This window comes from Rutilus rutilus (assembly GCF_951802725.1).
Source record: "Rutilus rutilus genome assembly, chromosome: 15".
Lineage (NCBI taxonomy): Eukaryota > Metazoa > Chordata > Actinopteri > Cypriniformes > Leuciscidae > Rutilus > Rutilus rutilus.
In genome coordinates this window covers 25,253,671-25,325,759 of record NC_140220.1, presented here as the reverse complement: position 1 = coordinate 25,325,759, position 72,089 = coordinate 25,253,671, and the positions used below count along the sequence as shown (strand labels likewise).

General features: G+C 39.5%; 1 protein-coding gene across 1 annotated transcript; it reads right to left on the bottom strand.

Moving 5' to 3' along the window:
• Positions 1 to 21,540: 21,540 nt before the first annotated feature.
• On the bottom strand, positions 21,541 to 65,348 carry cdh2 (cadherin 2, type 1, N-cadherin (neuronal)). The gene is given in 19 exon segments (XM_084432515.1): positions 21,541 to 21,754; positions 21,756 to 21,797; positions 21,799 to 21,915; positions 21,917 to 21,931; positions 24,009 to 24,176; positions 25,652 to 25,791; positions 26,952 to 27,185; positions 27,288 to 27,521; positions 29,556 to 29,698; positions 30,331 to 30,584; positions 31,149 to 31,334; positions 31,425 to 31,562; positions 32,867 to 33,039; positions 33,127 to 33,271; positions 35,135 to 35,290; positions 35,400 to 35,540; positions 37,531 to 37,739; positions 61,960 to 62,068; positions 65,123 to 65,348. Coding segments are annotated over 19 exon segments (2,685 nt in total). The 5' UTR covers positions 65,171 to 65,348; the 3' UTR covers positions 21,541 to 21,721.
• Between the last annotated feature and the right edge of the window lie 6,741 nt (positions 65,349 to 72,089).

Genomic DNA, 72,089 nt, shown 5'->3' with positions numbered 1-72,089 from the left:
AGTATATGCTACTTTGCTATTCTGAATTAATTTTTTATTAACAGGAGTGTTTGTTGTCTGTAAGTGGGTGCTTTGAAAGGTCAAGTGCTTTGGATGCATGCATCATGACAATTTATTTGCAATATAATTATAGTATTATGAATATAATTACGTGAAGGAATTAAGATTTTTTAGAGGAACCACTGAGTCGAAAAACACTCTGTTTTTTTTTTTACCACGGCTGTGTAAGAATAGCTCTGACATTAACCCTACGTTTGTGAAATGCATATTTACCTGACCTCCTCAGGGAAACCTAGTCTCATCCAAATATGGCTTAGGTGTGACAAACACTTCCACACCATTGTTGTGTGCTTTAAGCACTTTAGATGCACAAACTCACCCACATGCTCACATGAGAGCACATATTGACATCCACTTAGTCTCTCCAATAACTCATCAGGATATCAAGCAAATGAGTGAAACTTTTCTCCCCACTGTGTGATTTTGTGTGTGCGCTGCGTCAGATGGTAGCAGAACGTACGTGATTCCTGGACTGGATCCAGATGGCTGCTGGGTCAGGGAGGATACTCTCCAGATGGTCAGGTAAGACAACACACACACAAGTTGCAAACTGCAAAAATACGAGGAACAAAACAAGTAGGCCTAAAAGTGGCTAATTTTCAGGAATTAGGACATTTTAGAAGTATCAAACATCAGGCAATTAGACAGAAGCGAGTTTTTGAGTAGCATATTGTGACGTTAATGCACAGACGCACCATTAAACCTATCATCCGTGTCTAGCCCCCGGCTCCTGTTGTGCTCTTCAGACATACTGTCTCCCAGCAGGAGATCCTCTGCAGCATTCTCCCCACAGCCAGATCTCCCATAATCACACTCCGAGCTCTAACCCCTCAACACTCCAGCAAATGGTGTTTCAAATTACCACAAAACAATACATCAGCTTATGTAATGATTTAGCTTAGAGTCAAAACGGCAACTCAAACCTATAGTGACTACACTGTTTACAGACCGGAGTGGGTATTCTAGCTTTCTTTCAAAACAGCTTTACAAGGAACAGCCTTCTAAGACAGCATCTTAAAGGGGCCATCGGATGCAAAATTCACTTTTATATGGTGTTTGCATATAAATGTGTCTTTGCAGTGTGTGGACACAACCACCATACAATGAAAAAAAGCCTAAACACTCTCAAAAATCAAGCCGTTTGGATTTTCTAAGCAATATTATGTCATTTTGCTCATGCTCCGCCCACGACCACTGATGCACTGTCCCGTATTAGCATATTTCCGCCCTCAGCCATTTGTATACTGTCAGCCAAGGCAGGTTGACAAGCCAGCACTTTACGTGTCGACACCCCCCATGGAAGAGAGGGGCAGGGTGAGCAGTTGCTCATTATCATTTAAAGAGACATGTACCGAAATGGGTCGCTGTGAACAGAGCTGTTTTTGAGGAGGTAAAAAGGGTGTTGTTTTACAGAACCATTATTTGTGGTGGGTTAAATTAAATGCAATATGCGTTGACGTCACAATTGTGTTGCATTGTGGTATATGGTGCTGCCTGAAGTGTACATATGAAGTAGACTGTAGGGTCTGTCCATGTAAACTTCCCTCGTCCACTGCACGAAGTGGAACGCACTTCAATATGGCCCCAGAGCTGAAGTGCTTAAGGAAGTTCGCAAGTGTGTGTCCAAAAGTGGACTGGAACGCAGCCTATAAGGATCCTTCGCAGCCTTACCTACCCCAGAATTCATTGCGCACTGTAGACGAAATTGCCAGATTACACTTTTAAATGTAAGTACTGGGTTTCAATTTAATCTAATAATCTAATGTATCTAATGATTCAAATGAAAATGAAAAATAATAATAAATGAAAGCTTTAGTGTAAGTTCTGCCAGGAAGACTCAATCGTTACGTCACTTATTACCTTCACATCTAACCAATCATGTGCTAATACTTGCAGTATAAAAAATGCTGACGCAAACATTTACCTCCATCCTCCATCCAATGGTTCCTTCCTCTCCATCCTCCCCACCACCACCACCAGGATGGTCCCTTCCCATGCCTCCCAGGGGGTTAGCTGCGCCCCTGACTTCGTCTTCAGGCAGGAAATGCAGATTCCGCTACCCTCGGATTGCACGCTACGGACAGGACCTACGCCAAAGAACTTTATAAATATTTGCTTGCTGGGCTGTTAATAAATATATGCTTTTGTTACATCATTTTATCTCCCGAGTCTTTCTGGTAGAAATACAATAAAGGTTCAAATGTTGACTTATATGTTACAAGTATGTGATTTTACATAAGCTAGTTTATACACAAGACTAGACAATAAACTTGGCAACACTGACGCTAGGCTGCATTAGAAGGATCCTTCGACTTGGGACAGCCTTCGTCGGGCCGCTGTGACGCAATCGGCCTTCAAATGATGCAGCCCCTGAATTGGCACACAGCTACTAATTAACACAAGGACCCACAGTTAACGATCTGTCCCTCACAAACTGCAGGACTCAGTATTGAGAATCGAACCCATAACCTTCGGGTTACAAGTCTGACTCCCTAACCATTAGGCCATGACTAATGGAAGAGGAAGTGTCATACAGCCAGTCTTTGTTCCTTCACAAGCTGCTTGTGCTCTTTGTGCAACTAAATCTGCCATAAAACAGTAGAGCGTTGGTGCTTGCAACACCAAGGTCATGGGTTCGATTCCCAGGGAAAACAAGAACTGATATACCTTGAAATACAATGTAAGTTGCTTTGGATAAAAGCGTCTGCCAAATCCATAAATGTAGTTCTACCAGAAAGACTCGGGAGATAAAATGATATAACAAGAGTAAATTTATTAATAGCTCAGCAAGCATAGTCTTTGGCGTAGGCCCCGTCCTTAGCAAGCAATGCGAGGGTAACGGAATCTGCAAATCCCGCCTGAAGATGAAGGCAGGGGCGCAGCCGACCCCCTGGAGGTAAAGGAAGGGACCATCCTGGTGGTGGTGGGGAGGATGGAGGGAAAGGACCATCTTGGAGGTGGTTGGGGAGGATGGAGGTAATTGGCGCCATCAGTATCTGCGAACTCAGACGGATGTAAGTACCATTCTTTTATACTGAGAGTGTTAACACATGATTGGTTAGAAGTGAGTTAATTCATGACGCGCTGATTGAGTCTTCCTGGCAGAACTTAACGCTAAGCTTACATGAGTTTCACTATTTTATCTTTTCATTATCTTGAGATAATCATTGAGCTGTCAGCCGCATCATCGCAGAAATAGAAACCATTTCAAAAATAGAATCACCCAATCACTTGCAGTGTATCGCAGACGCGGCTAGTTAGGACAAAGGATGTAAATATGAACGTGAAAATACCCAAGGCCGCGTAAAGAACATAGACAAACCATATATTGTCACAATCTTGTTTTGACTGGATTCATACTATATCTGTCAATGCGGTTCTGACCATTTTCTGTCATGCAGTACTAATAAAAACATGCAATATTTCCCTGCCAATTTGCATATAAGCCCCCCAATTGTTTAGAGCCCCACCCAAATGCCCCTAATTTTGTTTTGGTTGGTGATGTATGAACTTGTGTGAGAGCGGGGACTGTTGGTGCAGCAGTGGAAGGCAAGAGAGTGATGCTAAAGCTAGTGGTGCAGAGAAGTGAAGGTATGCTCCATAATGCATGGTCCACCAACCACCCTCTGGGATTTGCTGCAAGATGGAGTCCAACTTCATTGTCTTCTAACTCAAATCCCAGTTTTCCAAAGCCCACAATCAAGAGGAGAGAAAAACCCCCAGGGGCAACGAGAGAACAGAGATGGATAGTGTGAATGAAATAGAAAAGAGAAGGGAGCGGGAGACAGACAATGAAACATGGAGAAAGCAAATTCTATTAGCCTACGTTAATTAAAAGAGTTATTAGATAGTTGCACTGGTCTGTATTGAAGTATTAAATATTCAATGTCCTGCCGTGTATCTGGCTTGCTTCATTCTTTGGTCCTTTCTGTTTTCATTGTCTGTGACAAGCTGCAGGGTGTGACTGAATGTGTCCATGTCTAGAGAGTGTTTCAGACCTGAAACTGTTTTGCTGTAGCAAGAGGCTTTTATGGAAGACAGAGTGGAATGAAAGTAAGAAATACACTGTGTATAAACCCGCACATAGGCACACAAATCCAGACAAACAGAAAACTGTAACAGTGATTGTAATGTAATGTGGGAACATTACGAACCTCCTCCCCCGTACCTCAGTGGAATAAAGCTATGGATAACATGACTAGAGGCTATACTCTAATAGAGAAAGAGAGAGAGACATTACAGCCAGGCTTTACTGGGCGGCATTGTACCTTGGAATGGGGGATGAAGAAAAAGGAAAATGGTGCTGCATGAGATTTTCATAAAGCCATGCATTTTCATTAACTGTTCAAAGAGGCATTTAGCAGTTGAAAAAGGCCATTTAGGTTCTACTTTAGGATCTGACTCAACGTGAACTGCAGTAAAAAAAAAAATATGCAATGAGAAAAAATGTAGTGTATGTTGGATGATGTACAATGATGGTGGATGTTACTTTGGGATGATAGGAATGAAAGGATTTTTTATTTATTACTATATTCCTTGAAGTTCACTTTGTTGGAAAAAAATCCCAAAATATTAATTTAATAAAACATGACCATATTCCACTTTGTCTTTGATCCTCTGGCTGAAATGTTCCTTTTTGGGCTACTTGCCTTTTAAAGATGTAATCACAATGTAACAGAAGTAGCAACATATCTTTTCTTCCTTATTGTGACATCCGAGTGTCATTCAATAAATGAATTATTGAAAAAAAAAGAAAAAAAAAAGAGAAAAGGACTTGGTTATATCCATTGGTTGTTAGAGGTAGATCTGAATGCAAGTTTAAAGGAGAAGTTCACTTTAAAATGAAAATTAGCCTGTGATTTACTCCCCCTCAAGCCATCCTAGGTGTATATGACTTTCTTCTTTCAGACAAATACAATCAGAGTTTGTAACGCAGTATGCTGTTGTGGGAAGAAGGAGGCGGGAACCGGCAAACATTTAAAGATTGTAATAACGTAAAATAACCAAACAACAAAACGAAAGTACAGACGGCAGTCGTCCGTGAGGGACACACATAATAAAACAAAACATCAAATAAAACAGTCCAGGCCTGGTCCTCTCTCGATCTTCACTGTCGTTGCTCCTCCTTTTATGCTTCCGCTCCTCCGTGAGAGATATGGGGCCGTTGCGTCGTGCAAGTGTCGCTCATCACGGTCCTCTGCCTCGTCCTGCTCACCACAGAGTTATATTAATAAACACCCTGATGCTTCCGAGCTTTATAATGGTAGTGGATTGCCACCATCAGATTGAAGCTCAAAAAAGTACATCCATCCATCATCAGGGTTTCCCCAGGTTTGATCACCCCAAATTTAAGACTTTTTTAAGACCTTTTTAAGACCACTTTAATGAAAATTAAGACCTACATCGCACCCATTATGCAGTCGTAAAACACCAGATCAAATCCCAATTATGACTATTACTAACAAATGTTTTAATTAAAAATACATTTATTATAAAAAAACTCATTCAATAATACACTGCAAAGTGATGTTTTTGGTAAATATCAAACATTCATAACAATACACAGATAAACTAACTTTTCAAATCATCTTAGTAAAGTTTCTCAGCATTCAAATTGCTTCAACCACTGCTTCAGAGGGGTAGACAGATAGGTAAGAAAGATATAGATAGTAGGGGTGTAACGGTTCACAAAATTCACGGTTCGGTTCAATACGATACACTTGTGTCACGGTTTTCGATACAGCAAAAAGAAAGAAATGCCAGATAATTTTTATTTTTTTATCTTTATTAAAACTAACATAATAAAGTATGATTTTTTTTTTTACTTTGACCAATGATGGAGCTATAATAGACACAACAGCTCCTTGGAAAAAATGCAATGTAACCTAATATTAGTTATAAACAATTTACAAAGGTCTATTTTTAGTTCAGATTAACATTTGAGGGCAGCAATTGTATTCATAATGTCAAAATAAAACTGACGTAATGTTACTTGAAAGCATTATAGCCTACTATTCCTGTCAAACTCCCATGGTTGCAGACAGTTAGTGTTACTACAGTAAATCCATGGTGAATGTTGCTGATCTGTGGACACTGGATAGTTCATTCATGGCACAATGTTTCTTCCTGGCTTCCACGCGCTGTTTGATCCGTTAATAACAGAGAAATGTGAGTGTTTCTCACTAGATCTCGCAGCGATGTTATTACTTTTCAAGTTAATTTTTTATATAGCGCTTTCACTTTTGTGGCGAATTCAAATGCTTTCTTTACTGGATCTCTTAGCGCCGTGTAGTAACAGTGTCGCATGATCACGATCGGCTCGCGCTGGTCCAAACTGATGAACGGTCCTTCAACCACACAATAACGAGCAGTTTCGTTCCGCTTGCATTACGTTGGGCAATGTTGTGGTCGCGCCGGCGTCTCTTACATTATGAGCGTGCCTACATTTGAAATAACGAAATTTTGAATCTTCTCACAGAATAGAACTGTGTTATGCATATATAAAACAAATATTCTGTATCAGTTTATGCATTTATTTGACAAGCAGTCATGCAGCACGATACTCTTTCATACTCAATCATTGCAACAATTATGTATGTCAGCAGGACAGAGATATTCAAATGATGTCATGATTTGGGCATTTTTGCAGTGTAAACAACAAAAGTTTTGAGTTCTAAAACGTATAGTATGTTTTTTTGTTTTTTTTAACAACTACTGCTTTTTCAAATACCTTTTTAAGACCAAGTAAAGAAAACTGAAGGGAACACAATATGACAATATGTTCTCTACACGTAAATGTCTAAGGAAAAACACTATGAGACAACACTTCAGAGCTTGCTTCCAACAGATATACAATACTTTTTTAATGTATTTTACAGAAAAAAAACTTTGCACAACTCTGCTCCCAGCCACTAGAATATGGAAATAACTTTTACTGTACCTTCTGATCGAACTGCAAAAAAAAAAAATATATGTAAAATATAAAATATATATATATATATATATATATATATATATATATATATATATATATGTTCAGTATTTTTGCCTTGTTTTTCAGAGAGTACAATTAAAAAAAAAGAAGAAGAAGAAGAAAAAAAAGATTCTTAAATCAAGATACATTTACTTGAGAAGCAAAATTATATCAGATAAGAAATATCGTTTTCTGTGAAATTGATCAAGAGGAGTGAGTTTATGGGCTCAGAAAAATGTACTTACTTCAAAGGGAAGTTTTCCTAACTCATTGACAGATATTTGTTCTTGTTTTGAGTATAAACTCACTTAATTTTGTTCAATATTTCAAGACTTAATTGTACATTTGCATCAAGTAAATGTATCCTGATTTAAAGATGCAAGAAAACAGGACACAAATACTGAGGAAGAATACAAAAAAAAGTTTTTTGCAATGTATGCAACATTTAATGTCAAGATTTCGTGATTTTTAAGGCCTTAATTTGTCTAAGGATGAATTAAAACTTTTTAAGGCCCCCTGAAACCCTGATACATGTCTTTACTGTCACTTTTGGTCAGTTTAATATGTCCAAAACTTTTGAAAGGCAGCGTCCATGTTAAAATATCATAGAATATTTGATTTTTCAGTTCATAACTTGATTAAAGATTACAAACAATTTTGACATGCACTGATAAATCATCCACAATAAAACTAGGAACGTGCATTAAGAAAGCAAATAGTGTTGGCCTACTGCTTTTAAGATTATACTCTGTTGTAATACAATGAGGGACAACACACAAGAGAGGAAGAAAACAACAAAGGAACAGAGAGAAAGACGTGTCATGGGTAATGAAAAGAGACCATCTCTAAGCTAAAGAGGAGAAACGAGAGGAAAAGGCACCAGCGCACATTCAGCGTCTCTGGCTGAATTATTCAAACACAAACAAAGAAGCATTTTGAAATATGTAGAACCACAAACATGCTCTTCAAAACACGGTCTTCACCTCGGCTAGAATAATAGCATCTGGGAATCTTTCTTGTCCGAAAGCAAAATCTTGCTTTAGAGGCGTTAAGCGGTATTCATGCTTTTGTACCACGGTATAAAAGTCCATTATTCTCCAGGAGTATTCACAGACACAAGGCCTTTATTTCCGCCTGTTAGTTTGATGTAGGTCTGCTTTCTCTCCTTTCGCTTGCCTTAGGTCTGCTTAATGTAATGCTCCCATTGCTGGATTATATCATTATGAGCAGTAAGCCACATTTCCCGACCCAGTAGTTTGCTGTAACATGCACACCCCATTAAATTATTCAGCTGTTCATACACACATTTATGCACGATGTCGATGTGGTTAGCCAGAGTAAAATTTTACTGCTCAGAAGTTGCTTTTTATTAGCTCAGTAGACTTAATGCAGTATTTTGGTTTCTCAATTTCTCCAAACATTCCTTATGAGGATTAAAAATAGACACAAGCTAGTATAGCCAGATAAAAAGTCTTCCAAAATTTTTGACGAAAAATTCATACTGAAATTTTTGATCGCCGATTTCGGTATTTCTGCAAATCTGAGCATAGTTTAAGGTCTTGTTGAGATCACGTCTGAGATTGTGGGGTGTTTTCTTGGGAGACAAATCTGAGAAGCAGCAGACTGGCCATTAAAAAGTCTCCATTTGTTCTCTATTTAACGAACATCTATTCTTCTCTTTTGTGAAGTATATCCGAGTAAAACGGCTTCTCGAGCAAGAAAGAAATGTAGGGTGGGACTTGATTTTGTCCATTGGGAATTGATTGGATTGTGGTTTGCTATTGCTGTGTCATGTGAATGACAGGTTGACCCGACCTCGCACCAGTAAACACGTCATCAGAGAAGAGATGTCAGCGAGTGGGAGGGGAAGCAATTTTGTTTAAAGATTACGAGTGAACGTGAATTTAAAAAAACAATAATGATGTTCACAAATAAATAATTTATAATAAATACCTCAATATTCCATTAAAAAAACATGACATTTTGATTTCATGGTCACTTTTTGTTGTCATTTTCCTTCCAATATCCACAAGCGCATATGCGGTTTAAGATATTCTGTTGAAAGATTTCAAGATTTCAAAAAGCATCTAAACCACCTGAAACCAGCCAGTATGAAATATCATCAGAGGACATTTGTCTAAAGCAGCTTCTTTTTGTGACACAGCATGGCAAAGTGCTCTGATTTACTTGGCATTTCAGCACACTGCATCCAAAACAGGACTGAATGCATTATGTGAATGACTCTCTCTTCCCCAGAGCTGTGGACAAACCCTGTCAGTACAATGATATAGCTGGCCCGATCTCCCATGTCTACTGACATCAACACAGACAAGGAGAGAGAAGCTCTTGTTGACTCTTCAGGCCATTTCTGTGGACATTAACAAGCCAAAGTAACGTCCTGCTTCATTCCCTTTGTCATGTGATCTGGGATGTCCTATAGCATGTGGAGGTAACACAACATGTATGCAGACATCCACAAATGTAATCAGATTTAAATGTAGGAGATTGAGGGTACATTATGACTCTACTACACATCAATCCTGGACTGAATGCTTCATGTAGCTACAGTACAGTACATGGGGGTGTCAGATCCCACTCAATTCAACTAATAATGACATTTCTGTCATTTATTAACCTGAGAGTCATGCCGTTTCAAACTCATATGGCTTTCTTTCTTCCATGTAAGAACACAAATGAAGAATTTTTGAAGAATGCACTGAATATAAAATAAAAGTTGTTCAAAGTAAAAAAAAAAAAAAAAAACATTATTGGAGTACATTTTACACAAAAAAAATGTCAGTCTTTCTACATATTTCATGTTTAATTCAATGTGTTACTTGCCGTTCCTTTGTAATTATTTAGTACAGTGGTTCTCAACTCCAGTCCTCGTGACCCACTGCTCTGCACATTTTGTATGTCTCTCTTATCTGACACACTCAGTTCAGTTCATGGAGTCTCTCCTAATGAGCTGATGATCTGATTCAGGTGTGATAAATAAGGGAGACATACAAAATGTGCAGAGCAGTGGGTCACGAGGACTGGAGTTGAGAACCACTGATTTAGTGTAATGTGTGTAATGAAAGTGAACAGACTGGGGCTGTCAAACAACAAAAATAACAAACAAGCGCCATAAAAGTATCATTAAAGCAGTTCATTAAAGCAAGTTCTTTTCGCTAACGGGCCTGTGGAAGGGCCCTTCGTGAAGGGATTCAGTTGTTCACTTTCGTTTGGAACGCTCCTACAAATGGCATCCCCTTCTCGAAGTGCCTATCAAGGATGCTGTTTGAAATTCACCTTATGTCTTCTGAAGCTATATAACAGATTTGTTTGGAACAAACTAAAATTACAGTGATTTTTCAACCCGACCTCATGAGAAAACATAACTATCTTTAGAGGTGGCGATTTCGTATTATTTTTTACGATGTGATTTGTGGAGAAACAATTTTTAAGGGAAAAGTATGACGGTCCAACTCTAAACATAACCATCAGTGGGGGATAAGCAGATCACATGAAACCGTATAAATTAGTTTGTACAAATGCATACAAATTAGCCACCAGTTTGTCAAAACATAATTACAAAATTCCATGAGGGTGTGTTGGATTTGCCACCGAAAATCTTCCCCCCTGGCTCTCAAATCACAGAGCATGCTTACCGATCGATTGCCCGTCAACCAGGGAACGAAAAGCAGCAATAGCGGCCACATACACCTCCAGCGTGGATGGCAAACTCCCGCTATCCATTCTGTGCTGAAGAAAGTGCAGAACATCCGACACGGAACAGCTACCCGGGTCAATACCGATGTCTTGCCACCATTTTGTGAAAACTCCCCATTTCAGAGCGTAGAGATGCCTGGTAGAAGACGCGCGCGCCTCTGCGAGTGTGCTCAGCACTCGTGAATGCAGAGTGTCCCGCTCATTTAAGGTCCCCGCAGCGGCCACACATGAAGGTTCCACAGCTCGGGGCTGGGGTGCCATATAATGCCGTTCACTTGAGACAGCAGGTCCTTCCTGAGGAAGATTTTCCATGGGGGAGCCACCAATAACTCTCTCAGGTCCGCGAACCAGGGCTGATTCGGCCAGTTCGGGGCCACCAGGATCACTGACGCTTTCCCCTCCCTGATCTTGCATAACACCATGCAGAATCTTTACCGGAGGGAACGCGTAAAGCCTGGTTTCCGGCCAGGGCATCCCCCGTCAGCGGGGAGTGAGATAGCGAGAAGAACATCTGACAGTGCGTGTTCTTGCTTGTGTCAAACAGATCGACTTCCGCCCTCCCGAACCGATCCCAAATCATTTGAACAGATCCAGGGTTAAGTCTCCACTCTCCTTGAGGAATCCCGTTCCTCGAAAGCATGTCCGCTCCACGGTTCAGGAGACCGGGGATGTGCACCGCTCTTATGGAGAGAAAGTCCATAAGCGTGCATAAGCCTGTTTGAACAGAGCTCTGGAGCGTATGCCGCCCTGGCGCTTTATGTACGATACCACAGACGTGTTGTCGGTTCTAATTAGTACATGTTGCTGCTCCAATTTTGACCGAAAAGCTTCCAGGGCTAAGGACACCGCCTTTAACTCCAAACGGTTTATGTGCCAGTTTCTCTGTGACTCCGACCACAGGCCTGAGGCAGGCATGCCCAAGCACACTGCTCCCCAGCCTGAGGTTGACGCGTCCATCGAGACCACGGTGCGTTGTGTCACGATACCCAAAGGAACTCCTGGGCTGAACATATCCGGGTTGCTCCACGGTCTCAGAGTGCAGACGCAACTGTGAGTGACCGTAATGCACTTCTGGCCCGAAGACCACGCCCTCGGCGAAACTCGAGCTTTCAGCCAAAACTGCAGCGGCCGCATATGCAGCAGGCCCAGATGGCACACTGAAGAAGCCGCCGCCATCAGTCCCAGAAGCCTCTGAAATTCCCTCAGTGACACAGACCTGCCCGGTCTGAAACGGCGCAGAGTCTATGATATTGTCTCTATGCGCTCTTGAGAGAGGTGGGCTCGCATTGCCAGCGAGTCCAAACATATTCCCAGATATGTTACAGTCCGACTCGGTATAAGCACGCTTTTCTGCATATTCACACGCAGTCCCAGCGTATCCAGATGGCAAAGCAGCGTTTCCACATGACTGATTAGTCATCTCTTGAGTGGGCTAAAATCAGCCAGTCGTCCAGATAATTCAGGATGCGCATTCCGCTCGATCTGAGGGGAGAAAGCGCTGCGTCCACACTTTGAAAAGGTGCGAGGGGCTAGGGCCAGCCCGAACGGGAGCACTGAATACTGATAAGCCATGCCTTCGAAAGCAAACATCAGGAAGCACCTGTGGCGCATCGCTATTTGAATATGAAAGTACGCGTCCTTTAAATCCACTGAAGCGAACCAATCCCCGGGACGAACTTGTGCCAGGATCTGTTTCAGTGTTGTCATTCTGAACGCGCGCTTGTGAAGCGCTCGGTTGATGGGTCTCAGGTCCAGTATCGGACGGAGTCCCCCATCCTTCTTTGGCACCACAAAGTAACGGCTGTAGAATCCGCTCTCCTGCTCGCTCGGAGGGACACGCTCTATCGCTCCTTTCTCGATCAATCTGAGAACTTCCTGTCTCAGAATGGGAGCGTTTTGGGGTAAAGTTAGTGACTGCTAAAGCGGGGTGGCCTGCGTCTGAACTGGAGAGAATATCCGTGCTGAATTATACCTAGTATCCACGGTGAAACCCTCGGAATAGCCTTCCACGCATCCAGAAAGTGACACAGCGGACGCGTTAACTGTACGGCCGCCGTAGTTACTGTTGCCGTGTTTTGACTGGAGCCCCGCCCCCGCAAAGCTCGAAGCACTGGCGGGAGGGTGGCTTGTGGAGGGCTTTGTGTGGTGTTGGCACTCTCGCGCCCACGAGAGGCCATTATAGTTATGGGCTGTGGCTCTGCGCTGCTCTGAGGCAGGGCGAGTGACACAGTGTAGGGACAAGAGAAAGAAAAAGCAAATGTGAAAAAGCTTCTCCCTCAGCTCCATAGGCCTTATCTGCCTGGTAGGCCGTGAACCTGCACGGCTTGGATGGCAAGCTCGCGTCCGCGAAGCTGACGGCGTCGAAATCCTTGTCTTCGGGCGGGGGAGGGCCCACCAGCGGCTCGCTGGCGGCAGTGGGCCTAATCCCCGCTGTTGCCTGAGCCATTTCCCTTCAGGCTCTGAGGGCGCGCACTGACAGCTCGGCACAGTGGGCGCACGTGAACTCGTCCGTCAGTGCCGCCTCGGCGTGGGCGAGGCCCAGGCAGGCAACACAAAACTGGTGAGGGTTGGACGGGTCGATGGGGCCCGCACAAATCTGGCATGTAGCAGCCATCGGATGCCGAGAAGAAAAAGGTAATTAGTCTTCAAAGTGCACCTTTCACAATGACTTGATAGCACGATGATTTAAGCGTGAAGTAAGAGATTCTGACGTATTTGCCGCGCCCATGCATTTTATACTGCCCGCGAACCTGTCAGTATTTGCATGCTTCACGTCAATTGGCCAGCTGTCCCCAGCTGGCGTTAGGCTATAAGATTTAAGCAAAAGTGGAGAAGGGAGGTGTTCCCATATACGTCATGCTGACGTAATGTTGAAGTTACCGCCTCGAAAGGGAACTTATTTATTCAGCTTTCAGGTGATGTATAAATCTTAATTTAAAAAAATTGACCCATGTGACTGGTTTTGTGGTCCAGGGTCACAAATGTTTTGGTTTGGATTAAGGCATAAAGGAAAATCTGAGTGATACACACCAAACTTGTACATGTGGGGGAGTGAGTTTGACCCTGACAGCAATGGCAAAGCAGGAATGTAAAAGGCAGAGTTAAGACCTCAGGAAAGAGAGAGAGAGAGAGAGAGAGATGGGGGATGAGAGTTGTTCTCCCTGTATCAGTTGATCAATGTCATCTCCATCCTCCAGCCAGCACAAAGTCCTATTTTTAGAGCCTCAAACTCAAACTCCCCTTCACAGTCTTTCTCTTACATACACATGCAGTCCTCCCTTTCTCTTTACTGGTACTTTTCTACAAATATGCAGTTCATAAATCTACATAGGCTACCCCTTGCAGAATCCCCCTGTAAGATGTTTAACCTATTTGATTAAAAATAGAAAAGGACATAAAACTGTGTTCCCTGCAACGCTTTTCAGCACCACGGCAAAATAAAACATATCCTATTTACCTGAGTAACTTGTGAATTCGTATTTGCAGTCTGTAGCGTTGTGTTGAGTTTTCCTTGCCTGCTGCACGTGTAAACCTAAAACGCCAATTCATGAATAAATGACTCTTATGAGTCGCTTAGTAGTGATTCAAAAACATACATCTTGACGCATATGGGTAGCAACATTCAATTTGAAATGTAAAATGCAAAATGACAATGCAATATGTAAAATGGCAATGCATTTCTGTATTTAAATTTACATTTTCCATTACATTTGTGCAACGTTTGGAGCAAAATGAAAAAGATGATTGAATAGACATAGAATAGATTGAAAGACACTGAATAGGCCTACATATTTTAATGCTTTATAAGTTGCAAAATGAAAATGAAAATGTATTACAGGAATGATTAGATATGTTTAACATGTTCAAGCAAAAACTGTACCAAAATGTATTAAAATGATATTTTTCTTAATTGCATTTACACTCACAGTTAAGACACTTGCGACTGCATTTTCATTAAATGTCCTGTAATGAATGTAGCAAAATTCAATGTGCAAATTGAAAATGCATTCCGTCCCCGCCCCCTCCCACCCTGTCAATCACTGTGAAGTTGGCCCCGCCCCCACCACCCTGTCAATCACTGCGTGAAGGCGGGGCTCGGCAGCAGGTAAACATAGGCTATGTTACGTATTTTGAGGTGTTGGGTGGGAAACATGGCGGCGGCAGAGCTGAAATGAGCGTTAAATTCAGCGGCAGATGAAGTGGAGCGTGAACAGACAAATTATAGTGTTTCTGAAGATTATTACCCGTCTGCAGGTGATAGAACCAGTTCGATGTTGGAACACCCATGCGTCGACACCCATTTGGTGTCAACTTTAAAGGGATAGTTCACCCAAAAATGAAAATGCTGTCCTCATTTACTCACCCTCATGTTGTTCCAAACCTGTATGACTTTCTTTCTTCTGCTGAACACAAAAGAAAATATTTTGAAGAAAGTCTGTAACCAAACGACTGATGGACCCCATTGACTTCCATAGTAGGAAAAAAAAAATACTATGGAAGTCAATGGGGACCAGCAACTGTTTAATTACCAACCTTCTTTAAAATATCTTCTTTTGTGTTCAGCAGAAGAAAGGAAATCATACAGGTTTGGAACAACATGAGGGTGAGTAAATAATGACAGCATTTTCATTTTTGGGTGAACTATCCCTTTAAACTGAGCTGCTGTTGTCTGATGCTGGACTGTGTTAATGATGGTTTCGTTTTGTATAAAATATTATTATTGTCTGATACACATCTTTATTCGTATTGCTATTAACTATAATTACCCAATAATGTTGGAGATCATACAGTTTTTCCTTACAAATGCATAAGTCTATTACTCTTAGATTACAGAATATGAAGGGTCAAAATCAAAGCTACCGAAAAATGTGACCGCTCTTTATTTCTTCATAACTGACTGTAATGTTCAATAAAGTGATTCATGTGATGTATGACCATCTCCCATTTCTATTTTATTAAGCATATTGATCAGATATTGATAAATCTTTAGGTACAGTAAGGTTACAGAATATGAAGGATCAAATTCATACCGAAAATGTGACCGCGCTTTATTTCACCATAACAGAATGTAGCCTAATGTTCAATAAAGTTACTCATTTGATGTGTAACCATCTACCCTTTCTATTTTATAAAGCATATTGATCAGATATTAATTAATAGGGTCACGGAATCTGACGGGTCAAATTCATAGAAGACTATAGCCTTTTTTTGGGTGAATGTGGAGCAGGTTGGGCGGGGGCTGGTGACATCATCATCTATATAATTGTCTAATTTTTTTTTTTAAACACAGCACAAACAAATTTTTTACCGGCACAAACGAAGCACAAACAAGCAAGACTATTTTGCGTGAATTTGGAGCATGTGGGGGAGTGACCTCTGAATGACCAATATATATTATTTTAATATCTAAGAAACCGAAGCAGCACAAAATAAACGTTTACCGGCACAAACGATTGAGCCTATTTTAGGTGAATTTGGAGCAGGTCGGGGGCTGGTGACGTCATCGTCTATAATTCGGTCTAATATTTTAAAGTTACAATATGTCATTTTTTTTCGCCGCTAGGGGTCGCTAACCTCTTACAATAACAAAGACTTAGGTTGATGACGCATAAGCGGAATTATGGAACTTCTCGTCATGCCGAAGGAGCTAATAATGTTTATAGATGAGTGAATACATTGATGTTTTCAACATGACTGTGGTATGAAGCAGGTCGCGATTGCTAATGAAAGACAGATATCAGCGCCACACGCGAATCCCGTGGATATAAAGGAATAAGGACATTTCATTCTACCGAACTAACGTTACCCGCAAGTGCTGAATAATACTCACACAGGTCAGTTTATTTGACGAATTAAACTTGTGAGGTAACGCAGCGCTGTTTCACTTGGTCTACACTATCACACTAAACTGCATTTGAGTGTGTTGAAAGTTCTAATGTTATTCTATGTGTTAGTTTGTCTGTATGAGACGTAAACTAGATCAACATTAGAATAACATACTGATCATATTCTAACATTTCATCATGTTGAGCTATATAACATTGATTAGTTGAACATTTGCTCACCTGTCTAATAAAGTGCATGCAAGATGTCTCTGTCAAGTCGAAGTTTGTCACGGAAGTGGAGCTCTCGGCATCTCGAAAACGCCATGCTGATATTGATCCTCGTTTTAGTTCTCCTTTTGTCCCAAAGTCTGCTTGCCATGGTCCATAATGTTTGGACGAAACAACAACAGCATTAGCGTGCCGCCGTTAAGCAGTTGTCCAGGTCTGTCGCCATGGATACTATGTCAGTAAGAGCGGAAACCAGGGATAACGCGGATTTACGTCATTGGCAGGCGACAAGTGAACAGGGACAAGCCATTATTTAAAATTGGAATTTCTCTGAAATTAAAAATCGCTGGGATTTTTTGGGATATTGTAGTATAAGTACACAACTGCAGGAAATATATCACACTGTGCAGGTGATTTTGGAATCGTACATATTGTAGCTTTAAAAACCGAAGCAAAACCAACTAAACTTTTACTGGCACAGACGAAGCACAACTTCGCGCAGTGATTGACAGGGTGGGAAGAGGCGGGGCCAACTTCCAACGTACGCGTACACAGGCGTTCGACACATGCACAGTTTCGAGTTACACAATTACAACCCATGTAAATATCTTTGAATTATTTAATGCTAGAGTTGTACAAATGAGGGTAGCCTACTTTCAAATATCCAGCGGTGCACGTACAGTACAGTCCACGTACTCTTCTGATGATGAAATTCGTGTCACGCGCACTCCCGTAGGCCTACGTGTAAAACTGATTTCAAAAACACGTTTGAATCAGTGTAATAAATCATATACAATAAATCGACTACAGAGGTTACCAGCTGAATCAATATTTGACCTATTTACTCACAAGTTTCGTGGGCAGGAAATTTTATTACTTTTTTGTCTTTATGTTTTTCAATCAGGTAATTTCTGTCAAGTAAAATCATCTAGAACTGTACCTTGTTCCATGAAAGTCATGGAACAAAGTACAGTTCTAGATGAGTTCTAGTCTCTAGAAATCTTAGTCTCTATCTGTGATCTAGTGATTATTTTGTACTGTGGAATATCTGTCAAATAACTTCCTTAGAGCAGTAGCCTACTACAATTAGATTTTTTTTTTAATGATTAGTCTTGGAACAAGATTTGTGTGTCCATACAAACAAAAAAAAGTTGCAGTTTTAAATTTTTAAGTACAATCAACTTTCAATTTCAACTTGAATTAAATTAAACTGACTTTAAAAATGAGCTGAATCTTGTATAGCAAAAATGTTTAAAATTGCTTAACTTATTTTAATGGCTGAAGAAATGTAAAAACATATTTTATCATAACTTATTGATCATATAATTTTTTTGTGTAAAAAGATAAACATGCCCCGACAATAGGTATGTGAACATATGAACAGAAATGTATATCTCATTGTATTTCTTTTATATTAAGTAAATCCCTGCAGCACTCACTGCCCTTCCTTCTCTTACACACACACACACATGCACACACACACACACACACACACACAGAGAGAGAGAGAGAGAGAGAGAGATGTATCCCTTTGGCGTAACAAAGGATCAAGTGTTCCACTGGACTGGCCAGACCATTACTGACAAAACCGAGCACAAAAAAAAAAAAAAAAAAAAACTGAAACAAAGGACAGAGAAAGAGTGTGATGGAACATGAAGTATAAAAGGAAATAGGAAAGAACTCTAAATATAAAATGCAGGAAGGAGTTTTATATGTGTATATATACGTAGAGAGTGTGGAATGAAGGAGATAGCAGCACAGAGAAAAGCTTATTCCCCATCCTTCATGTGACCTTAAGGAACAAGACTTCCACTTTTTAGCTCTCTCATTCTCTCAGTCACACACAATGGGATGTGGGGAGGCCAGGCTTTGATGTTGGCACAATAATCTCAGTCCCCGGAGAATGTTAGATAGAGAAGGAGGAGCAAAGGATAGCCCTGAAGGGAGTATAGAAATACACAAGATTGTGTGCGTGTGTGTGGACTGTAGACTGACTCAAATGATGGAGGCAGGCACACACAGACCCAGATAATGACCCAGCTGCCAGTAAATACTTTTAAGGTCAAGGTATGCAACGGCATTTCCTTTTTCTTTTTAATGGAGCCCATTTAGCATGCATATATACAATTATCTCATTCCAAAACCTAGTGAGCTGCATATGCAGGCAACATTTTAAGGCATTACAGGCACACTGACTAAAAATAAAAAAGGCTGTTTAACAAAAATGTTAAATAAGATATCTAATTTGATCAATGGCAGCAGCAGAAGGTGATCCATAAAGCACTGCTTCAAGCGGTGAAACATGAATCCAAAATGGTGTTTAAGGTGAGATAAATATTATTTATAGATTAAATTCAGTACTGAAAAATATAAAGTGTCATTAAAAATGTCTTATTTTACACGTGAACATGTATATGTTTTTTTTAGGTTTTTTTTGTGCTATGTATTTTATTAGTGTTAATGAAACACCAAAATTAGTTTACATTTAGCCGAAAAATAAATAGATAAAATTTCTGTAATGAAATTTGGGTAAATGGAAAACCTGGTATGATAAAGTAAAGCAGTGGTAGTGAAGTTATTATAACCACAAGCAACATAACTTACCAGTTTTGGAAATGTTGTTTTGAATTTATTGCACCAGTGTGTAAGACTATGTTGTAGTGTGTGTGTGTTTGTGAGGGCTTGTGTGTGATGTCTGAGGGCAAAGTTTTTTTTTTTTTTTTTTTCAGCAAGAGTGAATGGTTTTGACCTGAAAATAGGATGTTTGAGGAATTGGGTGAGATGATATATTTGTGTTTACTGTTTTGAGTATCCGAGGCATAGTTTCAAGAAATGTGTTTAAGCAATCGAGAAAAACTGTAAGAGTATAAAGCTTTTAGCTCAGAAATATACTAACATCAAACACAATCGAAATCAATTCCAAGTCAAGTCTCTCGTGTGGAGTGCTATTAGTGATTTGCTACCCATGTAGATCATTCTAAATCGGTCACTGGTGAGCTCCCATGATGCTTAGGACCCTGCCTTAGAAGACAGCTGCTAATGCATCAATGTAGCAAAGAAAACCAACAAATCAGCATTTCCAAAATTAGACTTTTATTGGTCATTTGGGCTGCAATGGGTCATAATATCAACACGTAATTGCAAACAGAGCCCACAGAAGTCTGGACAGCCATCGTCCATTAAAAAGCTGTTAATCATTGTATGGCTGTGAGCCTCATGAGTGGACTGGCCTCGTACTTCCATCCTGCTCTTTTGATTGGCCCTCTCTGACGGTATCCAGTGATACACACACACACACACACACACACACACACACACACGCACACACACCATTACGGTTCTCTAACAGGCAGAGACAGTTATGATGAGGGCTTAGGTCCACCATTACAGTTTAGTTCAAACGTGAAGATCCCGAAGGATCGTGCATCTAGGAGTATGGCCTCGGAGCCTTGAACGTCAGTCGACCTCTTTGATCCATGAGAGTGGCCCGGGGGAGAAGACAATGGAAATGCAGAACGTAGCAGAGAAGAACAAAAGAAGCGGAAGGTCAACATGGAATCCTTGACGAAGGACGTCAAGCAATGAAATTAGAGAACGGGCAAATGGAAGGTCATTAACTGGGCCAAAAGGGCGAAATGAAAAAGGAATGTTAGGTCATGAAAGGGGAGGGATGAAAACAACGGGTATCTGGACCAAACTTCTGTCTCACTTATTCGATTTAGTCTCATTCAAGGTGGGCATTTCTTTATTTGTGTGTAAATCAATTTCAGAAAGACTGTTTTATACGTAAAAGATAAAAACATGCAAAAATCCTTTTGTCTGTAGTCCAAATTATACATATACAAGTTCTTCACGCCCTGTTCTTCTTCGTAGACTACATCAAAAGAGGAAAAACAAAACAAAAAACTATGTACACGCCATTTAATTTACAGTGGAGTAAAAAATGAAAGAATACCAGGCATGAAAGAATACCAGGATGACTAAGGCAGATGACATTTCAAAAAACAGAATGTTTTCATTTGCAAAATACTAAATCACTTCAAAAAATGCAGAGAGAGAGAGAAAATAAATGAACAAAACGAAGAGTTCTGCTACCTAATAATAATGCTCGTCTCCCATTTTGCAACCGGCTGCATAAGTTAACGTTTTGGTGGAAAAACAGTGAATATATTTAAAAAAAATATAGGAAAACGCAAAAAAAAGAAAAAAGAAAAAAAAGAAAGAAACTGAAATCTATTTTCTAGCATACTGTACAAAGCTGTTCTCTCTGTCTTGCCGCTCTCATTCTTCCAAAGCTTTCGTTTTGATACGTGACGTGAACGAACAGCGTGATGGTGAGAAACGCAAACAGAAGCATCAACGTTATAAACAGGCTCACGACATAAACACTCCAAAACTCTGAGCCACCAAAGCCATTGAACAGAAAAACAACATCATCAGATCAAATGAACAAAGAAAAAGAAAGAAAAATTTAAAAACGAAACAAAAAAAATGTACAAAAAGGCACGTAATATCCAGTGCTTCTGTACTGTGAGATTCAAGTGTAACTTAGCATTCATTTAACGTTCTTTAAGCGTTCCTTCATACGTTTCGTACCGATGATCCTTCAAACTTAGGCGAAAAAAATCCTGGACTGAACCAAACCTAGGCAGATTTCCTTCATTAGACCCCCTTCCGTCAACAACAGAGGGCCTCGGAGAGACCTGGTTTTGTTTCCATGGTGATCTTCCTTCCACTTTCTGTCTCTTCATTCTCTGTCTCTTTAGGGTATATTGGTTTCTTCATTGTTTTGATTCTGCACACTGTCCACGTCCTGCAATTAAAAAAAAAGTGCCACACTGTTTTTTTGATGTTGTTTCTTTTAATTTTCCTCTCCTCGGTTCTTCCTTCTCTTTTTGTGGTCCTGCGGTGATGGCGTAAGCTAGTCGTCGTTGCCTCCGTACATGTCGGCGATGTTTGCGGAAGCGAGGGCCCCAGTCGTTGAGGTAGTCATAGTCCCTGGTCGCCTCCGCTGCTGGAGGAGTGAAGGGAGCTGAGCGATCCGGCCGTGGAGCCGCTGCCCTCGTAGTCGAAGACCAGCAGGGAGTCGTACGGAGGGGCCGTGGGATCGGTGTCGGGCCGCCTTCAGACCCTAGGGAACATGACCACAACGGATGTGCTTTTAAAATAGACACGCTTCAAAGATAGCACATGATCATTGTTTAGTACAAGCGTTTTCTTGTCCAATTACTCATCTGGTACAATCTGCTGTTTAAGTGAAGAGGGGGATGGGATGAGAAATAGAAGGAACAAAAAGAGGAGGAGGGAGTTGGGAGGAGAGGGAAGCGGAGAAGGATTGGGGTCGCCGTGCAAACAGATGCTGGGCTCTGGAACAGGCTAAAGCGTTTATTTATAAGCGGCTGCGTTCTGGAAACGCCACAGCTAAGCGCAGTCTGAGCTCGCACAATTAAACAATGAAACACTGAATACACTGTCAGGGCACTGGATGAGAAACAACTAAAGTGAGAAGAGGAAGGAAGGAAGGAAGGAGGAAGGAGTGACAATAGAATTGAAACCCATTAAGAAGAAACAGTGTGTGTGAGAGCCAAATCACATAAAATGTGCAGGTGAATCCAAAATTTAAATGAACACAAAGACCACTGTGTACTGGCCATTATTTCCTGCAATGAAATAATGTGTCTTGCCTCTCAGGAAACCTGCAGTCTCTCCAACATTTAAAATTATCCTCTGAAGTTTAACCTATGAACTTCTTCATAAAATGAATTGATAAGAATATGGTCATTTTTAAACATTATAAATACTAATATATTAACCTTTTTTATTTTATTTTAATCAGGTCCCGACAGGTCGTAATACACACAATTCTACCGTTATGTTTAGCATTACAGCATAACAACCTGACACAAAAGCACGATGATTTTTTGCACGATGATCAATTGTATTTTAAGCAAATAAATCCAATGATGGTGGAGGGGGTATGGAGTGTGGGAACCCAATGGAAGAAACACAAATCCAATACATGCATGTTTTGTCTGTAATAATAACCAGAGCGCAAACACCATCGTGCCGTGCCTGATGAAGGTCATGAGACCGAAACGTTGCCAATAAAGAATTTTTGATACTTTCTTGCAAGTACGGATAGTGTGCGGGAGTTCTTTGTTTTTTATTGTCTGTAATAATAACAAAATCGATAAAAATATATTAAAAAAACTGTATGATGTACTTCTTCAGCTAAGCAAGCTGATGTGTGGAACGTTGGACATTTCATGCACTTTCCCAGAGAGGAGCTAAACGTGCTAAAGCTAGCATTTGAAACGTAGTAGTGAAAACGAGTAGTAGTAGGTATGTAGTTCAGCATTTTGGACGTAACTTTAGATAGATAATGCAACACAGGCAAACACATTCTATAGACAAGATCACATGTCTACCTAAACAACATTTTGGGGTAGATTCAAATATTTGATTTACATGTGCCCAACCAATTTTGGTAGTGATTCGAACATCCAAATGCATGTTCAATTTGAATGTTTAAAATGCCTCTGGTGCCCAAAAATGCGGTCTAGGTAGGCAGCTCACTTGGTTTTGAAACACCGCCATATTGTACAAATAAAGTTCTATTCTTAGCATAACACTATCCAGACAGAGTGCTAACATAGACTAAACACTGTATAGACTTTCAGCTGACATAATTCTGAATCCTGAAGTCGCTTGTCCAAACAAATCTTTCTGCAGACATAAAATGACTATAAACAAAACTCATAAGTGACAATTTCTTTTCACGTTCGAATGCAAAAAAAAAAAAAAGAGCTAAAAAATCCCAACTGACAGGTTTCTTTAAAATACAGTTTGGTCGAAACGATTGGCAAAAGCTGATGTATAAAAAAAGCTTGTCTGTCTTTTAAGTGAGGCTGCTTACATTTAGCAGTAATGTTTAATTCATTACCTGATTTAAGCAGTTTCTTGCTAATCTCACCCTGCTTTGAGTGCAGTCGCACTGCTTAGAGCGTGTGAGGTCTGCATGTGTGCGTAGGAGGGCGCGCATCCACAGACTGTAGCATGAGTTATTGGATCTCTGAGCCTGGCTAATGATCAACAAAACTAAAAGGACCTAGGTCCAATTAACCAATCAATCACCATTAAGTCTTATCACTGGTGCCATCGAGCCATTTTATATGGCGCGACTTCAGAAGAGCGGACACACAGCGTACCTCGTGGATGAACTCTCCTATGTCTCCGGGATGGGGTGCGGCCGAGCGGATGGGATAGTTCGGATGCTCGGAGTGCATCGGTCGCTCGTCCATCCGGCGGATCCCGACGGGCTTGATCATGTCTGGCTCCAGAGTATCGGGCTGCTGCAGCTGGCTCAGATCATAGTCCTGAAGAAACACAGATAGACAAATCACAAACAGGGTTAGACGTCTGCTTCAAAGCCCTTGGTTTTCTGGAAACATCTGCATGCAAAACAAGGAACGTTTTGACTATATTAATGCAATTTAAATTCGCTTTGTTCCATTTGAAGGACATTCATGTGGGTTTTCTTTTCAGAAGTTAGCTAAATTTGATAAAACCTTCTTATGGGAAAATTTGGAACAGTCCACATTTGGAAAATAAATATATTCTTTATTCATACTGATATTTCATTTCTTTTAGGTTAGCGAGTGGTCATAAATAGCTTTGTATCGATAGCTTAGACTTCTCATCAGCCGCTATAAGTAAATAACTAGAAGAATAACAAAGTGCAGAAAAAAGTACAACTATTTGCGCTACAAACCAGTGTGTTTATGACTAAGATGATACATTAAAATAATGTGACAAAAAAAATACCAGTTTGCAATATCAAGCCACATATCAGACGGTTTTTAAACTGCTGAAATAACTGGAAGCACATTTAAGTTACAAATGGCGATGCCTGCTGTTACGTTAAATATAAGGTGGATAAAAAACAATCGAACTCTATAGTATTTCCTCCTTTACATAGCTAGCCGATAGCCGAAAGTATGTTTCGATTTGCCGCTGCATTTTGAAATCAGCAGGGTCGGTGTAATACAAACTTTTATGGCGCACACACACATGCCTGCAATTGACTGCACTAATTAGTTGGTCCACTATGTGGCAATACTCACAGTTGGCTTGCTGTTTTCAAGAACTACTTGAAGAAGACGATGGAAAATGCCATTAAAAATAACCAAAGAAGAAGGTGGAAACAACAAAAATGGATATGCAAGAGGTTAGAATATACCCACGACAAGTTTGAAAGATGACATGTCTGTAAGTGCTCATGGTCCATGGAGCATTACTTTGAAAAGCTAGAACACTCGGCCATGCGCAAGATGTAGAGGCAGGTGGAAAAAATGCAGTGTACCCCAATTTAATGTTTTAATTAAAATCTAAAAATGCCAAATGGTTTCTGTGGGGGTTTAGGGGGTAGAAAATATCATTAACTCATAAAACCATAAAAAAGTCTTCAAAATGATAAAACTGAAAATGTGTGTGTGTGTGTGTGTGTGTGTGTGAGAGAGAGAGAGAGAGAGCATTGAGACACTTAAACCAAAGTTTGGCTCAAATGCAAATGCAAAAATATGTGCTCACAGCACCAGGCAAAGCAGGAACGGTTTCATCAATTTAAAATGAGTCTCTTGTAATCAGCATTACTTGCAAAATGAGTGCTGAAAATTTGTCATCGTGATTTCAAACCGCACTACGCAGCTCAAATTAAAATCGTGAAGATTTAACGATTACTTAAAATCAAAAATTGTAACATGTTTTGATTAAACAAGCTAGATGGTCTCAAGTTATTCTGAGCTGAAATAACTGTGTATGCCCAGAAGCAATAGCAGTAGAGAGCATGTACCTGGTCTTCCTCTCCGCCGCCCTCCTCATCGTATTTGAGTATGTTGTCTCGCACGTCGTCCTCTGGATCGATCAGCAGCTGCTTGGCCTGTCTCTCTTTATCCCGTCTCTTCATCCACATCACAAACATCAACACCAGCACTGCAGACAGAGACAGAAAGTGAGAGAGAGATCAATATAAAACAAGCAAAATGACGAGATCAGACAGTTATAGGTGCAGTGTGTAATTTTTAGCACCACCAACCAAAATGTACATTTCTCCTAGCTCGACCCCCTCAGTTTCTGTTGCTTCCTCAGACAAGCTTCAGAGATTTCCGTGAGGGAATTTTTCAGTAAAATGAGTGCATAAGATAGCAAAAATTGGATTGATATTATTCAGCTATTCTGTGACACTGCAAATTATTTCATCTGCCGTTTTTATTTCAAGTAAATTAACACAAGTAACACGATTTAAGAGATGGAGAATCAGAATTGTGCAAGAGATAATCATAATCTGTGTTTCCACCCAAGTTCCAAATTTAATTTAACCTGAAAACAGTTTCTACATCCCATGTGTTTGAGAACTAAATTGTCACTTACATAAGAGTTTGAGCAAAATAGAAATGGAAGTTGTGGCCATTGGGAAACTAATGTGGCTCTTTTATTAAATGTAATAAATTACTTTAGAGTGCAGAAACCTTCTGACAAAAATGTCATCGCTAGTGAATGGAGGCAGATGCCTTATTTTCGGGAGGCGACAGCATGTCAGACAGTTTTGGTGGTGACAGTAGCCAATCATTTTGATAACAGGGTTTGGCAGCGTTTCATGAAGACTAGAACCATATTTCTGCAATGAGATTGGTCCAAAGTGAATTATTCATATGACTTTTTTTATGCGCCTCTAGAAATATATTCTATAAATGTTTCCATTGTAGTTTGTGTTTATGTCTTCTTACTGAACAAAGCATTTATCCACCTCAAGTGTGCTTATAAGTTCTTAATGCACATTTTTTGAAACTGCATTCACTTCTTGGTGTTAATCCAGCATTTTAAGAATAAATAAAATATAAAATAAAAATATGTGGAAAGAAACCCAGCTAAAGTCAACCAAAAAGAGAAAAGCATCATTTGATTTCGCTTCAACTGATAACATTGGTGTAAGTGAACAGAACTGTTGCTATCATTTCCACAACAGTCTCGCTATGAAATCTTTTGTGACTATTTCGACCAAAAGCAGATCACATGTGCTCGACAGAAATGTGACCAACTGATAAGAACTCCACTGCCTGGAAGAAACTATCTCTGTCTAGTTTGTGTCTTACCCAGCAGGATGATGATGCAGATTAGAATGGCGATGATGGCTCCGGTGCCCAGCCCGGCTGCCATGATGCGTTCCATGTCCACGCAGTCGCCGTGGTGATCGCACTGGCACACTTTGATGCGCAGGTAGGTAATGTTGGACATGGGCAGGTTACCCGAGTCGGTGATGCTAATGGGCAGCTCGTATATCCCACTTTCCAAGTAACTAATTTTCAGACTTAACTGAGCATAATCGCCTACAAACCAACCACAAGTATGACAAAACACGTGCATCAGATAAAGTCTGGCAAGACAAATAAAAACATAATTGAGAAAAGTGTATTTGATATGTGGCGTACCACTGATTCGAGTCAGTGTCCAGTTCCTGCGGATGTCAGAGGGTCGGTTGGGCAGCTCGAAAGCATAGGGCCCAGCGTTGGGGTTGAGGTCTCCGTCTACAGCTGTGATATTGATGGCGTTGGGCTCAGGACGCTCGCACACTTCTGCTTCTTGAGGGAAGACTCGAGGTGCGTTATCGTTTATGTCCAGCAGGTAGATCTGCAGAGTTCCCGTCCCACTCGCAGAGGGGACTCCTGACAATGGACAGAAGAGAAAAACAAGGGAAAGTCAAAACAAACATTGTCTCATGTAGCCAGACTTTTGACTAAGAATAGTCAACTTTTAAACACTATTTTCAACACGAAATCTAAAAAACTTAACCTACGTGACGAGATGTTTAAAAACAAGATGCAATAAACTTGTGCATCTTGACTCTTAAAAGATGAATCCACACAGCCCTTGCTGTATATTGCACACGTTTTTGTGTGCAATATGCTTCATGACTGTAAAAGCTTTGTGGGCGTGACATCTGAGCCCAAGACTAATAGTTTAAAACTGACAATGCAGATGAACTACAGCAGTTAATGACTTTAAGTTCCACTCATCTGGGTCGGTTGGCATGATAACTCATTTATAAACCATAATGCACAGTCTATAAGATCCAATCAAACCAGAGCCCTTATAACCACCACAGACTGGACCATCACTACTTAGAAAAGAGCTTAGTTTCTGTTTCAACAAGAGTAACGACCTTTCGACTTCACTGATCTTTAAACAAAGAACAAGAGACGGGCAGAGCCGCGCAGGCAGGCTGACGGAGCTGAGGCTTTCTGTTCTACTCCTGCTGGCATTCAAAACACATTTTTAATCTGTTCCAGCCTGAAAACAACTAAATCAAGTACGACTAAGTATCCTTAATTTATTGAATCAGGTGTGCGAATCAGCATTGAACTAGATACGAAAAGGCTTCTTTGTGGCAAAGGGTTTCGATCAGCACTATACTGCTACTTGCACACAAAGATTTAACTGAGTTGAGGCAGGAATTCACTAAGAATGCTAAGTTAGTGTTGTGTATTTGCACCCGCTGTCTTAGCAAATTGTTTTAACAAGTTTACAAATTTAAACTATGCAACTAAAGACAATTAGCAATGCAATTCTTGCTCCACAACAAAACAAAACCATAGTACGATGCATCCTTGGAGAAATGAACTAGCTAGTCACAAGTATTTCCTAACTTTGTCACATGTAAACCATGTTGGTTCAACAATAAATAACTGCCGTAAATAACGCCCCACAGAAGATGGAGTGATAACTTCTGCTATTTAATCGGTTTAGAGATCGAATTAATGTCAGATTATTTGTCTCTGAAGATGACTTTGTTATGTTTGTTCTCTACTCCAACCACACAACTTTGTAATGCAGTTTGTGAATGTTCATTGGAACTATGGTTTCGGGAAACACAGAATCACTGAATTATTTAGGCAATGGTGGAACTTGTGACTGTAGTTGGCACCACAATCTACCTTTAAAATGCCAAAAGTGCACTTTACTGCTCTCCTCCATAAACACTCTCCTCCATAATTTCATCAATTACTGATTGCAAGAAAATGTACACAAACATCCCTTTTAAATAAAAATGTATTTAAATGAAATGCAATTAAATATAATTGCTTGATAACATTACCATGCAAGTAGCATTGATTTTGCGCAAATAGTGCTGATCTAAAACAAGCCTAATTTGCATAGAAGAGTGCGTTTGTGCTAAAAAGAATGAGAATGACTTCATTTACATACAGTGCCTTGCTATTTCAGCGCATTTAAACTGGATAACAGGTGGGGTTTTGCACTGAAATACCGCATACAAAAATGGCACAACTGTTTAGTGAGTGTTTCAGGAGACAAGCTTTCAAATTTACAGCGTGTGTGTGTGTGTGTGTGAGAGAGGGGGTTTGTTTCAGAGCTCTGATGCAGCGAGAATGTTAAACACCACAGCAGAATAGGGCCTAGCAGAATTCAGTAGACTCTTTCACACAGCGGGTAGTGTATGTGCATATGTGTGTGTTAGGAAGAGAGAGAGAGCCTGCTTCAAAGAACAACCCAGAGAAAGTGAGTGCATAGACATTCAGAATGAGTTTGCATATGTCGTTGGTGAGATCATTAACATGGATGTGTGGGCATGTGCATATCTGTTCGGTTGCAATTCCTCCCTAGAGCTAAAATCAATAGAATCGCTCGATCTCAAGTATTTCTGCATATATATATATACATACAAACACAGCTGCTCCTACCGTTGTCAGAGGCCATAAATGTGGCATTGTAGAGATTGTTTTTAACATAGGGAGACTCTCGGTCCAAAACAGCAATTGTGGAAATTCGTCCATTGTTGGGGTCGATCTCCAGCCAGCTGGCAGGGTCAAACAATTTAGAGTACCTTTAAAACACAAACACACCAAACACAGATGGTTAACATTTAGTTTTTCATACAAAAACCACTGAAATGGGGGAAAAAATGACAAAACACAAAGGTTATATGTGGAGTAGCATACTTTTATTCTACTATTTACTATTCTAAATATCCTACTATTTCTGCAGTGTATAGTATGTATTCTACATTTGTCAAAATGAGAAGGATACAACCGAGCATACTGCGCTGGGCAATGTATCCCACAATGCAAAGTGTTTAACTTGACCTTCCATTTCCAGTGTGACCAGTGTTGTTATTGTTAACTTAAACTATTAAAACATTTTTTCAGTAATTGAAACAAAGCTTTAAAAAAAACACATTATTTTTAGATCATCTTCATGACCATCCACTTTACATGACTATGACATATTCTGTTTGCTCCTGCACCTTTAAGACTTCTGTATGTAAATAACCTCTGACATGATTGACTGAGCGACAATTTCTGAGTGAATCATTTTTCCAGCTTAGTTTCCATAAATGTTCTGGCTGGACTAGCAAGAAAGCACTGCTTTTTTCTTCATAGTGTATTAAACTCTCCTATTTCAAAAAAATCCTTTCCAAACATGTGTGTGTAGATGCATGTGTGTGTGTTTTAATACCTAATACTCTGCTGCATATATCTGTCTGGATCATGAGCAGTAAAAGACGTTAGCATCGACCACTGCGGAAGCCCCTCCTCCAGTTTGATCTGTTTGGGGTTTGGGTCAAAGTTTGGGCTTTCGTTCACGTCGATGACGCGTATGGACACGGAGGCTGTGGACTGGCGGGTGCGCTGGATCCCGCTTGCCAGTGGCACCTCATTTTCAGCGACAACAGTCAGCATGAATGATCGATTCATCTCAAAATCAATTGGCTGTACACAAGGACACACACACACACAATCAAGTTAACGGAGCTGTTAGGGAAAATATTCACAATTACACAATGAATGGATTGTGTTGCAATCAAATACACAGAGGAGAAATGCTTGAATAATAATTAATGAATTACTCATTCTCAATTAAGAGACATAAACCATTAACTCAGCTGAACAGCAGGTGGAAGCTGTTTCCATGGAGACCGTCTTTTACTCTGTATTTGAACCCGTGCCTATAAGACTCTAGCGAGATTCTAGCGAATAGCAACACAACCCAATTACAGTGTTTATACAACAGTTAGTTCTGGTCCATGGATCTGATTGGCTGGGCAAACTGCTGAGACTTTTCACTGTTTGTATCACTCCGCTTGTCTGTGTATGCTGCATTGCAGGCCAAAGTATGTGAGCGGTGCCGACTTCAAGTAGAGGGATGTTGTGCGATTTTCTCTCATGAGTGAGCAGAAAGTGTAAAACCAAAAATGGTTCTGAAGCGGAATCGTTCACATCAGTTCCAGACCATCTGTCAGTATGTTTATTCCTCAGTAAGTTTGTGAGTGTTACCTTGACAACGGTGACAAGGCCTTCATTGGTAACGGGGTCAGTGGGGATGGAAAAGCGTCCGGTTGGATCCCCAGATACGATCCGGTACACTGCATTCCATGAAGGAGTCCCCGGTTCATCTTTGTCAGTCACGGTGAGATTCGTCACTATCACATTCACGCGGTTCTCTGGGACCTCACCATGGAACTACAGAGACAGACAGACAGAGATCGATTTTCAGCAAAGATGGCTTTCGCGAGATGCGTGTTCAAGTGTCTGTGTGTGTGTGCCACTCACAGTCTCTCGGGTAAACTCCGGAACGTTGTCATTGACATCCAGCAGGCGTATGACAGCAGTGGCGGTGTTGGACAGACCATATGTGGGGTTTCCCTCCATATCGGTAGCCTGAATGATCAGGGTGTATTGAGGGACCTTCTGCTCGGCACAAAAAAACAAAACAAAAAACAAGAAAAATAGGGTTAAAAACACAAGAAGGATATGGTTTACAACTGGATGTGGAATATGGGAAGCGTTATGTTTGCAGGGCTGCCAACTGACTTGCGCAATTGACACTGTTCTCAGGCTCTCTCTCTCATCAATTTTCTCACACAGCGAAAAATTGTGACGCAAAGAGTACGCTGACAGAAAAGGTTCGTTTTGATTTGAAATTCATTATTACGAAATTCAAACAATAAATATTGTTTATCGCTCAATCAGTGTTTAAACCGCAGAAAGTTGGTCTATAATACAGCTGGAGAACAATATGTCACGTAACGTTACATTTACCTCAGGAAAGCCATTTAATGACCATAGCATGTTAGTTAGTTAGTTAGAAAAATTTACTTTAGAGAGGAGTATTTTGCTAAATATATGCACTATATTACATACGTTGCACTTATTAAACGTTATACGCATTATATTAATTTGAGTGGTTATTTTTAACCTTTAATAATAATACCAGCTGACAGGGCTTGTATGTTTACAGCATTAGTTGAGAGATTTTTTCCTTAAAAACATTTGGCATGTAGCTACTGTACTGATATTTATCCAAATCCAAATCTCAATTGTATCAATTGAAATCGTGAAATTTGTATCAAGGACTTATAAATAGTCATTGTACCATGTAAACATTGTAAAGTTGTCTCTAAACATATTGAAATTATATTTAGTTACCATGTTTTGAAAATAATAATAAAAAAAACCCAGTTAAAAACTTTTTTTTTTACAACACCCCCAATCCCAAAACCATCCCCCTCCACAATCCTCACTCCAAGCTAAACTCAAAAGTTGGCAGCCCTGTGTTTGCATCTTATTATTTAGCCGAATTAGACCAGATAAGCGGCCCATTGTTTCTGGGTTCCAACCCACCAGTTGAAAACAGTGTTGTTACTGTTAACTAAAACTATTAAAAATAGTTTTCAGTAATTGGAATTAAGCTAAAATAAAATTATATAAGCTATATTTGATGAAAAACAAACTTTAAAAATAATGTTGCTTCAACATCCAAATGAAATAAAATAAGTTTAAGTACTAGAATTACTAACTAAAACTGAAATAAAAAATATATTACAGCTAAAAGGAAATAGTTAAAAAAGACAAACACACACAATTACTTAAACTTGAATTAAAATTAAAAGTAAAAAGTAAAAGATAATTTAAGACATTTAGAAATACTACATTAATAATAAAACTGGTTGTAGTATATTTTTGACATCCCACTAGAACAAATTTCCTTGTACCTCACGGTCCAGGCCTGCAGCTACAGTGATGATTTTGCCGGTCTTGTTGTTGATAGTGAACATATTGGAGGAGGGGCTCTCCGGGGTCTGAGAGAGGATCTTGTATCTAAGCATTCCATTGGCTGTATTTGGGTCATCCTTATCCTGGGAGGTCACCGTCATTACAAATGTACCTAGAACCGAGCAATAAATGTCAGTTTAAACTTCATTGGTGAAGGCGTGTCATAAACTGTGTCAAAAGCGTGAATGCGTGTGTGTACCTGGTTTGGCACCCTCATCCACGGTTCCGTTCCAGATCTGGTGTATGAACTCGGGCCGGTTGTCGTTCATATCAATGACATTGATGATGATGTCAATGGGGTTCTCCATCTGGTTCCCATTGATGTCCACGGCATGAGCACGTAGCTGTGAACGCAAACACACATTTAAAGTCACAGTTTACATGAAAACTCTTCATGAAAACAAAATCTGGAATAATAAACACACAAGTCTACATCTGAGCAGCTATGAAAACAACTACTTTCACTATTATTTTCATATGAAATTACACTACAGTTCAAAAAGTTGGGGATTGGTAAGATTTTCTTCTTCTTCTCTATGCTCACCAAGGCTGCATTTATTTGACAAGTAAAAACAGTACTATTGTGAAATATTATTACAATTTAATAGGTGCTGTTTTCTATTTTAATATATTTTAAAATGTCATTCATTCCCGTGATGGCAAAGCTGATTTTTCAGCTTCATTACTTTAGTCTTTAGTGTCACATGATCCTTCAGAAATCTTTCTAATATGATGATATCATTTTTTTGGTAACATTACTGTTAAATTTGATCAATTGAATTACGTACTTGCTGAATAAAATCATTATTTTACAAAAATAAAAATCTTACTAACTAACTAGCTATGCTATGGGATGCAAGAAGTGAATTACTCTCAGAATCACGTTTGCACTCTTACGAGTATTTTTCAGTGTTTTTATGCCATTATGAGCCATTTTAATGCAACATTCAGAAGAAATTTACAGTATTCAGTTCACACATTTTTTGCAGCCAATTGAGCAAAACTGTAACAGCAATGGCAGTACAGACACACTGTCAGTGTGAAAGAGGCTATTAACCGCCACACTCATTTACAGCAGTTATTGGGGTTAAGCAACTGCTGTAGCTGACTTGGTTGCAGTTTGCATGCTAGAGCAGTTTTAAGTCTGCTGTATATATGCATGAGCTATCCGAAGGAAGCCTGATGCTCCACCTTTGGCACCATTAGGAAGCAAATCATTTCATATTCATGTAATCTCTGCATAATTTGAATCTGAATGTGGATTAGGTAGACACTGAGGGAGGTTAACAGCCTCTCGGGTCCAGTAGTGAAGTGAAAGGGTATTGAAACCAGGCAGGAAAAGTTTGAAACTACTTCCAGGGGAGATTGAGGATTGTTCTTACTTAGGAAAAGCCAGATTTAGGGAATGCCCCCCTACGAGCACAATGAATGAATGTGTGTGTGTGACTTAGTGTTAGGATAAGCTCCTCCAGAGTTTAATTTTGCCTGCTCTCCTCTTCATGGTACAGTGGATTAGAGGGAAGTCAAAGGTCACATTCTCAGACTGGCTGCCATGGTAACTATGACACATGTAATTTATTGGGAGTTTTAGAGGGCTTCTCTCTGTCCTGGATGGAATGCACAGATCTAAAGACCAAAGGCCTGATGTTTAAACATTGCGTATGCAAGAAACGGCATTGAAAAGTGCACAGGCTAACCCACAAACACATTTGTTTTTATAAAAAATAAACGTTACATTAAAATTTTTATAATAAATCAACTCTTTTACTGGGCAAAATTCGGCGACTCCTGTGGCCAAATAATGAACTGAACAATTGTGCTTAATTCATATTTAAATGCTCATTATTATGGTTTAGTATTTCTCTGTAATGTAGAACAATGCCATAATATTTATTCTCAACCCTGAATCTGAAACCACATTCCAATGCCACTCCCCAGCCCCAAGTATATTTTTAAGTACTTAAATGAATATCATAAATGTCGGACTAGTCGACTTATGGCTTAAATGAGCGACTACTAGTCAACTAGAAAATTCTTTAGTTGGTGGCAGCCCTACATATTTGTAAAGGAAATCATGTGCAATCATTCACACGGTTTCATAAATCTGAATAATTTTGCGCATCTGTTTTTTAGGATGAAATTTACACAAAAGTTTGACATGACATCTCAGGACATGGAGTTATGAACACACACACACACACACTTACATGGAAGTTGGGGATGTGTTCTCTGTCCAGTGGTTTGGTGACGGACAGGATTCCCGAAATGGCGTCGATGATAAACAGGCCGGTGGGGTTTTGGTCGGCTCCTGGTCCGGTCACGCTATAGCGCAGTGTGTTACTCTTGTCCTTATCTGACTGGATCTGAAACACACACGCAAATTTTGCAGGATAAACATAAAATAACCGTCTATTTTTTCGAATACACTTCACATGATGAACCAGTGTTGTTTTTCGTTGTGTACACACTCACTTTCACAAGCTCTTCAGGGAATTGTTTTCTGGAGTTCTCAAGCACGTTGACAGGAGGAATGACCCAGTCTCTTTTCACGCGATTCACACTGCCATCGCCCTTGACAACCACACTGTGCCGCGGAAACAGTATCACTGGCACCTGGCAAAAAAAATAAAAAAATAAATGGCGAAAAGAAGAACAGTTAGATTCAAAAACACCCACACGGTCAATGTACATTAGGTGATGCGCACACACCCACACACACTGCAGCTCTTGCAACACTTCTGCCCCGGCCCCGAATAATTACAGAATTAATTTTACCCTCTGTAATGGGGTCATAAATATCACTGCTGCTCCATCGTTAACTCCCAGAGCAGTAACACCCACATAGTGAATGTGAAAGTGTGTGTCGAGCTTGCAGTATTGTTCCATTTCCTTTTTCCATGAGCCTTGTTATTCAGAGATGTGCTTGACCAGACATTTGCCCTGCTCTTAGTATTATATAGAACAAAACCCCCTGAGTGTTCACAATACAACGAACGACTGATTTCTTTATGCAAGAACAAAATCTCACAGTGTGTTAGCTTATAAAGCGACTCAATATTCCCTCTCAGTTGATATCAACTAAGCCTCCCTTTCTCTTGACCTATCTTCTCTCTCTTCCTCCTGGTGGTGAAATATTGCTGGTAATGACAGTGACATGGGGGCGGGCGGCAGTTCGGCGTTGAAGGAGGGAGATAGATTCTCTCATTTTTCTCTCTCGCTGCTATGACTCAGGTGATGAGCTAACTCATTACCCTTGTACCTCTTCACAGTCTCACAATCTCTCCAAATGAACAAACCGACAACATAAACATTGACAGAACTGATGGAAAAACATCTTTCACCTCAGTTCATTCTCGTTTACTTTTCATATCTCCTATTTTCCCTCTCATTCCACATTAATCGCCTTTCTATCTCTAGCTGTTATCTCTAGCTGTATAAACTAGGGCTGGGCTTTTGATTATATTTAATGAAAGTAAAAACAAAAATAAATCTACTTTAAAATAAGCAAGGCATGTTTTTCCAGTTTTCTTTAACTAAATCAACACAAGAATGATGGATAAAGTGTTCCCATTCTTTCTGGACAATTCATTTCTATGATTTATCCATGAATTAGCCATACTTGATAGGATTTTTATTGAGTTTGCAGTTTTATATGGAGTTTGCCATATGTAGCTGAAATACTTGACCATATATTGACCTATACATAATTATATTGTCACAGCCTTTTAAGATTTTATTAATTTCCATCTATTGTCATGATTTTTAGAGCGCTGGAAAGCACACTTTAGATTTTTTTGGAATATTAAATTCCCTGATATTTCCATGTTTTTCAGGATCGTTGAATCGTTCATTCAAATGCACCAATAATGAATAAATGAATGCATAAATGAATGCATAGTAATAAACAGCTATATTTATCTACATTACCTATTTAAAAGTTTAGGGTCAGTAATATTTTTTTTTAAAGAAATTAATACTTTTATTCAACAAGGCACAACTGCTTTCAAAATTGATAAGAAATGTTTCTTGAGCATGGCCAAATTAAAAGCTCATTAAAATCACCATATTTCCAATGTTGCTTGGTTTTAACCATTCGACCATCTCTGCCTTTATCCGCTCTCATCCCCTGCTGGCTCCTCTTGTCCTCCTTCCCCTTGGCGGCAGTGTGTGGCCATGTGTGAGTCAGTAATAAAGAGTAAATTCTCCCTGTCTCTGAGCAGAAGGCAGGGCTATGAGACATATGGTTAGTGTTTCCAAGCTGAGGGTCCAGATCCACACTGTCTAATGTATCCTCCAGCCTTAATGTCTCTTTAGCATCGTTAAACATTAATTACAGCCCTACTATCAACGTGTTAGTGCTCTGCTAATTTTCTAATATAGTTTTATTAGTGCTTTGGCTTTGTCATAGAGGCCCTCGGATGAAGAGAGACATTTTTGTGAGCTCACATTCGCACAATGGCATTTTGATGGTGTAATTGCAGCGTGAGGCTAGTTTAGAAACACCATGCGCTGTTAGCGATCTGACACAGTTATAATTACTGTGATTTTTGCAGTCACGCAGTTGCCCCCCTGTGTTAACGTGCGAGTGCGCCTTACTTCCTACCTGCTTGGGCTGGGTGAAGTTGACATGTACCAGCCAATGCTCTTGAGACTTCACGTCCTTGGCCTTAATCTCCAAGCTCCTCCCCTTCCCGTCAGAGAGCTGCAGTGTTCGCGCTGCGAAAACCGTCCCGTCGGCCTCTATCCGGAAATCCGCGGGGTCTCCGCTCTCGAAGCGCAAGCCAGAACCTCTGCCACAGTCCACGAAATCCACTGCAGAAGAGAGAGAGAGAGAGAGAGAGAGAGAATGGACTGAGTGCAAGCCTGTTTTTGTTTTTAAACTGCAAACAGGATTTTTTTTTTTTTTTTGCAAAAAACAAGTACACAGGAAATCACATTCCCGCTCCTCCACAAGGGAATAATGGTTTTACTTGGTTTTAAAAGTGAGGACAAGGAGAGTGAGAGATGGAAAGTGTGCACTGACACAGAGAGAGAGAGAGCGTGAGAGAGCGAGAAAGAAACAGAGAAGAGAGAGAGAGAGAGAGAGATGGTAGGAAAGGAGAGCAGGTACAACTTCTGAAGCACTTCTGCATTATTCATGCTGAGACATCCCCTGCAGGCCCCCAGGTGTGCTGAGGAGTGGAGGAACAGGAGGACGAGGAGACAAAGAGAGAGAGGGATGAGGGGAGGGAAAAAGAGAGAAAACTGAGAAAAAGCCGAGTTGAGAGATATCTGCGGCACAGCACTGGAGGGAATCGCATTAGAAGTACAGACATAAACAAATGAATGTGCTTTATTTATTATGCAGCAATTAGAGAACACAGACAGACAATTACACGCCCAGAACTGAGGGAGACGCAGGGTTGCTCTCCTATCAGGACGCATTTGTTTGCAAGAAGCCTCGTATTGACTGGGCTCATTTGTCTGACATTTTTCATCTTTCAAGCAGAACGCCAGATCTCATTATCCAGCCCAGGTGGACAGCGCATGTGATTTCTCGCAGAACGATAACGTGACACAGTATATAGCTCTATTGGACGCACGATTACTGACAGGGATTCATTTTACTGTTCATTAGTCCTGTGAGGACATGAACAATTCATAAAAACACATGTAAGCACATTAGGGATGGTATGATACTAAAATCTTGGCCACCTCGATGCAAACATGCACAGACAGTTGAATATGCATGCTCAATTTGCATATCATTATATTTGCATATTATCTGCTATTCATTATATCACAGTACATTTTTCACATTTACTTTAAAATTGGAGTTTTCAATTAAATTCTCCAAATATTTCACAGCAAAACATGTTTCCTCAAATAGCAATTAACTTTGCACAAATTAAGTCTGCACCCCTTGAATGTTGTACACAAAACACACATAACTTGACCAATGTAGTCCAATTCTAAAACAAATTACTTTTATGAACCAAATCTTTTTAGTGGATCAAAAACGAACAGTACGACAATTGTAGCCTGATTCCCCGAATGAATGAATCAGATCTTTTTCAACAAGAAAAATTATATAGGCTGAAATATGACAACTTATAAAATATAATTTACATTAGTAGCAGAGATAATTTCTTTCGTATGTCAGCAAAATGGACATCACCATGATCAAAAACGACATACAAATCTGTAACTATACAGTTGCGCCTTAACTTAGCAGTAACACACTGAACCATTATTCTCATGCAGGAAAAGTTCAGCCCATGTCACTTCCCGAACACTTCCTGTCCTTTCTCTACTATCACTGTCAATATAAAAATGGTGCAAAAGCCAATTTTCCATCTCCATGGAAATTTCCATCCTTTCTCTCACGGAGAAACACACACCAGCGAGAACAGGCTACATTTCCTCATCACAGATGAATTTCTCTCTCACAGGTGGCTTTCAACCAATCCGCTCTCAGTGTGTGTGTGTGTGTGTGTTACCTTGTTTTTTTTGCGATTCTTTGCTCTCATGCATACGTGCAAGGAAAAAAGCAGATTTGCCGTATAGCAATTACGCACGTCCGTAGGTAAATTACACCTTTCACTCTTGTTAATCACCATTTATTATGCGAGGACCTCTCAGGGTATTACAGTAGGCTAAAATAATCGCTCACTATTATTAGACATGGCAACCAATGAGACCTTAGTCCTGATTATTAGATAAAGACCTGCTGAAGGGGGCGAGCAATTATTACGTTTATCAGATTATTAATATTGGTAGTCCCGACGTCCTAGCGCATTACTTGCGTAAAGAGCCTCCCATGTTGTTTAATTTTCGTTTTTCAAAATTAAAACACTCGTCTTCATGGCCCCTGGCACGCTGGTAACCATCACGGAGTAATGCGTTTAATGTGACGCGATTGCCCTGGTGGCACAAGATCTGCTGCTCGGCAGGTGCGAGGTAGGTGCTTGTGGTGTGTGTGTGTGTGTCAGTCTAGCTTGACGAAGTGCACCGAGTACGTTTTATTAGATGGCTGCACCAGTTTCGCCTGCAGCTGCATTTCCTTGTGCAGTTTTCATGAGGATGGGGGGAGGGTGTAGCGCTATATGTCTACCGCGCTGTCTCCTTCCATTACCGAATGCTGCTCTTCTAACGGATGAAACAGAGAAACCAGTGTATTTGAGTCTTTCTTCCCGTCTGCAGTCTCTTTACGCATCCCTGCAAACTCGGCTTAATGCAGCGAGTAAAAGCTGCATTACTCATCACGTCTCGCGAGTAAACACGGTTACGGCAAAACAGTGGAAATTGATTTAATTATCAGGGTGATTTAATGTAAGACAGAGGTAAATGACTGAATTATTTTAAGCAAACTCTGAGGTAGCTTGTGTGTATTTTCTCAAAGCCCTCAACAAATGAGTGCATGTATGGGTCTTCAAACCGCAATATGATTAGGATAAATAGAACAGCTTAGATTTTATTCTACAAACATAGTTACATTTTGTTTCATTATATTCTCGACCCAACGATATTAATCAACCTTGTCCATACCGAAGGGTCTGACATTTATGTCTGGTGTTATTTGTACGGTATTGATGATGTAGGATGTATGACATACAATATTAAATCCTTTAGCTACAAAATCAGGGGACAAACCAGTTTTTGATTTATCTGTAATAAACTGATACAATCTAAATAAGAGGCAATTAAAAAACACAATCCATTTTCTGTCACCTTGACCAATGAGATGGAAAATAATTTGTCAAAGTGCTAAATGCAAGCTGGAGATTTAAGAGGCTTGATATGCGCATGCATGCGTGTCTATGAATTTGCATCTATGTGTGTGAGAAGGTGATCAGACACCACAGACGTGTTTGAGAAGCAAGACGAGCGTCGGTTACCCTTCACTATGTCTCTTCAAAATCACCAGAATGATTTCTAAGAGGCAGATTGAAGGGGAACTGAGAATTTAAAGCAATTCTGCCATTATTTACTCACCAATCATGTCGTTTCAAACCTGCATGCTGTTATTTCTTCTGAAGCACAAAAGTAGAAATCTTTGAAGAACTGTGATGCAATTCTTGTCCAACACACTGCACTGTAATCAGAGACTGTCAATCTCCAAAAAGGACACACACACAAAAAAAAAAACAATAAAAAAAATCCCCAAAATCCGCAATATGACTTGTGCTCTATATTCCAGCTCATCTTAAAATCCCCCTGTAGTCAATCATTTTATCCCTTAAAACTAATCTTTGATCACCAAAATGACATATTTAAAAGTTTTTTCCTTGGAATGAGTTTTTCATGCCCTAGAATAGCTTGAATGTAACTCTACACCCTTGCCTCATTTAGTATACGCGGCTCTATTGGCGCTTTTCCACTGCATGGTACGGCACGGTTCGGCTCGGTACGGTTCGACTCGGCACGGAACGGTTCGGCTCGCTTCGCTTTTCCACTGCGTGGTACGACTCGACTCGGTACGGCACGGTTCGGTTCGCTTTAGCTCGGTTGCTTTTCCATTGCAGTTAGTACCGCTTCAAAATGGGTGGGACTGATCGTTATAGTTGCCGCCTCTACTGCCATGACATCATCGTAAACGCGCCACATTTCAAACGCACAACACAGGGGATGGTGCTCTTGATTCTCGGCATGTTGTGGATGTTTTTAAATTAAATTAAACGTTCTTATAATGGTTTACTATATGGAAGGAAAATTCTTAACGTGTAATTAAACGTTGCGTTCATATTCTGGGCTCATCTGATTTTTTGTACATAGCATAGCCTACTTTATGATTTTAGTATCATAATGATTAATAAATGCACGCACAATTATCCGTGAACTTGATTTGAACAAATGCCTTTCAACTTGTGTGTGCAAAATTCAGAATTAAATGAATGTGCAGCAATCTTTACAAATAGAGAGTCTAGGCCTAATGTAGCCTACTGTTTTAAACTACTGCCATTAAAAAAGCGCATTTAATGTTAAGTTATTTTTTTCCATCTGCCTATGTTGATTATGAAAAGTGAACAGCACGAGACGAGTAGAGAGACATGGAGCGAGTCAGACATAATTTTGACCACTTCATTAAGTTTTGTTCACTTTGTTTTCTTTAAAGTGAATTTCGTTTTGTATAAATTGTATCTTAATTTTAATAATTTTTTCATCAAACAATTGCCTGGATTGAATAAGATGCAAAATAGACAATTTAACCATTGAGGCGCCCGAGCGGTCACTTGCATTGTACGTTAACTGGAGCGCATCTCATCCTCAAATACACAAAGCTTGAAATGTCTTTAAACGAAATAATTCAAAACAAAAAGAAATAGGCTACTCTCTTATGTAATCCATTATGTGCATTTCTCTCTATAGGCGCGTTTACTACGAATATGGCGATCGTCAACTTCATCTTTGCCATGCACAGACACTGACAGAAAACACTATTTTATAAATAAAAATCAGTGCACGCGTTTTAATAAAATTAAAACTTTAATTGTGATCATTAAAATAATTGAATATTAAATAATTTGTGGCCAATTTTTGCTCATTTATTAATAGTAGGCTATATATAGGCTATATATAGGCCTAATTTTATTAAATTGAACAAGCGCAAAATTCAGCATTCAATCAAATATTCAAAAAGACTTAATAATAATAATGTTATTTCAACATAATATCTCGTTATTTCGACATAATGTGCGTGCAACAAGCAAGATGTGCGTTTGTAAATCCGGGGACGCGTGCACTGATTTTTATTTATAAAATAGTGTTTTCTGTCAGTGTCTGGCAAAGATGAAGTTGACGATCGCCATATTCGTAGTAAACGCGCCTATAGAGAGAAATAACATTATTATTAAGTCTTTTTGAATATTTGATTGAATGCTGAATTTTGCGCTTGTACAATTTAATAAAATGAAAACTTTAATTGTGATCATTAAAATAATTGAATATTAAATATTTTGTGGCCAATTTTTTCTCATTTATTAATTATATATATATATATACACACACACATATGTGTGTGTGTGTCCTCAGCACATGCGTTAAAAATTATCCGGCGCCGCCCCTGACTGCAAGAAACAGTTTACAAGAAACTTTTTAACTGCAAGACACTACAGCGTTGGCTGTTGTCTACTGGCTATTTAAATCTAGCGGGTTTGTCTCGTGCATGGTCTCGTGTCGCAAATACAATGACACTGGTAGTGACGATTCTGTCTGACCAATCAGTGATCTTCAGTGTTTTCACGTCACATTTTAGTACCGGTACGGTACGCTTGGAACCTCAACAGAGGTGGTACCATTTAAAGCGAGCCGAAGCGAGCCGTACCGTACCGTACCATGCAGTGGAAATGCGCCATAAGCGTGCCGTACCGAACCGAGCCGTACCATACCATGCAGTGGAAAAGCGCCAAAGCGTGCCGTACCGAACCGAGCCGTACCGTACCATGCAGTGGAAAAGCGCCATATGAATATGCAAATTAGTCCCGCCTAGAAATACAATCACACGTTGACTTGATTGGTTACAAGGTATTTTGTGACATCAGAAACACAATCGATTTCAAACCTCGTTTTTGAGATTATCTTCGGTTCACTGCAGTTTTAAAGGGAAAATACTCAGCAATGGTGCTGACTTGTGCATTTGTACCTGGTTTGCCTTAAAGCATATTAAAAACACCACATACACATATAAACAACATTAAAAGCTTGATTTTCACCACAGAGGGACTTTAAGGAATACAACAGCTTTATGTGATGAATAGGCTGAAATTTAAGTCATTATTCAATCATTTCCCTAAAGCTCTCACTAACTTCGTGGACATGGCCAAAACACAACTTTCAGTGAATAACAACTATAATTTGACTTCAGAAAGATTGGAACATTACACATGTCACTTGGACTACTTTTATTACTTATTGTCCTTTCTATTGAGTTTACAGCTGAACTGCTGTAGTATGAGAAGAGTTGCATAACAAGTGTCTATTTTGCACTTGAAATGACACAAGGATGAGTAAATAAAGACATCATTTTCATTTTAAGATGTACTATCTTGTATACTTTTGCAAACGAGGGCCCGGCCACACGTGCACATTCAAGCTGAAGTGCTGATTTGGCGAGCCAGCAGAGGTGTGATGTGCTCTGTAAGCAATCTCTTTCAGCCATTAGCATTTAGCATTCAACACCAACTACACATCTTTACCGCTCAAAATGTCCCCGCTATTCCCTCCCAATGGGACTCTTAGCTCATTTTAATACGAGCCGGCTACAACTGGTGTGAGCTTTTAGTAGAAGCAAGACAAAAATGAGGAAAGTAATGGAAAAATAGTTTTGTTTAGCCCACCACCCCCATGAGAGAGCATAAAATAGCTGTCTTAATGTCGTAGTTTGGGGTTTCATGGTCTCCGAGACATACTGAGCCTTCCTGTGAAAGAATTCAGATGGATGTGGCACTTAGGACCCCACTCCGCACCGAGCTGAGCTGTCTTTTGTACCGCCTGCCTATAATTGCCCTTTTTCCATGACTTTTCTAAGGGTGAGCTTCCTCTAATGGCCACATCGCTCAGCCACATCCCTCGGTGGGCATGGCAACTTAGGTTTAACTCGTACACACTTCCACGGCCAAAAATACACAAAAAGACAGACACATTCACATATACACCTAAACGCAGACTGAGAAAATGCACCAATGGGACCTAAATCAATTTGAAAACCAAAGTGCACATTAAACTGTTAGAGCTTTTCAGCTCATAAAGGGATTCATTATCTCTTTTTGAAACCAGAACAATATGTAGCTCCTATAATGAGCCAATGGCTATTGATTAGTTGCCAAAATGTTATAATGGTGAGTAACAGCTGCTTTTATGTGTTCCTCTGTTAATGTGAATCATCTAAGCCTTTGATCCAAAAGTACAACTAACAACACACCATATCTACTCGCCTCATGCTGTTTCTCCTCAAACAAAGCAAGTAAAACATAGAAAGATAATATGACATTCCCTCTTAAAATATCATCTCGTCTCTTTCCTGATTTGTTCAGATTTAAACTTCAGATCAAAAGAACATGGTGAATCTCACGGCTGATTAAGCTCAATCTCAACCTGTTAAATGACTTGATCACATGCAAATGCATGCGCGCTCGGATAAATACATGTAGAGAGAACAGCGACATTAAACTCATTTTCTGCCTTCTCACACTAATGTGATGTCAGTGTAACAGAAGGCTTTCTGTGAATTTTACTGATGTAAAGTATAGCTATAATTGTGAGAATGAGCTGATTTCGTCTTTTGTAAAAATGTGTTGAAAATTTTAGGCTAAATCAATTTCCAGCAAGAGTGTTTATGAGTTTCATTAAAGTGGTAGGCTATAATAAACCATCTAATTATTTTATTTTATTTTAAGAAAATCTTAACATTTAATGGAGTTACCTAAAACTTATAGCCTACAATACAGCTGCTAGTGTTTTAATCCTAAACACATATTTTAATGACAACATTTTACTAGTATAGTGTTAAATATATAATGTATTTTGTTTAATAGTGGAGCCAGTAAAAATATTCAAGTAAAAATCTAAACTATGAATCCCTACTGTTGGATCTACTGGCGATTGAAATAATAAACCTGGTAATAGAATTGTTTTTTGGGCGTCCTGTGATGCCACACATGGAGGAATTGAATTAAATAAAGAATGATTAACATTTTAAAGCATAAAAACATTTATATATTAAAAAAGTGCAAAATATCATGACGATGCATCATTATTGTTGTGCCCTGGACATGTACCATGTAATTGGCTTGGTATTTTGAAGCACCACAGAATATTTTTGTATGGGTCCGTCATTTGGTTACTCCCTGCTAACAAGTCGGACATCTTCATTTGAATATTTTGGATTTACATGCAAATTTTGAGTTTCTGCAAATGCTTTGCACTAGAAGGTATGTTTATGTTTTGTCCATTACCTGCTGGATGCTAAATGCTAATAAAATATATACCACAATGCAGAGTACAACAATACACCACCACATTTCACATGCAGAGAATTTGTCAGCTTCTAACCATTAATGGCGATACAGCTGACACCTCCAAAACAGACACAAATAAAATGTGCAATACTGAATGCAGAAGGGGGGGGGATAATTTTTTTCTGGCATTCACTGGATAATCTCTGTCACAGACAAACTCAATTATTCATTCTGCATCATAATAGCACTAAGGGCCTTTAGGTTATTTTTTCAATCATATTTTTTTAAAGCGACATGCAGTTTTGCATGTGTGTTTGTGTATGTACGCATGCGTGCAGTGCCATTTTAACCTCTGACCTCGCTAGATTGGTGGTGTCTGCAAGGACTTAGGATTTATGACCGTGCACAGAGCCACACACACATAAACACACACTAAAGCACACACACATGCAGCATATGGCAGGGGCTCCACGCCAGCCCGATCCTGAGCACCTAAAGCGGGCAGCGCATTCCACTGCTGTCTGTCCTGATCACACACACACAAAAAAAACACTTCTAACTGCTGTTTTACAAAACATAAACCAATGTATACGGCCTCTGACTAATTGTCAAGCACGTCTTGAGCCTTTATAAACGCAGTCCAGCAGTTAAACTCAATATTCCTGCTAGAACATTAGACACATTTCAATACCTTAATCTCATACCATTAACCAGAAATTGTTTTAAACACACCAGACTGTCACAGCAAATGGCTCCATCTTTTCTGCGCTAATTCACATGAAAACATTTAAACAAATTAATTGCACTAGCATTCATTACAAATTACATAATTCCATATTACATGTTGTTCATGACTTTCTTTTTATATTTACTCGTATAATTGCACTCTAACATGGAGCCTATTATAATGTGTGACCAAACGTCCATGACAATTACTATTATTTGGGTTTGAAAACCCAGAAAATTGCTTTTGTGACAACGTTGCCTGTGGGGACGCTGACTGGGTCACAAAATTTGCCGCGTCAATGGACAGGCATTACAGTAGCGACCTTCTTCCACTGCATCTTTTACGTTCTCATGTCTCCTACACATACTTACACAGATAAAGTACTCACATGTAAGACAGCTTGAATGTGTGAGGAATATTAGGGTTTCAGAAAGGCCTACTTAAAGATCCCAAAACACCATTCACAACATATTTAAGTGTGGTAATAAGGGTTTTTCAGGGTGAACCAGAGCATTCAGCAGGCAGTAATGTAGGAAATAATTGTATCTATTAGTATTTGATTGGAACATGCAAAGTGAAAACGTGTCGAGTTATGATATTAAGTTAATATTCTTTTGCACCTGGCCTTGGTTATGTTTCAGAAGCCTACAATTTGATGAAAGCGCACATTTCTTCTCAACACTGTGCACCAATGCACATTATGACCATGGATATTTTTTAATAAAGTAAAGCATCTCTCTGCTGCTGTTATTTCTTAAATGTGGTCTGGTTACTGTGGTATGATCTGAAGCAAGAACGGAATCCAAACTGGAGTGAATGTACAAGTTAAAGAACGGTTCATTGAAACCATATTGATCCGAATATCAATGTGTCCCTCTCAATGTCTATGGTGGACACAGCCTGATTTACTTTAAAGATTAGAAGAGCAGTGAGAGAACCATGTCTGACAGCTACACAACAGAAAAACACTGACCTATACTGCATTATACCAGGACAAAGCAGTGCAGTGTTATGAATGGACAACATTACAAAGAAAGAACTAGTGCAGTAATTTAGGGAGAGGTTCTTTCATTATTGTACAGTAACAAAGGAGGAAATAAGTAAATGCAAAAAATGACATGTTGACTTAAAGCACAAGATCAACAAACAGCCACCCCCACCCCCTCCCCCTTCCCCCTTCCCCCTTCCTTTTTGACCAATGAATTCCCATGACCTTTACAGTATGGATTCATTCACTAACACATTATTCAGATGATTTGATTCCTTGAATCCTGGAAAACAGAGAAAAATATACAGGCTATAGTATATAAAGCATTTGAAGAGTAACATTTACTGGGACATTGTGAACCTGTGAACACACACTCACACACTCTTCAGCACAAGTGTTCAGAGTTTGATGTAAAATAGATGGTAAGCCACAGGATTCATTAATTGGAGGTAGATGGAGGGAGGTGGGGATTACACAACCTCCAGATTATGTGTGTGTGTGAGTGATTGAAGACTCCCTCGGGTCAGCAACGTTGACCACTGTAATGGCTCTTCATTGTGTATCACAAAGACTGACAGGAAATAACAAACAGCAAATAATTGCAAACATCTGCACTCTCTCTCTCACAACGCTGAACGCAGATGATACTGTAATTTACCAAGATTGCTCAACAAACCGAATTCCGTTTTGAGATTTTGAAATAGCAGTGTGTGTGTTAACAGATTTGACTGCCTGTGGTTATACACCTTGCTAAAAACAGTCATTTTAATCTACAAACAGATTTTATAATCTGCCTCTTCTAAAACACATGCCAGTGTATTTGTATGTACCTGCGTGACGGCGCATGTTTTCACGACTTCTTTTAATCTGTATTTAGAAAGCACAGATTGAAAAAGCAAATTGCAAACAAACGAAGACAAAAGCAGGATTAGACTTCCTCAAATCTTGAGTTCCCGGGAAAATAATAGTGATTTGAGCTCAAGCCCCGATTACATTTTTTGTGTGTGTGTAACATGTGTGCTGGCGTTATTTGTTTAAGAGGTTCTTCCTCTTTGATCTCTTCATCTGACACACAGCAGCCGAGGATAGACCGTGTCAATAAAGGTACGTTCACACAGACAAAAGCAAAAAGACAAGCTGTAAAACAAAACCAGAAAACATTGTTGTGGAGAATCCTGAGGGAACGATAGTTTCGTATGAGAAAATCTGCATAGCTCTCAGATGAGACTCAAATACGATGCAAACGAAATTGTTAACGAACTACATTGTCTATTATGCACTCTCCCAATCGCACTCGGATGTGGTCAGGGTGCAGAATTACAGATATTGATTTTTTTTTCTTCTTTTTGGCCAGTAGAAATCCATAACCTCCTGTTCAGAACAGATGCCCATTAGATTCTGCAGTTCAGGATAAAACATCCTTATTGTGGACACATAAAAATAGAGATACAGAGTGAACAGGGTGTGTGAGGAAGTGAAGTACCTGTCCTCAGGTGTATAAACGATACAGGCAGACCGTGTGAAACAGGACTCCAGCGAGCCTACAGAGGTTTCAAATACACTCGCGCACACACATATAGTGCAAAATGAGCAATGGTGGATCGCCTTTCATTTATCGACGCTCCTCTGAGAGACACTCGATACCTTTTTAAAGGCAAAGGGAGGGTGTACCAACTACAAATGCTAAAAGCAAATCTAATCTCATCCAGAAAGAACTTAAAAAGTAATGCGTGTGCCTGATGTGTTAGTTCTAATACTAGGTCAGAACTACATTACCCATAATGCATCAGGATGGCAGACTGGAGCGTAATGAGATTTGTACAGGCACTGACCCAGATAACCAAGCCCGCAGTGGAGGAGTGTGTGTGCGTGAACGCATTGCCGATTTGTCTTTGTGAGTGCAGAAAAGCAAATGTCAAGAATAAAGTTACACATGCTTTTGGTTTAGTGGACTTCCACGCATATTTAAACGTCTGTCAGAAGAAAGAACAAATGCATTTTGTGTCTTTTGGCACAAGTGTGTCAGCTTCTGTGTGTGTGAATGGTGACAGCTGGGGAGACAGTGGGATACAGTATTGCGGACAAGGGCGGACTTAGTACTTTGATATGTGTGCGAGTGCCGGGAGGTGTGTGTGCGCCTCAGGATTATCGCCAACTGTGCAGAAGAAAAATAAGCAAGAGATGTATTTCAAAATTCTCAAATTACATAACTATGTGCAGATGTAACACGCAGATAAAACTATCAAACATCCATCCTGAACAAGCATACGCTTTTGATTTGTAGTGGACGCCAAAGATTCCTCTGGCTGTGAGGTCACGTTCGTGCCTGGCTAGTTTTTGTTGACTCAGGAACAATACTCCCTGCGCAACCACGCTCAGCCAAATGGGACGAATTAGGCCAGGTTACCTAGCGCCATGCTGGTTGTCCCTGACAACCCCAAGGCCTCCAGCTCGGGAGCAAAAGGGAAGGGTTTTGCAAAGGGGCGGAATAGAGTTTCATTCGGCCTCATGCTCTTACAAAACACCTCCCCCCAGGCTCGCAAAACAATGTCGGCCGTGTCAAATCAATCGGCAACGCCTAAGGACATCAATATGGGGCCAATAAATCTCACTTGAGGGAAGCCCACTCCCTCACCTCTCCGGCCATATGGGAAAGATTGTAATAACGTAGCTGCGACGCTCGACTAGCATAGATATGCACATTAAAACATTGCAGCACATGGGCGGTGCCACATTAACTGTGGCATTCGCACAGGTGATAGAGTATCGTGAAAATAAAAGACGGAAAGGTGATAGTGGAATAAAAGTGGGGCTCAGAACAGGGGAGACGGAGAATGTAACAAAAGACACAAAAGCTTGTCTCCTTTGAGGAACGGCTAAGTGTAAAAACCGCGAGAGCGTACACTAGTAAACGATGCTTCAAAGGAAAGGCTGAGACAATACAACACAAAGACGGGAATATCATGATGAGACAGGCAGTGGGAGAGTGAGAAAGAAAGAGAGAGAGAGAAACACAACGATCAAGGCGGAGGGAGACAGACCGAGATGATGTCAGCGCTGTAAGTTTTTGAGATGGCCCCTCTGAGCAAAGCTGGACAGATCCGTAGTTTTAAAGGGACAGTTCTTTCGAAAATGAAAATCATAATTTGTTCACCGTCATAGCATTTCGTTCTTTATTTTCATCACTGAAACATAGATAAGGATCATACAGTGAAAATGGATGTTGATTTATAATGCCATACTCCCAAAAACACCATTAAAGTAATCCATATGACTTGTTCGCTATATAAGCCTTATTCTGAAGCCTTATGATTTGTGTGAGGAACAGACCGTATAATTCACTGAAAATCTTCCCCTTCACCACAGGCTCACAAATCAAATATGGCTACAGTCAGTTCACTTGGTGGCCATCTTGGAAAAGTGTTTACTAAATTTACTGTGATTATTATGAAACATTTAAACTCAGGTATGAAACTGTGACAGTGACAACTTTGGTATCAACTGACATCAGTGGTAAAAAATATATTTTTTGTTTTGTTTAAATCACATATAAAATATATTTTTTATTCCCAAACAAACAGATGAGTCTATAAAAAGCTGACTGGCATATTTAACTGTTTCACCTAAGACTGACAAATATGCATCACATTAAGTTTATTGCGGTAGTTTACGTTAAAAACTGTGTAATCCAAATGGATGGGAATTTTATATGCAATTCAAATTAGGGATGTTAACCGATGACCGTTTGACCGATGGTTGACCGTATCAACGTTAACCAATCAAAGTTGTCGGTAGTCGGTAAAAAAAAAAAAAAGTGATCTCTAAATTAGGCTATTATAGACAGTGGACTAAACGCTACTACAGTTAGCCATCTCATTCCAAGATCTTTTTGTGTGAAGTGAACAAATCCCTCACACTCAATTTTTCATAACTCGCCTGTTTGTACTTAATAAACCAATAAAAGCATTTAGCGCGAGGTCACAGCGTTTGGGTTTGCGCGCTCACAAGGTTTGCGAAAAGTAAAGGCTACAGGCTAAAACACTCGAGGTTAGAGCCAGGGCAGACGACAGGATGAAGCGTGCAAAGAAAAGTAGTGTGTGGGACCATTTCACCAAAAAGAATGACACAGATGTAAGTTGTAACTTGTGTGATACAGTGCTTAAATACAGTAGTAGCACATCATCTATGATGTATCACCTGAAAACGCGACACCTGATGATCATCATCTTTCTTTATTATTGTTAGCACTACCTCAAACTAAAGCGGCGTCTCTTCGGAGCTGTCATTTTCTTAAATGAGCCGCGGCAATGTTTCAAATGAGCTTCTAACGCTAGACAAACGCCTTTATTTTCAACGCGATCACCTTATACCCAAACCATTTCGAAACTAAGGAGCCATTTGTCCTCCGATTACATACAAGCTCCTCGGCGACGCGTTTGCGGGACTCATGTTTCGCGCTGTAGGGGATTTTAAAAAAGTGATGTGAGTGGAAGAGCCGGGAGGCAGAGCGGCAGAGAGATGCGACAGAGTTGCGAAATTGCAGGCGCGGCTCGAAATGGCTGTTATTTCAAATAGCGTAGCATATTTTAAACTAATCGGTTAACCGGTTTCAACCAGCTAATGAGGCTCGGTGGTCGGTCAAGAACATTTTTAGTTTTCGCCATCCCTAATTCAAATACATAAATCTTAAATTTAGGCCTAAATATGGCAGTATGCACCTTTTTACGTTGGTTGGAACCCACCATAAAATGAAAAAAATATTGCATGATTTCAGAATACTTTGAATTAGAGCTGGAGAATTAATCGTTAAAAGATCGCAATCTCGATTCAAACACCCACACGATCTCATTCCTAAATGTCAATGATTCGCCTGTGTCTTTTACAAAATCACACCAGATCAATTAAATCTGCGCTGCCGCTGACCCAAAGAAAGCAGCTATCATGTATAGGTATGAGACAGTTTCACAAACAGTCTTTTCAACCCCACAGTATGATTATTTCTGTGTTACAAATATTCAAATGATCACAGAAGTACTGGGATAAAAGTTTTATATTTCGGATATAAACACTGATGTCTACACTTTTTGAAAGTAACTTGATGCTTCAAATAACGATTGTATTGATTACATCGTTACATCTCACTAGGTGTTAAAAAATGTATTTGTCATTGAATCATTCATTCAAGAGATTCGTTCAAAAAGGCTGATTCATCCAGAAATGAAACAAGTGAAGTACTTATGACTGAGTCATTGAATCATTCATTCAAACCAATTTTTCTTTTTAAAACAACTCATTTAAATAAATAAAACAAATTGTCAGAACCTCTATTAAATTCAATGTTATTTTGTTTAGTTGTCTGTTCAGAATCATGGAATAATCATGATCTCTATTGGAAAAAAACAACAAAAAAACGTGCTTTTCAATTTATCCAGAATCCTGCAGCTCTACTTAGAATACAGTGAACAACCAGTATGAACTACAATGATACTTTTCTGATGATTTTTGTGAATGTGGAATGCGTTGACATTACAAACCACTATCCATATTCATTGTAAAGAGCTGCTTGATTATTCTGCTTAACATCTCCTTTTGTGTTTCACCAAAGAAAGAATATAACACAGGCTTAGACCGTCACCGGGGTAAGTAAATTATTTTTGGGTGAACTATTCCTTTAAGCTGGAGAACAGAAGTCACATGAGCGGGTCCAATTATCACCTCCTGCACCCGCTAACTCCTGTGCCAGCTAATGTCTTTTCTCATTAAACACTAGAGAAATCATTTTAATCGCCATTCCTTCCTCTCCTATTGTGCGTGTGTGCATTTAAAAAAGCGGACCCATATCGGGTACAGCTGCGATCCATTGTCCTGTATTAAGGTCATGCTAGCTTTACCCCGATCTAAATATATCCCTCCATCTTACGGGAAACGCAAGAATTCCACTTCACACTCTCTTCTCTCGCTTAGCTGCTGACACACCTAAATCAGGCGAGCGAGCTGATAGCAGAAGCAGAGGTGTGAGGAGAAGGGAAACGAGAGGAAGGGTGTAATAATGATGGGACAAGAGCGTTTATACTGCAGAAACCTGAGCGGCGATGGACACATGCCAGTCCAGCTGTCCTCTCTCAGATGTAGACTATCCTCACTCCTGTAAAAACACACACACACACACACTTACAGAGGGGGAAAAAATGACGCATTTGTCTGAGACACGCCGATCTTGGCTTATCCTGATTGTCGGGGGGCTGGAGGGTAGGGGTACTTACAGCTTACAACCGGTGGGCTCTGGTGGCATTATATGTCTTTATATATTTACACACATGCATATGTGAAAAACGGAAATCCAGTGCTGTTGTCAGATGCCATTAGGACAGGATTAACCCGTCGTTCACCATTATCAAATAAACGGCCTTTAGACCTGAATAGCTCATACACTCATGCACAATTACGTCTACAGCTGCAACCTTTTATGGATAAAGATTAGAATAACACAAATACCAGCCAGATTAGGGGTGAGGGGGAGGGTGTTTTGGACGGGTGGCGAGACGGAGACGGGGTAACGTCTGCTGGGTTCGCTGGAATGTGTGTCTATGAAGTGCGTCGACTCGCATTCTTCACGTCCGCGGTAGCCGTCCGCGCCACAAGTCAAGGCAACATAAACACTAATAAAGCATTAAAAGAGCTCCTGCCAGGCATTTTAAACCATCCAACACACACACAACTGTACGCTAAGAGTGTGTGTCCCATATCTTCCCTCTGCAGGATGGGAGAAGGAGAGATTTGGCAGAGCATGAAATAGATCACGGCTATAGGAGCGCATTTATACACACACATACACAAACGCACACACGCACACACAGACACACACACACACACAAATAGGGAGGAAAGCATCGCTCCATTCAGTGGGCTGTTTTAGCATGGTGGTGTTTTGTTTATTCGCACACTGAATCATTGGGATGGTATTGATGACATCATAATTGGCCTTTCCATGTCATTGCGACACACTAACTGGATTTAGGAATGATTCATAAATTCACAACCACCATCTAAAATGAACAAGAAAAACATAAAGTCCAGTCATTTGTTTTTGTTCTTTTTTTCTATCGGGGCTGTTTTCTTTGTTCTAACTAGCTATGTGTAAAACGTATTAATTTAATAATTTAAAAAAGACTAGTTAAGCAATTGTTCTTAGGGAAGTTCTGTGTAATAATTAGCAAGACGAGACGTAATTGCCAAATCAATTTCAACAGTTGAGAGGATCCTTAAAGCTAACAGCATGCTAATTAAAACACTGTTATTATATATACATATATTATATATATATAGCCTATATATACATAATGGTAATAAAAAACATTTATTTGCATATATACATATGAAAATTAAAACCTTAAACCAACATTTAAAAAACACATAACAGTCAAATAGATAAAAAAAAATATATATATAGATAGAGAGAGAGAGAGAGAGAGCGATAATAAATTCTTTGTTGTGAATATAAAAATAAAATAATAATAACCCTATTTGTGTGTGCGTGTGTGTGTGTTGTTTGTTTTAATCTTCATATATTATCTATCTATCTATCTAGATAGATAATATATGAAAATTAAAACAAACAATATATTAAAAAGTATATTGTACAAAATCAAATAAATATCTTGCATAATATAACATAATAATAATAATAACACACACATAATTATATACATATCAATATTACAATAAAAAAAGTTAAAAAAAGTAAAAAAATATATAAAAATGTAGTATATATATATATTACATTGTGTTCTCCATTCCACTCCAACATTTGGATCTAACCTTCATATCTCTCAATCATCCTCTCCCCCAAAAGCCCCTGACTCGGCCTGATGATTGAAACCAGACTTCAGTGTAGTTCAGCCACCCCCGCATTCTCACAGCGCTCCAGAACACAGTCACCCAGGCATGCACCCAACCGCAAACTCCAGGCACGTAGAGGTCAGTGGCGCTGACCAGTGTGTGTGTGGGAGAGATCGTGAGCAGTGGGCTTCTGAACCGCGGGCTCTGTTTAGCAGCGGTCAGCCTACGATGACACAGTGAGGCCCAAACACAAAAAAACCTGCCTTTTACAGCCAGTGCTGCATAAACACGCTCAGAAACAGAGCTCGGGTTTGCGATCCGATAGGGTACTGTGATTAGCATACATGCCACATAATTACCCGTTTCCTGCAGTTAAACACCATTACTGCCTAAATGATGTCTAAAATGCCTTCTGTTCAACGATCAATAATCCTCTGAGTATGAAAACTCAAACCACACCCATATTTCCCATTTCTCCTCTGTTTCTCTCTTTTCCTCTCTCCACCCCTCCTCTTGAACCAATATGGATAGCACAGTGGGAAGGAATCCATTATTACTACGGAAACTAGGGCATCCCGTATGAACTTGCGTAGTGCGTTTGTAAGCATGCGTGTGACAGTCAAGCACAAAATTAGAGACAACAGTGTTTTTGGGTCACCTGACCTCTGATAACAATGAGCCTGAGAGAATGGAATCAGACAGTTGCCATGACACCAAAGCATCCAATAATAATCCCCCAACAGTCAAAAGGGGCTTACGCGTGCACATGAGAGACAGATAGAGAAGGACAGAAAGACTTGGTGTTGTTTCAACACCCTCAAGCAGTCTCGAAAAGGGGTTCAACAATAAAGACGGCCCTGGGCCCAGTGGGAGAGCGTTTCGGGCCAGTGGACAGGACAGTCTCTTGCTCTTTTGGGCCACTGTTGCGCTGTCACTACATTTACGTTCATTAATCAAGTGTTGTTATGCCATGCAAATATTTGTGTGACATACTGAACATGATTGTTGAATTCTGCTCATTTAAATGCCACACCAAGGCAATGCTATGACTTTATTAATGCTATGATAGACAAATGAACAGATCAAGCTGCTAGCTTTCAATTAATGTTCTGCATTTTCTTTATGTCATCAAAACAAATTTGTATTTGATTTAAATGTTTAAAATTATTAGGTATTTATAGTATATACTATATATTTTATGTACCAAATTTTATAGTACATTTATATATGTCATTATATATTGATATTGTATACTTAGGCTACATTAATATTTTTTTAAAACCATGGTTAAGCTTTGACTTGTGATCGACTTATAAAAGTCAGAATGGGTTAAAAATAATAAACAAATCAGTAATGCTTTCAATGGTGGTTTTAATTATTATTTTACTACAAATATTGAAATAAAAAATCAAACATAGATATTTCATAATTCTATACTTGTTCATATTGTATATTTTACAATTTCATATTTTATAGTAAATTTATTTTTAATTATAATGTACGGATTTTTTATTACTGTTTTTCTAACACATTTTAAAATGCTACTAAAAATAAATCTTATTTGCAGTGGGACCAGTGAAAATGTTGGCAGGGCAAGTACAAATCTGATCGACTGGGACACCACCAAAAGAAAAAAAAGAAAAAGAAAAAAATCCTTATTGTTGATCCCTGCGTAAGCTTTGCCAAAACTGCAATCCAGCTCCATGAGCAGCCAATGACAACCATTGAACATGGCCTGAGTACAGTTGTCTGATGTCATTCTTTACTCTTCGAAAATACAGCTTATGTGTTAGAGCAAAGTACTACTTTAAAAATATCAGTCGAAATGGCTGATGTCACACTGGACAGGTTCCACGCCTCCCCCTGCGGCACCAAACCTTGAGACCAGCTGACCAAAGAAACATTGTGAGATTTGTACAGCGATTTAACGCAACATTAACAGGTGCACATACACACAGACACTAATGAGAGAGTGCCGGATATCGTGGTTCACAGTAATCCTGGTATGTCTGGTACAGACCACCCGAAATTTATATTTGACTATAACGTTCAAAGGTCTAGTTTTTTTCTTTGTCTTTCCCAGGTTCACAACCCAAGGATGAATCCATTCTTTCTCTTTCTTTCTTTTTCTTTCTTTCGTTTCCCACATGCATCAACTCTCTCACATATGCATGCTCTAATCAATACTCTTAGGGTCTTTGTTTTGCCAGATCGATTTAGGGTAATGAAGTCCATGTGGCTAAATCCCACACGGAAAAAGAGAGAAGGATTGTCAAGCTCAGAGGTTTGACCGTATGCGGATCAGAGGTTGAGGCTTTAGAGAGGTCACGTTTTATTCTCATCCGTTCTTCTTTACCTCTTTAACATAGACTACCTCTCCACACGGTCATTAAGTAAGCACGTCCGTCCTCCTGTTGCATAAAGAATCGTGAAGATGCATGCGTGCACATTTCTCCAGCCTTAAAGAGATAGTTCACCTAAAAATGAAAATCCTGTCATCATTAATTCACCCTCATGTAGTTCCAAACCTGGGGTGCGTTTCCCGAAAGCATCGTTGGCCAACTATGGTCGCAAGTTCATCGCAATGTCCATTGAACTCTATTGGTAACGACGGAACTTGCGACCATAGTTGGCCAACGATGCTTTCGGGAAACGCACCCCTGTATGAGTTTCATTCTTCTTCAGACAACAACGGATCCATTGACTTTTAATACCACTGAAACATTTTTCAAAACAATTTATTTTGTGTTTCACAGAAAAATAAAAGTCACATAAGTCTGGAATGATTTCAGTTTTCATTTTTGGGTGAACTATCTCTTTAAATGAAGACAGAAAGCGCAGTTGTTGGCGATGTGATCTTTAAAAACTATGACAGCAAAGGCCAAACTGGGTGACTCGTGCTGTCACTCAAGTAAAAGGGGCGAATTAGGACTGAACTGCACTCTGGGACTCCAATTTTTGTGGTGAACTAAGTAGAGAACAATCCACTCCTGTAAAGCTTCCTCTCAGCCGGGGTTGTATGTTTTTTGGTGTCTTTTTTTTATTTTTTTGGTTAATTAAAAATGTCAGCTCATTATCACATGTATATGAACACAACAAAGAATTTCGGTGCCTGAACAAATAAGACAATGGCATGCTTGGTAATCTTTAGACAGCTCATTAGGTACTTCATATTAAATTTAAAACACTGAAAGGACAAAGCACCAGGAGTGCCCACCCCCCTCTCTCCCAATTCTACCTCTCTTTCTCTCTCTCTCTCTGCTTTTTCTCTCGCTCCCCTTGCTCTCTGTATTCCCGTAACCGTTCTTTAATTCCACCTCAGTCAGCCCATTGAGGGGCAGTGAACCGCATGCTGATGACCTCACTGACGCATTCTGATTGGTCAATCTCAGTGACCAACAGCCCCCACATGGGCCAGACAAAAAAGCCACTCTGTCTCTGTCGCTCTCTCTCCCCCCTCTCTGTGTTGACTCATTATTGTTTTTCAGCTCTTTTCTTTTACTTGTTCACAGAAAACAGGCAGAGCGGAAAGTTGTGTTTCGTTCGCTCTGATCGGAAGTGCTCAAAAACAAACACCGCCTTCTGGCTTGGTGTGATGTGTGCGCGCCAATACGGTAATCACCTCTCACCCACTGCATCTTCCTCTGATCATTTGCTCTCTCCTGTTTTAAAACAGATCAAACAAGGTACAAAACGGGTTCCTGTGAACACAAGGAGGACACAGATTGAGAGAGAAATTCGTGGAGTACACATACTCAGCGGTTAAAAGGGGCTTGAGTAAGGTAATTCATGGGGAAAAAAGTTACAAAATGACTCCTCCAGTAAAAACAAGTTTGTATTAAACTTCAAAGCGTTATCTCTGTTCAGAAGAGATGGGAGAATTATATGAGGAAAAGAAAAACAGATGAAAGCTGGAGAAGAGGCTTAGGAGACCTAAAAGGGAAAAAATTGTTTACTGGCATGTAGGGCTGTGCAATACCATGAATATTCATGATATTTTTTTCCAATGGATGAATATTTCCACGGATAACACAATGATTTTCCTAAAAATGAAAAAAAGTGAACGTGACTATTTACATTAAACTCGTTTCTCAATCTGAATGTCTCAGGTGGACTTGGTGTGTTTGATTTATTTCCATGAATCAGTTCAAACTGTCCATTCCATATAGGCTAAGACAATAATACGAAATGTTTCTTGAGCATCAAATCAGCATATTGGAATGATTTCTGAAGGATCATGTGACACTGAAGACTAATGATGCTGAAGATTCAGCTTTTCTGATTACTACTATCCATATGTGTGTACAAATGAAAATGAGTAAATAACTCACTTGTGTTCATTTAATGCAAAATAAGGAAAAAAAGTAGCCTACTTTTGTTTTACTTTTATTATGGACATTTCCAGACTCACAGGAAGGAAATTAAAATCCTTCAGCGCTGCAAAGACTGCATAAGCACATTCTTTGGGTACGAATCACCAAGTGGGCTCAGTGAGACAGCACTAACTGTACATTCCTCTGTCCCACTTAAAAAGGAAAGGAGGGACCGAGGGGGAGAGAGAGTGAAAGAGAGGCTGCAGGGGAGAAGAGAAAGTCTTCATCCCTAAGTCATTTGCCTAAAAAGGATGTGATGAATGAATGTCAGGGACACAAAACATCCACCTCATGTTTAACAAGAGACTCACCCAGTCCTCAGTCAGGAGGGGTGAGATGGAGAAAGAGTGAAGGGGGAGGGAGGAAGATAGAAAGCAAATTCTTGTGTCCACTGGCAAAAGGCACTGTGCGTAACAGAGTTCACATTGACTTGCTAACCGTACAGGCCGAAATGGTAATGAAACGAGAGCCGCTTTTGTGTTTGCGTGGTCAATGCGATACAGCTCACCTTTCCACAGAAAAGGACATAGGAAGTGAATCAGTGAGTCAACTGTGAGATCAAATGACTGGTCTATGTGAGCACAATACAACTCGGCCATCAGCAGTTCTTGACTCACGCTCACACACTTGGGAAATTCCTATCAGGGTGTGATATGTTGACTCTCAGTGTGAAATTTAAAGCTAGTGTTATCACTTTTATTGTAATTGTCACAGGTATGTGCGTGTGTTTGTCCCACAGTTCACAAATAGACCTCAAGAGGCACAAAGCTACAGCTTGTGACCGTCTGTTCGTATTCCACAACTCGCTCTTCCACGGTAACCCATGAATAAGTCAACGATATGGAAATGTAAAAATAATATGTCACTTGTTACAAGTCAAGTAATACAGAAGTAAAAAAGAACAACTCCCTGGCTCTTTGGGACAAAAATATTTTGCTTAGTGATACAACCAAAACTATTCTCCCGAAACAGCAAAAAAATACATTTTCGGTTTCGGCCAAAATAGTTTTTGAGGGACCAAATGTTTAATTAGACGTGTTTTGACTGTTTCAGCATTTGACATATTTCATCCACACAACTATAAGCTATAAGCTCTAGGCTACATAGATATATGGATGTAAACAAGTAGGCAGTGTGGATACACTTTACCACGACAGAAAAATGATGCCAGAATAGCAATATGTCAGATTTGTTCGGCTGAAATAGTGCGGGGCGGCTCAACAATGACTGGTTTAATCAACAATATTCCGAATTCATTTCGGCTAAATGAAAACTAGTTTTGGTAACACTTTTTTATTTTGACATTATTGCATGTACTTACTATAGTAATAACAGTAAATTATGAATAATTACAAGTAACTAACCAAAACCATACCCTAACCATAACTCTATAGTAAGTACATGTAGTTAATTAATATTACTCAGTACTTATTTGAGTAAGTACAATGTACGACACCTTAAAATAAATTGTAACCCTGTTTTTTTTTTTTTGGTGTTTCAGCAAACAAAAAATTCGGTGCATCACTAATTTTGCTATAAAATATTTAGACTGAATCATGAGCCATAGCTGTAACTGGTGGATTAGTTTCGTTTATCTACTGGAAATGTTGAACATGTAGTTATGGCCTTTTTACGACATCATAATTAAACAGGACGCGAGGATGTTATAAGGCCTCCCAAGTTTACAGCCGCAGCACAAATGTGGCCCCTGCCGGATTGACAGATTGTATTGAGATGGCTGACTGGGATCTGTGCCATCGACTGACTGTATGGATACGGACTGGTCCAATCAATGCTATCGATCACGACAGGGGGGTTTCAACCACGGCGGGGGAGGGTGATTCAGCCCCCCAAATATTTCACACTGTGACCCTTCAAAACACATTCCACCAAAACACTGAGCTGTTCTCCCTCTCCAGCTCCTTTCTTTCACTCACACATATATCCCCCTCTATAAACACCCCCCGCTAAATCAACCCTAACACTTAACCCCCTCCCCCTTCTCGTTCTTTCACATACACACATAAAGCCCACCCTTCCCCCATCCTCCCTCTCTCTTTCTCTTTCTCTTCCCAACAGAATCAGGGTGGAAACCGAAGCATGGTTTTGCTGCACATGTTCGATCTGCATTTATTACGAGAATAAATGCAAAGAAAACATCTTTGTTTACCTTTAAGAAGAAATTGTCCCTCGGTGATGACGTCGGCAGTCATGACGTTGTACTCGTTCTCGGTGAAGCCCGGTTGACATGGCATTGCCCCCGTGCCCTGGACTGCCACCTGCCAAAAAACACAAAAGCACCAGACAAATTAATCCCCCGATTAATGGTGATTAATAAACATCGCCCCTCAGCACGAGCCAACCTCCACCGCGGCGAGAGCCAAATATCCAGAATCCCGAGAGGAATCGATGGACATAACGATCACGCTCTTTCACCATAAACAGAGGAAATGAGGCAGAACTCACCTCAAGAAAAGCACAGCGATGAGACTTTCCAGAGCCGCCGAGTCCATCGATCAAGCTCCAAATCAACTCTTTAAATTAGCAATGCTATTGTATTTTTCACCGATTACTCGCTAATTTGCAGCAGATCGGCGAAATTAAATAAGGTTCATTGCGTGATGATTTACCGGTTGCTTTTGTATTATGCCATTTTTCTTCATTCTGCTTTCCCCAAAGGATAGCGAGGGGTTTCTATCTCCCCTCCTCCCCCCTCCGGCACCAGGGCATCTGTTATTTTGAGGTGGGTGTAATTAGACTGATGAGGTCAGGAGGGCGAGACGTTAGAAAAGCAGAGCTGACCAGGCTACGCATACTCTGCCTTGAATGGCGTGGTCTGGTGGAGCACTTATCACATAAAAACACAAACACACACTTGTGCAGCTGCCGTAAGCACTCCGGCGACAAGTCACAAACCCCTTCTTCATGGCTTACGTTTAAAACAGACGAGCACACCTAGCCTTTAACCGGCAGGACAAAGACTTATTCATCCTCCAAGAAAATAAACCACCAGCATTGAGTCATTCTGTCTTAATAGCATGAGCTGATATGACAACACAAAGTCTTAATCTTTGTGTAGGCAAATAGGTGAATTTGGCTTTTAAAGGATGCTTGAGAAGATCAAAGGTGATGTCCACTGTGAAACAGCCTCTTAGTGTTGGAATAAGATCAGAGGCTTGAAGAAGACGGCTGACTGTGTTTGTTAATGGCCCCATAGTCAATTAATCAAACATGTTAATTTGTTAGCTCGGTGGATGCTGACTTAATGCCCTACACACAACGACCAATCAAACATTTGCTTTTGTGCTAACAAAATCATCATCATCAACCATGAGCTATAATTGCTCATTTATTTGATGTCGTCATCTGGTGTATCTGCAGAGCCCCTATATAAAGCTGGCACTACATGGGGTGTGTTTGAAAATCTGACTTTAAACTGTCCTGTCAGCAATTGCTTAGCAATATGCTGCCTCTGCACATCCACACAGAGCGAATGATTCTAGATGGAGCCGCACCAGCAGCCCTGCTGACATGAAGAATCAGAGGCAGCACACGCTATAAAGCCAATGGCGACCGTGTAAAGACACTGTCAGTATAGGAATTTATAGTAGGCTACCTGGGATAAATTACAATGAGATTTGTGGTATAATTAAAATACTTTTTAAGTGCAGTGATTCTTTATTCGCAAACACTTTTTAAAAAGCGATTCTTTTACACCATCGCTTGGTTCCTGACATAGCAGCATGGTGTATTGTGCTCGAAACATTCCTGTTAATAGTTTTCTTTTTTTTATTAGCCTATTATTAATAAGTCTGTTTATTACAATTCCATGTCTTGAGTTTGTTGCAGTCATGATTCAAAACATCAAGCCATTTAGAACCTATATAATTTTTATTACACTATAGCCTACAAACTATACAAACATCATTCGTCTCTCTTGGCTGTAAACGTTTTTGCTATAAAAAAAAAAAAAAAAAAAAAAAAAAATTGGTTCTATTTTAACCAACTCTGTTTGTGAATTGACTAAACTGGCATTTAATCAATTTGTAAACATCTTTCCAGTAGCCTAAGTTTAATTTTTTAACAGGATCGTGACGATTCAATAAATCATTCAGTTGTTCGCTTGAGAAACAATTCAGCTCAGTTCGCTCACGAAATCGGTTCAAATGATACACTTGAAAGATTCGACTCAAATTGATTCGTTCACCAAGCGGACATCGCTATCAAACAGCAGAGGGGTTTTAAACATGTGGGACCGTTATAACACGCACACAAACAACAGTAAAATGCGACATTGATGTTGCACTTAAAAAAAAAAACTTGTCGCAATAAGACATTTACGTGGGCAGGACTGCTACTTCTACTGCAGTCCACAAATACAATAAAAACATTGAAACCCGGACCAAATGGCTCATGACCAAATGTTAACTTTATTGCCATGCAGATTTCAAACGTTTAGTTCCATCACAACTTAACAATTTGCTATAGTAATTCCTCATTTGAGTGTGATGGAACTATAACACGACGTTCAAATGTTAATTCTGCTGGACTCGGCATTTTCAGCAATTCAGAGGGCAGCAGACCCAAAACCTGACAGCACGACTCATTTCACCGCTCGATGATTCGGGTTAGAGTGATTTGTCATATTTGGGTTACGCACAGACCCGTTGTTCGCCGTGAGATTTCGCATTTGCACATCTAAAAGAGATCGAGTCCTCGGAAGAGGAGCCTCAATGAGCTGCTCATTAACTGATTATTGTAACATTTGTTTCATCACTCGTAAAGGGACCATTGTGACCTATTCACCTCCTCGAGGGCAACTTTTCAATCTCGTGCCAAAAGAAGCAAAAGCTCGCTTGAAAACCCGCATTCATCTACGACTGGCTCCGGTTCAGCACGGGACGGTTTGAACGGGGCTGCTAGTACAATCCAACGGCTATACAACATAGAGAAAGAAAACATCGCACACGGAGTCTAACCCTTTTGCGAATAACTGGGAGACAATGATAACATAATAAAAACTGTCTAGAATTGCATTCGAAGAAAATTAGATGCGACATGAAGTCTTTAACCGTTCGAGACCATCAGAAAACCGTTATTTGATCTAGACACTGACGCCCTATTTAAATATTCTGGCACTAACATAAAGTGTCCATTTGTATTTTGACTAATACATGCACATAAATAATTGCTCTACAGTTAACATCTAGAGTAGGCTATAAATGATAGCAATTACGGACACGCCAAACCCCAAACATAAAGCAGCATCGCTATAATAACGCACAGCTCGTGCCCGATCGAGCGCACATCGCTTTTCGGACCCTTCATTTTACCTGCAGAGCGGCGAGAAGCCCCAGCATCACGCCTCCCGAACGGTACATCGTTTAAATTCCGTCCTTTGTGAAGAAACCGATAGAGTTTGGCCGTTTTCCGCTGCGTTATAATGTTCCGTAAGGTAGCGGCGGCATGTAGCGACAGAATCTTTCCTCCGTCTCTCTCTGGCACTGATCCGTGCTGCTCTCGGTCTGGTACTGACGCTCCGCTCGCTCGAGCACTTCTACGGCAGAGACGCGCACTCGGTGGCGCCCTCTAGCCACGCTCAGTGGTACTGCGCCGGAGAGGGGGCTCCTTTCCTTTTGTCACCCCCTTCAGCCTCCGGAAGACACAGAAGACAAGACCCCGCCTCCTTCACTACAACAAAAGGAAGATCTTCTTTCTTTAACCCCACCCCAACCCCTTAATGCCTACTAAATCGGCAAGAGGGACCGAGAATTCCTGGATTTAAAGTGCATGTCTCATGCTGGTGGGCTACTTTGAAAACCCAATGTTGTGGTAGTACTTCTGAAAGCATTGTTAAAAACCTCATGTAAGAGATAATGTACAGTCAGCGGTCATGACTGCAAAATAAACTAAATATGGATAGCCTATGGAATATTGATTAGAACTGAAGAGACCGAGAAGTGTTACAACAAATTCATGTCACCGTAGTCCTGATCAACCTGTCAGAGTGTATCTATCAATGGTCACACTTTAGATTAGGGTCCAATTCTCACCAATAACTAACTATTAACTATGACTTTTGCCTAAATAAATTCATAATTACTGCTTATTAATAGTCAGTAGATGTTAAGTTTAGGTGTTGGGTATATTAAGGGATGCAGAAAATGGTCACACAGAATAAGGCATTAATATGCTTTATAAGTAATAAACAGCTAATATCCTAGTAATATGCATGCTAATAAGTAATTGTTAGAATTGGACCCTAAACTTAAGTGTTACCGGAATATTTTGGAAACCATGAAACATTATTTGTAGAATCCGCAGAGCATATAGTAAACATTGGTTTTTGAGATGAATGGTCAAGTTAGACAGAATGTTTGATCACTGAATGACAGAGTATTCCAGAGACCTGTGTAATAAATCCTGACAAAGTAACTCAATATAAGCCAATTTGGCTTTAGTTATGGCAAAAATTTCATGAGTATCAGATGGGGAAAATTAAGCCTGTCTTATGCTGTGAATCTTAAATAGTGTGAATTGACAATGTAAATGGATTTTATGACAGTGCTGATACTTGATTAGGGGATTTGCTCAGGTGATGTCTTATTCCACTGCTGTCTTGTGGGCATGACTGCGTCTCTAGTCGTGACAGGCAGGGACAGGGACAGGGAAACTGGCACTTGGAGTGCCTGTGACAGCAGCGGATGTCTATGGAGCAGATGTCCTGTGCGCTCTGAGAGAGTCTCCGGTCATCACCGCGCACCACCATCTGCTCATCATTACCGGCCCGGCCGAAACACACAAACACACACACACACACACCAACCGTGGAGCCGCCGGTCTGTCTCAGTGACATCAGAGAGGTTGGCCTTGACAGAGAGCTAGAGAGATAAGCGATAAGAGGGGGGAACAGTGGGGAACCTGTATCCCAACATCAATGTTTAAAGGGATAGTTCAACCAAAACATGCACCATTTAAACATTCAATACATGAATTTCTGAAGAATGATGACTTTTTTTTTAATATATGGTGGATAGATTTTTTTTTGTTGTTGTCACATTAGACATTGACAGTCTTCATTCACTTTTATTATGAAAAAGTGAAAATATTAACCTAAAAAATTGCCTTTTGGTTTCCAATGAAAGAAAGAAATCCAGGTTTAGAATAACTTGAGGGTGAGTAAATGATGACAGAAAAAAAAAAAAAAAAAAAACACAAAGTCTATCTTTGTACAGTGGTGTTACCTGGGAATTTCATCACATTCGTATGTTTCAGGATTGTGTATTGTCTTTGGCACTGTTATTTTTCTCTGAATTTATTGTTGACTGGTCTACTAACAGAACTGGACAAGTGATATCTTGTGTTCTCAATACAAAGGTTTTCAAAGTTACCTGGATGGCAAACTATAAATTATCTGTTATATTACAGTATCTTCCTTCCATCTCAGTAAGGTCCTGGAACTGCTTCATGGATCCTTATAACATTCTATCAGCTTATACAAATTTATACTAAAAAAGTTAATAAGTGCTATCTTGCAGGATTGGGCAAAATTCAGACTTTAAGAACGGGCTCCTATTCATGAGTGTGAATTTGGATTCAAATGGTTTCAGTTCACAGGATGTTGAACTGGAATTTGAATGGGAATGTTAAGAAGAGGATTTTCTCCGTTATTCAAAGGAATTCAATACAGTCACAAAGCATACAATGACATCCTTCATTTACAAATAATCCAATTCTCTTCTGCTCACCATGGCTGCATTTATTCAATCAAAAATGCAGTAAAAACAGTAATATTGCAAAATATTAAAATAACTTATCTTTTTGAATATATTTTAAAATGTGTCTTTTGAGCAGCAATTCAGCATATTAAAATGATTTATGAATAATGATGCTGCAAACTGATCAAAGTATAAAACAATTATATTTCACAATATTACAGTTTTTACTGTATTTTTGATTAAATAAATGCAACCATCTGTGAGCATAAGAGACTTCTTTCAAAAACATAAACAAATTGTCAGGTATTTGACAGGTATTGTGTGTGTGTGTATATACATTCAAATTAAATACAAATTTCTATAAAATGAATACCTCTAAATACCTCATAAAACCTATACCTCAACCATAGCAGTTCATTCAATACTTAGTTTTTATTCTTTTCCATTTAACTTTAAAGTTTTAGTAATTTAGTAACTGTGTGTTTCAGTTATTTTAGTGCATCAAATTAAACTAAATGAAAGTGAGAAATAATTTTTTTAATCAGTTAGTGTTTATTTTATTTCAAGTATTACGTTTTTGTTTTAGTTAACTACAATAACCCTGATTCCATTTTAATTCCACTTTTTCCATTCCATTGCATATTGCAATTGTGCGTCACTGCATCCTGTTTGTTTCAAATTCAGGAAGTGAACTGGAATTTAACATTCATTCTTAATTCAGTTCTCATGGCATGCAATTCTGCTACCTTGTGCCTTACTTGATCGTTATGGTAACAGCAATTTATTGAGGTTGAAATGTTGATTGGCCCATTATGAACAACTAATAGCAGCGACTACTTAATAGTCACACATATTTAGCTGCTTAATGAATTATTTGGGAGCAAATGGCCAGCGAATTCCTCTCAAAATCTATATAGACACAGTCCACTACTCTTGCAATGCTAAAAGCATTATGGTCAGAACAGCACATTTTGGTCAGCTAGCTAACTAGCCATCACTTCTCATGGGAGGCCGCCCAACATTTGAGCTTCAGACTCCCTACAGACTCCAGAAATAATTTGTTTTCCTTTTTTCCAGACTACATTTTCCATGCTCTGAACCATATTTCAACCATACATGTTTTTCATGCCCTGACGTCCCTTTGAGTCATGAGTCATGCTGAATTGCAGCATCTGCAATATGAATAAATTGAAATTGTGCAGATATAACACTGTCCCATAAGGATATATGGAGATTTACTAGTAAGTCCTCATATGATCCAGAAGTATTTAGAATCCAAGCATGAATGATGCAGGAGACATGCAGGAAACTGTAGCTCATTATTAATTTACTTCACAGTGATTGGCTTTTGAATGGGGATGCAACGTTTCATTGGTCCACTGAGAGATGGATATGGAGGTATTAGAGTACTTTAACAGTTATTAGGGTTAAAGGTTGCACTGAGAGTGCTTTTTGAGTTAATTGCCTATATGCTTATATGAGATGTGTTTTACATTCAGGTTATTGTATCATAGAGGACAGTCTTAAAGGGATAGTTCACCCAAAGATAAAAATTGTCATCATTAAAGGCCCGATATACTTAAAGCGAAATGGAAGAACGAAATCGTGTGATATGTAAAAAGTTCATTTAGGAAGTTTTTCTACGTCTGTGAAAATGATGTAATAGGTAGGTGGGGCTCTGTGGTTCCGCCTTCTTTGACGCAGAAATCTTCTCCGGTTCATTTCTCCTGTTAAGTCCGTTGAGCCAACCCGATCTCACGGCAATTCATACATATTTTACGAGGTGGCTAATTCGTACGAATTCATACGACCTCACGCGTACGAATTTGTACGACTTTTGCTAAATCATACATATTTTTGCTAAATCGTACATATTTTTGCTAACTCGTAAACCACTTACTCAATTTGTACTTTGTAACTTACGAATTTGTTTGAATTGGTCGTGAGATAGCGTTGGATGAGCTCAGATGGGAGTAAAAACACTGAAGAGCTGCTTTATAGTATGAATTGAAGTTAGAAATTCTAATAGAAAGAGACTGTTATTTTTTTTTTCATGTTTATTACTGTAAAGCTGCTTGTTTTAAGCATTATATTGTATACAGTGCTATAAGCATGACTAGACTGGAGTGCCGAATTTGCCGAATTTGTTCAAACATATCCACTTCACTATGATCAGATGTCATTTTTGTCATGTTTATTTTGTCACTGAGAGGAAAGTCACTTACATATTCATCAAACGGCACTCGTAGCAGTGTAGTGTTTGTCGGGATGTTCGCTAACAATATATCTTCTTTTCTTCTGTTCTTTTTACCGTTTTTAAACGTTAAAAAACTTGAATATATCGTCTGTATATTTACATGTCGTTCTACACCTGTATGACTTTCTATTCAACACAAAAGTTATTTTGAAGAATGTCTGTATCCATAACGAAAGTCACTGGGGTTAAAATAAAACAACGACATCAGTGTGAGTAAATGATGGCAGAATTTTCATTCGTGTGTGTGTGTGTGTGTGTCTGTGTGTGTGTGTTGGCTGTCCCTTTAAGACTAAATGCAATTATGTACGGTCAATGACTTCAGTTTCGTTCTCTATCTCTCTTTTTCTGTAGTGATTGTTCCCTGAGGGAGGCAAGTTATGAGAAAGCTCTGATCCTATCTCTTACTTATCCCATTAGCATGCCACTGTGTGTATAGTGAGTTTGAGATGCTCTGCATGTTGCATGTGTGTGTGTGTACGCGCTTTGAGCTAAGTGGGGTCACATTCTCATGCACTTCACTACAGTGTGTCTAATAGTCTACATTCTAAATCAGTTCCTTCACTTTTCCATCAAAGCATCTTTCCTTTTTTCTTGTCCTGTTTATCCTCCAGCTTTCACCTTAGGCCTCGAAGCACTAAGAAACCTGGAAAAGACAATCCACTTTGAAAGGCTTCATGACAATCTTCTAAAAGTCACAATCAAAACAAAGTATCAAACCATATCAAGTGTAAAAACAACGATGGTGCTGCGTGAATGGTTCTGATCTAAATGTCAGCTGCCACAACAGTATGAGTGAGCTGCAGAATTTGCATTCAATACTCCGCTCTTCATAACCATTTGTAAACCATCATCTTACAAGCTCAAACGAAATGCACACTTTAACGTGCCTTTAATATTCTCTTTGCATCTTTGTATATTAAACACGAAGAAGATATACTTTACTATCTGACACATTTTGTGCAATAATGGTCTGTCATATCCAGGTTGTGAAAGTGGCTGGAAATATCATTAAACACTTTTTTCTTTTCTTTTCTTTTTTCTTTTCTTTTCTTATTTTGCTCAGTTGCTCGACAGAAAACCATCTGGGTTGTTCAGGGAAAGCAGGAATGTTTTATATTTCCATTAACAGAAGATACTTCAAACAAATACTATGGATGCACTAATCTTAGAACACACACACACACACACACACACACACACACACACACACACACACACACACACACACACGCAAGCGCGCACATACACACACACACCCGAGTGTGTTTTTTTAACATATAATTCATGATTCATCAGTTGGTTCAAACCAAAATGTATTTTAAATTGATAAAATTTACAACCAACATGAAACCACATACAAAAAACATACTCACCGTAACAGTGGAAACAAGAAAAGAACGTGCCATGTTACAGTAATATGAAGGAATTTTATGTATTGCTTTTTCACGGGTGTTTTACCCTGTGAACTGTGTTTATTTTGAACTGTGCTTTGCATTGTATGTTTTATGGTAGAAGGAAATGTCTCCAAGTTAACAGAGAGAGTACTGGTCATTTTCTTCCAGGACACTATCTGTTTTTCTACTGAGTTTGTTTCTTACAGTGTAGGCTCTTTATTATTAAAATTGAATGTCTCTACAAAATTATTATTTGCTCTGATTAAAAGTAAATACAATTAAAACGACAGGACAAAATGCACTCTGGCATGTGGCAAATAAGAGGTATGAAATATGATAGAGTGCAATAATAGGCCTATGTACTGTTTTTCATGGTTTTGAGAATTTGTATGAGAACTTTATGCACATATAAATATGAATAAGGCAGACTAGTAAGGATTTTTGATAATAATGCCTTTATTTATTTAGCAAGAAATGTTTCATAAGTGAAGTGAAGGTGAAAAAAAAAAAGAACTAGCAAACATGGTGCATTTAATGCTGCCTTCATGTGCTTTCAGAATTATCGTAAATAAAAAAAAATAAAATAAAAATAAAAAAGGACATGAACTAATCCCTCTCAAAGCTCTGAGTTTTAGAGTTGGAGGCATGTCATGAGAAAACGTCAGACACAGCATGGTAAATTTATTAAAATGAATACATTTTTTAATACAATAAAACTATTTAAGTTGCATTTTCAAAAGACCATAGTATTGTACAATTATGAATTAAGATTCAATTTACATATATTTAATAAAAACAAAAAAGCAAAAATCACATCCAAAGCGCATTCTTTATTCAACATTTTGAAGATCTTGAATTTTATCACCATCTTGCCCCAACCAAAGTTATCTGAATGCACCTAAAGGCATTATTACAACTTTCCAACATAAAT